The sequence below is a fragment of the Salmo trutta genome, chromosome 4, assembly GCF_901001165.1.
Source record: "Salmo trutta chromosome 4, fSalTru1.1, whole genome shotgun sequence".
NCBI lineage: Eukaryota > Metazoa > Chordata > Actinopteri > Salmoniformes > Salmonidae > Salmo > Salmo trutta.
The window spans coordinates 44,194,788-44,266,876 of record NC_042960.1 but is presented as its reverse complement, the minus strand read 5'-3'; the positions used below and the strand labels follow the sequence as shown (position 1 = coordinate 44,266,876).

The 72,089-nt window shown below is 44.7% G+C and overlaps 3 protein-coding genes across 6 annotated transcripts in view; 2 read left to right on the top strand and 1 right to left on the bottom strand.

Annotated features, from left to right (window-relative positions):
* LOC115192417 (nascent polypeptide-associated complex subunit alpha, muscle-specific form) overlaps nt 1–2,703 on the top strand; it is a 26,417-nt gene extending 23,714 nt beyond the window's left edge. For both annotated transcript variants that reach the window (XM_029750905.1, XM_029750904.1), the window contains exons 12-18: nt 559–587; nt 759–837; nt 922–993; nt 1,207–1,235; nt 1,514–1,544; nt 1,733–1,838; nt 1,949–2,703. In XM_029750905.1, the coding sequence (XP_029606765.1) occupies nt 559–587; nt 759–837; nt 922–993; nt 1,207–1,235; nt 1,514–1,544; nt 1,733–1,814 (322 nt within the window). In that variant the 3' untranslated portion in view covers nt 1,815–1,838; nt 1,949–2,703. The remainder of the gene's footprint in view (nt 1–558; nt 588–758; nt 838–921; nt 994–1,206; nt 1,236–1,513; nt 1,545–1,732; nt 1,839–1,948) is intronic.
* A 2,942-nt stretch (nt 2,704–5,645) lies between these two features.
* Nucleotides 5,646–21,471, bottom strand: prkaa2 (protein kinase, AMP-activated, alpha 2 catalytic subunit). 2 transcript variants are annotated; one of them, XM_029750902.1, is made up of 11 exons: nt 21,093–21,471; nt 19,662–19,803; nt 18,958–19,051; nt 13,747–13,891; nt 13,329–13,416; nt 13,009–13,233; nt 12,649–12,811; nt 12,352–12,534; nt 11,971–12,126; nt 7,950–8,076; nt 5,646–7,796 (listed from the first exon to the last, which is right to left on the bottom strand). In XM_029750902.1, the coding sequence occupies exons 1-11, from the start codon at nt 21,190–21,192 to the stop codon at nt 7,534–7,536; spliced, it is 1,686 nt and encodes a 561-aa protein (XP_029606762.1). In that variant the 5' UTR covers nt 21,193–21,471; the 3' UTR covers nt 5,646–7,533. The 2 variants fall into 2 exon arrangements, with proteins under 2 accessions (XP_029606762.1, XP_029606763.1); XM_029750903.1 differs by having other exon boundaries at nt 12,367–12,534.
* A 6,577-nt stretch (nt 21,472–28,048) lies between these two features.
* Nucleotides 28,049–70,827, top strand: plpp3 (phospholipid phosphatase 3). 2 transcript variants are annotated; one of them, XM_029750901.1, is made up of 7 exons: nt 28,049–28,617; nt 55,044–55,198; nt 57,617–57,709; nt 57,833–58,020; nt 58,330–58,387; nt 64,020–64,196; nt 70,501–70,827. In XM_029750901.1, exons 1-7 carry the CDS (start codon nt 28,509–28,511, stop codon nt 70,627–70,629), a joined length of 909 nt encoding a protein of 302 aa, XP_029606761.1. In that variant the 5' UTR covers nt 28,049–28,508; the 3' UTR covers nt 70,630–70,827. The 2 variants fall into 2 exon arrangements, with proteins under 2 accessions (XP_029606761.1, XP_029606760.1); XM_029750900.1 differs by lacking the exon at nt 55,044–55,198 and adding an exon at nt 55,625–55,782 and having other exon boundaries at nt 28,051–28,617.
* Nucleotides 70,828–72,089: the final 1,262 nt, after the last annotated feature.

The window sequence follows — 72,089 nt, the reverse complement described above, 5'->3', positions numbered from 1 at the left end:
TGCTATGCATATTTAAAATTCCCGTCTCCAAACGGATTGCTCATTTACCGAGCTCTTATCAATTTATACATAACAGTGCATGGAGAATGCTGTTATTTCTATTTGAAAAACTAGATGCTTTTTCCACTTTTAACCGGCAGATTCGCACCGACCTTATTCATGGTTTCCACGCGCGTAAAGGTGGTGGAACTATGAGGGAATTAAATCCAGGTCAGAATACAGTGTATCTGTCGACACCTTCATTCATTAGAGCTCCACCTGAAACGAATGGTGGGTGAATGGCATGCTATTCTCATGCCTAAGTAGGCCGTCATTGTAAAGAAGAATTTGTTCTCAACTGACTTGCCTAGTTAAAAAAAATAAAAAAGTACGTTTAAGGTTAGAATATGTATAGAGAAAAGCGCATAAAAAGGGAATCACGTTCACTGTACGCGTGCTTAACTCTGGTCGGAATCGGGGCCCAGGGGAGGGTTATGGTGAAGGCTATCACAGTGGGGACTATTGTCCTTTGATGTCAGGAACTTTGAATCTGCATGACATCACTATTCTCTTCCGCAGCGGCCACATCCAAACAATGTCCATGACGGGTGAGTGAAACACCAAAGTCAAGCCACTAGGTTTCAATGATCTATCAATGAGCCATGACTGGCCTCAGCTTCCTGCATGTCCTGCTCATCTTTTCTTCCCCTTTTTAAATACCTAAAATACCTTTGGCTGGCTACATCTGTTATTGTTTACATTATTGTGTGTGTGTTTAGTTTCTCCAGGAAGCAGAGAGCTTAGCATCCACCACCAACAAACACACAATGACACCACCATAGATGGCATGGATATTCAGTGAGTCATGCACACACACAGACAATAAGACAAGGATTTTAATAGTATTAACAATATCTTGTTCTTCTGATGTCTGTTCTGCAGGGCGAAACATGAAGCACTTCAGAAGCTGGCCACTTTCTTCCACAAACCTGTTGTAGAGGAACCCATCAGGAGGTACATACAGTATAATTGCACACACACACAGATGAAGGTAAAGGTGAATGAATGTTTCCTTTGATGCTTACCTCTTGTTTTTTGCTTTCTTCTCCTCTCCCTACTCCCCTTCTGTTTCTTCTCCTCCCCATCTCTGTCTTACCCTCTCCATCTCTCTTTCTTCCTCTCCCTACTCCCCAACTCTCACTTTCCCTACTGTCTCCCTTTGAGAAGACCTGAAGAACCTGAACAAAAACCAATCAGTAAGTGAAGAGCTACGTATGGGTTCTGTGTCCTACACATTCCACACATCAGGCCTAGTCTTTGGGCTGGTTAGTCAGACGCAGTTTATCCATTTAGCATGCCTTTCTTTCATAGTCCAGTAGAGTTTCATTTGGATCCAGGAAAGCAGCCAATAAAGGTTGAGAGAATGCTGTTGGAATTTATTGAGTTCAATGAAAGGAATCCACTTTCTACATCTGATACATTAGTGTGGAAAAATACCTTTACATTTAAAACATCATCCTTTTTTACTTGCCAGGCCCCGTGGATATAGAAGAACCAGTGTACCCGTAAGTAGGAGAGGAAAAAAATGTCACATTGTGTAACCTGTTGTCAGACTAGTTTTCTGGGCTTGAATTGTGAATGTCACTGTGTGTGTGTGTGTGTGTGTGTGTGTGTGTGTGTGTGTGTGTGTGTGTGTGTGTGTGTGTGTGTGTGTGTGTGTGCCTGTCTACCATGCATGTGTGCTTCTATGTAGATGTAAAGTGGAAGCAGATTTGGAGCTTCCAGACATGATGGTTCTTCCTCCTCCTGGCCTGTTTGCAGACGACAATCAATGACGCTTAGTAGACTACCATCTACAGGTAAAAATGATACTTTACAAAATTAAGAACCATTGATCAGTCTGTCAATACCAGTAGGCTATTGATCATGCATTGATGATGTCTGCGTCTGTTCTCTCTTCTATGAGCAGTTGGAGAGCAGAGGAACAACGAGTGCCAGGCATCTCCATGACAATCACTCAGATAACGGAGACACGAAGGATCGTTGTTTGGACAACCTGCAATTGGATGGACTATTTCTCTGTTATAATATTGTTTAGGCCAGGATTCAATCCGAGAGCTCTAGTCAACAATGCAGATTTTTAAGGCAATGTTACCGTCTTTGCGGAGACCGCATTCAAGATAAATGCTGCAGATGTCGACTCAATTGGAAATTGTCTTTAAAATGTCAATAACACTATAGGGTTTCAGATTGAATCTCTTGTTTTGATGTCCATCCAGGGTTATGGAGGATGAGATGAAGGATACAGACAGAGAGCAGTTCTGTTTATACTAAATGTTCAATAGTTTTATACAAAGACAATTACGGGATACCATGCATAGTGTAATGTCTGTTTACAGGTGTTTGTGTTTGGCTAGATGACAAATCAACAGTCTGTATCCAGCTACTGTCTGTGTCTAAAATGACAGCCTATTCCACATGTAGTGCACTAACTTTGACCTAAGTGACACAGGGTTAACCACATAGGGCTCTGGTGAAAAGTAATGCACTACACAGGGAATAGGATGCTTGCCATACTGTATGAGATGTATGGTTTTATTTCCCATTAAGTATTAGAGAGAGAGGGAAGTAATTTGATGATGTAACCTTTAGTTGAAGTCCTGTTCATTTAGCTACCAGCTCTGCTAGTTGTGATCTGGCGATTTAATAAAATACGCAAATCAATCAGTGGTCAGGTCAGTTTAATTGTGTTTGACAATAAATACTCAGTAAAGTGCAAATCAGAACAGCAACGCCATGCAATGCATATAACACTGAAAACCACACCTCAGACAGAGAGGAACAGGTACATTTCGCTCTCACGCACACACACACACACAGACAGAAGAGAAGAACACTTTGGTTCCAGAAGTCTGGATACGGTGACAACACACCTTAACCCTTGGAAAGAGGTACACCTTACACTGACAGAGTGGGTGTGTATAACTTGAAGTAGTATGTGTGTGTAAGTAACAGAATATCAGGTCATTGCTGTGAGTAATTGCATGAGTGTAGCAGCAGGAAGCAGAGTTTCTCCCTGACCTTGTAGCAGCTACAGTCAGACATTCAAAACATTAAGAACCTTCCTAATATTGAGTTCCACCAGTTTGCCCTCCGAACAGCCTCAATTCGTTGGGGAATGGACTCTACAAGGTGTCAAAAGCATTCCACAGGGATGCAGGCCCATGACTCCAATGCTTGTGTCAAGTTGGCTGGATGTCTTTTGGGTGGTGGACCATTCTTGATACACATGGGAAACTGTTGAAAAGCCCAGTAGCGTTGCAGTTCTTGACACAAACCGACACACCTGGCACCTACTACCATACCCTGTTCAAAGGCACTTAAATCTTTTTGTCTTGTCCATTCACCCTCTGAATTGCACACATACAGAATCCATGTCTCTATTGTCTCAAGGCTTCAAAATCCTTCTTTAACCTGTCTCCTCCCCTTCATCTACACCAGTGGTCACCAACCTTTGAGTCAAGATCGCTTTCGCATTCAAAAAGCAAGCCAAGATCTACTGCTCAATTACATGTTTTAAAAATGTAACAACCTAATAGAAACAGCTCTGTAGGAATGGGGTTTGTGCAGTAGGCCTAATACATTATCACAGCATATTGGTGATATGCCTGGTCTGCCAATATTGTTCTTCTCAGACCATATTATATTACAAAACTTGAGCTTTGATAACATATCAGTTTTTGTAGCACTTGCAAGGCACAGCTGAGCATAAATTATATGGTACAGCACATGCATCTGATGGTCATTGTGCTTTCAAGACAACTGGGAACTCGAGAAAAAAAACGAGGTCAAATCATGACGTCTGTGATCTTGAGGTCGGAGCTCTAGAAAGATGCGAGTTTCCGACTAGGAATTCCGAGTTGGATGACCATTCAAAACCATTTTCCCCAGTCGGATCTCGTTTTTCCAGAGTAGTTGTCTTGAACAGAGCATTATTCTCAGTGAAGGGAGGAAGAGAGCCGCAGCGGGTCCGCCTTTCACGGTCACTGCTCTCTCCTTCCTTTCCTCCGGTGAGACTGACCAAAGAGACACCGTCTTCCACTTGACGGCGAAACTCGAGTCGCGCCGCATCTGCCTCATGCACAAATTCATGCGGTTCCTATGACCAGCGAAAGTGAAATATTCGTCGATATTAAAATAGACACGACGCTAATAACAATAAAAACGCAGGACTATCGATACACTTGGCGACTCATTGCAGCGCGAGTGGGAAAAGGGAGAGGAGCGGTTTATGTTTTGTAATAGTGTTCAATAAAAGCAGGGTTGACAGTGTTGAATAAAAACAAACTCACTCATAAAAACTGCAGCGCTTTGCTGTATTATTTTACAGTCTCTCTGTGGTCGTGGTTTTAAAAGTTATTCAATTTTACCTAGGCTAGTATCAAACGTGTTTACTATGGCCGGGGTCGTGGAGGCTCTGTAAGGTAATTTGAGCTATTCGATTGCCAGCACAGTAGGCGCACTCGATTTAGCAACAGATCTCCCGGTCTGCTTGAATCAAGTGCACCTACCGCCAACAGCACAACACACACAAAATCAGGCTTGGCTTTTCTATAGAAATGTTTGGTGACCAGTTGGTGACCACTAATCTACACAGACTGAAGTGGATTTAACAAATTACTGCAATAAGGGTTCATAGCTTTCACCTGGTCAGTCTGTCATGGAATGAGCAGGTGTTCATAATGTTTTGTACATATCAAATATGGGATATGCCAATTTATTAGGTACACCACCCAGTTCACAAAAATTGATCGCTCCTACAGACACGGAGTCACATGGCTGTGGCTTGTTATATAAAACAGGCATTCGGTTACTGTTCAATTGAACGTTAGAATGGGCAAAACAAGTGACTTAAGCAACTTTTAGCGAAGTATGATCATCGGCGCCATGCCCCGGTTCCAGTATCTCAGAAACGGCCGTCCTCCTGGGCTTTTCACGCACGACAGTGTCTAGGGTTTACAGAGAATGGTGGGACAAACAAAAAACATCCAGTCAGCAGCAGCCCTGTGGGTGAAAACAGCTCGTTGATGAGAGGTCGAAGGAGAATGGCAAAAATCGTGCAAGCCAACAGGTGGGTCAAACAAACTCGTCACGGATGGGCTATTGCAGCAGACCACCACACCGGGTTCCACTCCTATCAGCTAAAAACAACAAATGGCTCAGGTGGGTACGCGATAACCAACACTAAACAACTGAGGAGTGGGAAAACATCCCCTGGAACATGCCAGCGAGTTCAGTTTACTTGAGTGGCCTGCTCAGTCCCCAGACCTCAACCCAATAGAACGTCTTTAGGATGAGATGGATGTTCGCCGCATGAATGTACCGCCGTCTAATCTGCAGCAACTGCATGGCGCCATCGCATTAGCATGGACCAACATCCCTGTGGAATGTTTGACACCTTGTAGAATCCCCTGAAGAATTCAGATTGTTCTGGAGACAAAGGAGGGTCCGACCGGTACTAGATAGGAGTATACATACGTGGGTACTGTCTTGAATGTATAGTGTCATACACAGACAAAACAGACTACGCTCTCAGAATAGAGATGTGATGACAGAACTGCTGCACAGGACAAACAACAAGGAAACAAATGACAAGGAAACAGAAGGAAAGAAGAGAGGTTTAGTGTCTTTTTTGACTCTTTAACTGGCCCAACAGAGGTCTACAATTCCCTCGGCGAAACACACACTACTGCAAATATACACAACAAACCAATAACTCTAGAGGGAGGGAAGTAAAAAGAGAGAGAGACAAATGATTCTACATTTAATAACAAACTGAACAGACAACCATCATGGTACCAGAACAGACCAGAGAAACACTCACACACTAGCATGCATCAGATCAGCAAGAGCCCAGCCCTCACTGGCTCCAGCCGAACAAGAGACAGGAGTCCGGAAGATTATATACTGTAAACCATTTGACAATTGGTAAAAGGGAGATTTGTTCCAGTGTTCTGTCATATCTATTCTCTCTCCTCCTGTATCTTTAGTTATGTTAGTCAGAACTCAAATCTCATTGGCACATAAACTACAGTACCGTATGTCTTCTCCTGACCAATCCCTGGCAAGCTCCTGTCTGTCAGTCCTCTCCTCTACACACAGGAGTGTACACACACACACACACACACACAAACAGTCTGCTTGCCATTCTGTTTCTGCAAACAAAAACAGCCACCAAGCTAGAAACAACGCGTGTTAAGGCACCTGGAGAAAGGTTCACTACAGATACACTTCCCTCCCTCCTCCTCCGTCAGTTAGCATCAATGCTAACTAATCCACAGAACAATATTGCCAGTCAGTTAGCCTCCTCTCTCTCTCATCACCTACAATCTCTTAAGTCAGTATATATTTCTCAAACATTCACAGTGCTCCAATACTCAATATTCAGTACCACACAGAGCCTATAAAACAACCTCTTTAAAATAAATAAGAATATGATATCTAAATAATAATAACAATCCTCTCTTTAACTTCATTTCTGGTATGTTACAATCAACAGCTACTACACTACTCAAAGTAACAGTAATATAAATATATATGATACATATGGATAACAAAATCTGTGTCGTTACAAAAACCATATAAAACCATATATAAAATGCTCAGTGTGTTTGTTCTACAGTGATGGCTATTCTGGAGCTGATTGGAGGTTGAGAGTAGTCAGGGAGGCGCCGCTTATCTGTAGACAAACATTATTGCCGCATTCACATGCTAGTTGGAACTAGGAAACTCAGAAATGTCCGACATGCTAACTGGTTGAATGCTGCACGTGCATAACTACAACCAGTTAGAAATGTCAGTTTCCTAGTTTCGACTAGCATGTGAACGCGCCATATGGGAGCTACAGTAGATTTGACTTAACGTGACCTTGCCCCAACAAGTGAGACCTCTAACCTTTCCCACGGCCAGACTGGCTCTGGCAGACTGGCTCTAGACCAGGGATGGGCAACTGGTGGCCCGCGGGTCGCATGGCCACTTTTGTAGGCCCGCAGATCAATTCCTTCCGCTGTCAAGACTAAGCTAAAAATGTTTATAAATCGCCAAATTTTGCTTAGGGCCTCCAAAACGCTGACTGCATGTGTGTGTATGGATGTGGGTAAGCAGTCCCGCGAGCCACTGCACCCCCTAATGATGAGTTCAGATTTTTTGTGGCCCCTACCCCCATCAACGTTGCCCATCCCTGCTCTAGACAGACAGGAAGCCTAACCAGAGATCTAGGATCAGTTTATCATGCCTAGCCCAAACCTACAACACCAGGAGGTAACAACTGACCCTAGATCTGTGGTTAGAGGCATGTCTGCCCTGCAGTGGTTAGTGTTCTGCAGTACTTGGAGAATTAGGTCAGGATCACACCAATATAAAACTGTCTAAATAGGTGCAGGGCAGTGTTCTGTTTCAGATGGTTATGCAGGTGGGACCTGGAGTTTTCCGGACTATATGACATTGACCAGGAAAACTCCAGGCCCCTAGTTACCCAGGGGTGGTTTACCCTCTCTAGCGGGCCAGCGTGGTGATGAGACTGGCACACATCTCAAAGAAGTCCATAGTGTGGCTGCCCTGCCGCGGGGTGGGGGCGGAGGTGAGGAGGGCAGCGCTGGAGCACAGCGACCCAGGCAGAGAGGAGCTGAGCTTGGGGAGATCCACAGCAGGACAGGCTGAGTCCACACTGAGTCTGGGTCTGTGGAGCCCTGCAGTAGAGCCTGACCTCTGGGGGGTGGAGGAGCCCGACTTAAACCCTACTGCGTCCATGATGTCATCTGGGGGAGGAGAGATTAGTGTTTTTGTCATTACTCATCTTCTGCACTCAGTAATACATTGTAAAAATAGGAAACTCTAAATTCTGTTTTCAGAATTAACCAGATATCAAAAAGTCAGTTTCCTGCTATAAATATGCTGTGTAGCTGGCGTACCGTCGATGCTTTTAAAGTCCAGCAGGTAGGATCTGTTGTCTACTTGGTACAGCTGGAGACACATCTTCACCAGGTTGCCTGTTACTGGGTTCTTCCTCCGAACACGCAGGTGATACGGGTTCACCACCTAAACATAACACACATTAAAAGGTGCAATATGCAGAAATCGCTCCACCATTTCCTGCTTGCAAAAATTTTAAGTTCGCTTAATTTATGTTTATGTGAAAAAACAAACAATGTAGTGTACAGGATCATTGTACCATCTAAACCGCTGTGAAATATATTTTCAATAACCAATAATATTGTATTTTAAGCTGTTTGAAGACTGTACAAAAATGAAAGTTAAAAAAAAGGCAACAAAAAAAAACACATTTAAGACCGGGAAGCATAGAAATAGCACACATAGAACCGATCTACTGCTTCTTAGACTTGCTTTCAATGAGGATGACAGATCAATCATTTCTATGTGAATTTGGTTGGGTTGCCTAAAATGTTGCATATTGCAATTAACATCTATACACACACACACACACACACACACACACACACACACACACACACACACACACACACACACACAGTGATATAAACTCTGCAAAAAAAAGAAACGTGCTCTCACTGTCAACTGCGTTTATTTTCAGCAAACTTAACATGTGTAAATATTTGTATGAACATAACAAGATTCAACAACAGACATGAACTGAACAAGTTCCACAGACATGTGACTAACAGAAATGGAATAATGTGTCCCTGAACAAAAGGGGGGTCAAAATCAAAAGTAACAGTCAGTATCTGGTGTGGCCCCCAGCTGCATTAAGTACTGCAGTGCATCTCCTCCTCATGGACTGCACCAGATTTGCCAGTTCTTGCTGTGAGATGTTACCCCACTATTCCACCAAGGCACCTGCAAGTTCCTGGACATTTCTGGGGGGGATGGCCGTAGCCCTCACCCTCCGATCTAACAGGTCCCAGACGTGCTCAATGGGATTGAGATCCGGGCTCTTCGCTGGTCCTGACAGAACACTGACATTCCTGTCTTGCAGGAAATCACACACAGAACAAGCAGAATGGCTGATGGCATTGTCATGCTGGAGGGTCATGTCAGGATGAGCCTGCAGGAAGGGTACCACATGAGGGAGGAGGATGTCTTCCCTGTAATGCACAGCGTTAAGATTGCCTGCAATGACAACAAGCTCAGTCAAATGATGCTGTGACACACCGCCCCCAGACCATGACAGACTCTCCACCTCCAAATCGATCCCCCTCCAGAGTACAGGCCTCAGTGTAACGCTCATTCCTTCGACGACAAACGCGAATCCGACCATCACCCCTGGTGAGACAAAACCAAGACTTGTCAGTGAAGAGCACTTTTTGCCAGTCCTGTCTGGTCCAGCGACGGTGGGTTTGTGCCCATAGGCGACATTGTTGCCGGTGATGTCTGGTGAGGACCTGCCTTACAACAGACCTACAAGCCGTCAGTCCAGCCTCTCTCAGCCTATTGCGGACAGTCTGAACTGATGGAGGGATTGTGCGTTCCTGGTCTAACCCAGGCAGTTGTTGTTGCCATCCTGTACCTGTCCCACAGGTGTGATGTTCGGATGTAGCGATCCTGTGCAGGTGCTGTTACACGTGGTCTGCCACTGCGAGGACGAGGCACATTCACGCAGATGAGCAGGGACCCTGGGCATCTTTCTTTTGATGTTTTTCCAGAGTCAGTAGAAAGGCCTCTTTAGTGTCCTAAGTTTTCATAACTGTGACCTTAATTCCCTACCGTCTGTAAGCTGTTAGTGTCTTAATGATCGTTCCACAGGTGCATGTTCATTAATTGTTTATGGTTCATGGAACAAGCATGGGAAGAAGTGTTTAAACCCTTTACAATGAAGATCTGTGTTATTAGTTATTTGGATTTTTACGAATTATCTTTGAAAGACAGGGTCCTGAAAAAGGCACGTTTCTTTTTTTGCTGAGTATATATACACATACACACGGTGCATTTTGCACATTTTGTTACATTACAGCCTTATATTTAAATGTATTAAATATATTTTCCCCTCATCAATCTACACACAATACCCCATGACAAAGCAAAAACAGTTTTGAAAATTTTGCAAATGTATTATTATTACTGAAATATCACATTTATATAAGGATTCAGACCCTTTACTCAGAGCTTTGCTAAAGCACCTTTGGCAGCGATTACAGCCTTGAGTCTTCTTGGGTATGACGTTACAAGCTTGGCATACCTGTATTTGGGGAGTTTCTCCCATTCTTCTCTGCAGATCCTCCTCAAGCTCTGTCAGGTTGAATGTGGAGCGTCGCTGCAAAGCTATTTTCAGGTCTCTCCAGAGATATTCGATTGGGTTCAAGTCCGGGCCACTCAAGGACATTCAGAGACTTGTCCAGAAGCCACTCCTGCGTTGTCTTGGCTCGTTGTCTTGGCTGTGTGCTATGGGTCGTTGTCCTGTTGGAAGGTGAACCTTCATCCCAGTCTGAGGTCCTGAGTGCTCTGGAGCAGGTTTTTTTTTTTTTTTTTATTTCACCTTTATTTAACCAGGTAGGCAAGTTGAGAACAAGTTCTCATTTACAATTGCGACCTGGCCAAGATAAAGCAAAGCAGTTCGACAACATACAACAACACAGAGTTACACATGGAGTAAAACAACATACAATCAATGATGCAGTAGAAAAAAATAAGACCATATACAATGTGAGCAAATGATGTGAGATAAGGGAGGTAAAGGCAAAAAATGCCATGGTGGCAAAGTAAATAAAGTATAGCAAGAAAAACACTGGAATGGTAGATTTGTAGTTTGAAGAAAGTTCAAAGTTAAATATAAATAATATGGTGCAAAGGAGCAAAATAAATAAAATAAATAAATAAATACAGTAGGGGAAGAGGTAGTAGTTTGGGCTAAATTATAGATGGGCTATGTACAGGTGCAGTTTTCATCAAGGATCTCTCTGTACTTTGCGCAATTCATCTTTTCCTCAATCTTTACAAGTCTCCCAGTCCCTGCCGCTGAAAAACATCCCCACAGCATGATGCTGCCACCACCATGCTTCACCATAGGGATGGCATTGGCCAGGTGATGTGCGGTGCCTGGTTTCCTCCAGATGTGACGCATGGCATTCAGGCCAAAGAGTTCAATCTTGGTATCATCAGACCATAGAATCTTGTTTCTCATGGTCAGAGTCCTTTAGGCGCCTTTGGCAAACTCCAACCGGGCGGTCATGTGCCTTTTACTGAGGAGCGGCTTCCATCTGGCCACTCTACCATAAAGGCCTGATTGGTGCAATGCTGCTGAGATGGTTGACCTTCTGGAAGATTCTCCCATCACCACAGAGGAACTCTGGAGCTCTGTCGGAGTGACCATCGGGTTCTTGCTCACCTCCCTGACCAAGGCCCTTCTCCCCTGATTGCTCAGTTTGGCTGGGCGGCCAGCTCTAGGAAGAGTCTTGGTGGTTCTTAACATCTTCCTTTGAAGAATGATGGAGGTCACTGTGTTGTTCTTGAAGACCTTCAATGCTGCAGAAATGTTTTGGTACCCTTCCCCAGATCTGTGCTTCGACACAATCCTGTCTCAGAGCTCTACGGACAATACTTTAGAGCTCATGGCTTGGTTTTTGCTCTGACATGCACTGTCAACTGATATAGACAGGTTTATGCCTTTCCAAATCATGTCCAATCAATTGAATTTCCCACAGGTGGACTCCAATCAAGTTGTAGAAACATCTCAAGGATGATCAACGGAAACAGGATGCACTGAGCTCAATTTCGAGTCTCATAGCTAAAGGTCTGAATACTTCTGTAAATAAGGTATGTGTTTTATATTTTTAAGAAATTTGCAAAAATGTCAACAACAAAAAAATTCACTGTGTCATTATGGGGTATTGTGTGTAGATTGATGAGAATAAAAAAAAATGTTGATCAATTTCAGAATAAGGCTGTAACGTAACAAAATGTGGAAAAAGTCAAGTGGTCTGAATAATTTCCGAATGCTTTCCACACACACAGCCTCACCTTCCAGTCATACTGTAGTTGTCTCATAGCCCTGTAGACCTCAGCCATGATGTCATAGGGTCTGCTCTGACTCCTGATGCCCAGATGCCACTTGGCTTTCTTCACTGCCAGGGGTTTGGCTCTGGTGGTGTTCAGGGCATCCAGCGGGCAGCGAGACTGCAGACAGACAGAGAGGAGAGAATCTTTATTATCCCCAACAAGCAGTCATAAATACATGAAGACAAGAAGACTTCATGCAAAACTATACTGCCAATGTTGCATTTGCTACACTGGTATCGCGGAAGAAGCACATCATCAAGTGTTTACACTTCAGAGATATTGTATCTGATTGTATATACATTAAACATGGTACATAGAATAGAACCCGGTAGAAATCATTGCCTTGGGGCTGTCTACCAGCAGGGGGGGCATCCTCTCTGGGTGTGGTTTGACCCCCGGGGGCAGTGACATGCCATCCTCCATGAAGGAGCCCTGGGGAGGGCTGGAGGCCAGGTAGAACTCACTGGCCTGGGTCATGATGCGCCGGTTGTCTATGATCAGATGGTACGCTACTGCTAGCTGGTCCTGGAAAGAGACGGAGGGAGAGAGTAAGAGAGAGGGTGAGAGAAGAGGGGGAGAGGGTGAGTGCGTACTGTATGACTTAGCGTGTGTGCGTACATGCCTGTGTTGCGTGCATACCTGAGGGTCTCCGCTGTACAGGCTGGACATCACCTCAGACTCGGTGCTCTCAAACTTGTCACACACCTCTCGGACTGCCTCCTCATCCAGAATGGTGGAGTCATAGGAAGGGTCCTCAGGAAACAGGTAGCCTGGCAGGTCCTGCTTAAACCACTCATGTTCCCTACACATACACACGTGTGAACATTCACGCACACACACACAAAGTAACAGTTACTATCCATTATTCTTCTATTATTTTTCTCTGGACCAACCTTCAACCACCACAAACAAGCTTTTGGCTAGGTTTGCCAGTTCTATTAATCACATTAAAAACATGAGCATCATCATCAGTAGGGAAGGTTAGAGGTCAGGGGTCACCTAATGTCTTTAATGGTAGCCCTCTTGAGCGGGTCGACCTGCAGCATGAGCAGCAGCAGGGAGGCGACGGGGCGAGTGAGGTATTCTGGCATATAGAACACGCCCCCTCTGATCTTCTTAAACAGCGTGGGAACGTGTTCGTCATCAAAGGGCAGAGTCCCACACAGCAACGCATACAGGATCACCCCACTGCTCCATATGTCAACCTCAGGGCCAGCGTATAACCTGTGCACAAAGCAAAGAATACACGATCACACCACAACATGTAGCCTACAGTATCAACCTAAGGATCTGCGTACAGCCTAAACACGCACACACACCTTCCGGAGATGACTTCAGGAGCTGCGTAGTTGGGAGATCCACAGCTGGTCCTCAGGAACTCCCCGTCTGACATCATGTTGGACAACCCTGTTGACCAGAGCAAATCAGTTTTTCAGCATTATCTTCAAATGCCAACCTTACCTAACCTTACTGTCCAAACAAACACAAGTTATTATATTCTGTCTTCCCTCTCCCACCTCTCTCTCCCCCTTCCCCCCTCTGTCGCTCGCTCTCCCTCCCTCTGTCTCTCTCACTTCCCGTCTCCAGTTTAAGGTGTCGGTATATTCTAAAACACAAGTGGTTTGGTTTGACATTTGCTACTGCTGATAGTGGTTATGGCTTTGTGGACAACTCAATTTGTTATTTATATGTGTGTGTGTGTGTGTGTTCTCTATCGTGCATGTGTGTGTAGTGTACCAAAGTCAGCTATTTTGGCGTTCTTGGAATGGTCCAGCAGTACATTCTCAGGTTTGAGGTCTCTGTGCACCACCATGTGTCTGTGGCAGTAGTCTACACCGGAGATAATCTGCTGGAACAACCGACGAGCCTCTTTGTCTTCTACCTACACACAACATGAGGTACAGATTAACAGGTTAGGAGATTATTCGTTTCTAATGTGACTACATGCTTTCACTATGGAAAATGGCACCATAAAATGGCCTGTGTCTATATCAATCAATCAATCAATCAATCAATCAATCAATCGGACAACTGCAGGACAGGAGTGTGCTACTCATCAGATGGCTTATTTGCTTGTTTGATTCATTTTTGGATCTATTGACGGACGGCCTTTAGGTCCGGAATGATATATCCATATTTTGTTTTGTTGTGTTTTGACATCCCCTTTTGTTTGGGTATCTGGCCCGGCTGGGAAGCTTCAGTAGCTGGAGAACACTGAATCCAGCAAATATCTATTTGAGTATCAACCATCCATCAATTCTTAAGTAAGAAGTATCCTCACTGTATAATGCTGAATAGTTTTGTTGATATATTTCAATGTTAAACAAATTACTTTAATCATTAACACTACAATTAAAATGGCTGCTGTAGTTGTGGCTATTTCCAGCGATGCAAAAACTGATGTCAAGGAAAATGAGACCTGGAGCAAGGTTGTGGGTGGAAATGCCCCAAAGGAGAATGTTTTACCTCTTTTTATCATGGAGAGAGAAATCGTGACAAAGGAGGAGGCCATAGCCAACCCCATTAAGGAGGAGGAGCTCTACCACAGTCTCATACAGGAAATTAATCCAAACCACTTGAGGTCAGTACAGAGAGTACGTGCACTCTGGCATATATATATTCTCAGTAAGGAAGCAAGGGCAAAGCTTCTGATAAGAGGAATAACAGTCAGAGGAAAACAGGTTGTGTTCAAAGAGAATAATCCGTTCAGGTTGAAGTTGCGCATGTCTGACCAGAACTCCATTCAAGTCACAATTAAAGAACTACCTGAATCAGCAGATGATAGTGTTGTGACTGACTTCCTGGCTAAAGCTGGATGTAAGGTGGTGGGGAGAGTGATGAGATGCATGATAAGATACAAGGGTCAACTTACAAATTGCTCCAATGGAGATCGTTTTGTGTATGTTGAAGCAGCACCCATCATTCCTATAACACGGTCTATAAAGATGGGCCCTCACTGGATCAAAGTATGACAAAATCAGCACGCCAGAAAGGGTCAGGAGATGGTAGAGTACAGTCCTTCTACACTGGACAACATAAGGTGCTTTTAGGAAACTTTTTCACACTATGTGCAGGACAACAATCCTGTCCCCATGAGTAGGGCAGACGTATCACATATCTCAGCTGAAATGACTGAATGTGAGACTGAGGTCGAAGAGGATAATTCCTTGGCTCCCAAGGACAAAGATGGAGTGAATGAAACATTGGCGTCTGCAGCAGTGACCTCTCATTCCAAGAAAAAGAAGAAGAGGGAAAAATGCTCAAAATGAAGCTGGGAAAGTAGCTACTGAGACCAGTGACAATCATAACCCAGTAGAAAACCTGGAGGTTAATAAGGGACCCCGAAGGCAGTGCAACCTTCTGGGGAATGCAAAAGAAGGCAGCCAAACATCAATGATGGCCTTCATTCAAACAATCCTGAATCAACATACACCCAAGTGGCCCAGGGTACCAAGCTCCCCATCAGTCTGGAGTTAGGTCACCTGCAGAAAAAGCCTGATATGGAGGATGTAATTCTGGGAGGTGGAGAAAAGTCCCCCTAATTAGCCATTCAGACCGAAATCATTGATGAATGATTGAAATAATCTATATTTGAGTAACCTATATTATCTGGTTCAGAGAAGGTCATTCTGTGTATGTGAGCATAACTTCTGTCACTAACATGGCTTTTCAAAAGAATGAGCAATCTGCTGATCATTACATTTTAATGCCAACTCTTCATACATGTCCCCAACAAAACCTGCCTTCAAGACAGAAACTTTAACACAGGTATAAGAAAACATTGTACCATAAAACCTTTTCAAACCGTTAATCAGGCTAAAATGCTCTGGGACCCTCGTTCCAAACCGAGAGGAATATTGGGAGGTCATCTGAATATTCGTAGCATTATTTCTAAGAGTGAACTGGTAGAACATTTATTGAACGACTCTAATCTAGATTTTTTTCTGTTTCTCTGAGACATGGTTGAAGAAATTTTCTCCCATTTCTGCCTTTAATGTCCCTGGATATTCCATATTCAGGAGGGCCAGGGGAGAAGGCAGAGGGGGTGGATTGCTTATGAACATGAAAGATAACTTTAAATGCAATCGTATCATTAGGAAACATGCCAATGACATTGAAGGTATAGGGCTGAATGGCTTCCTCTCCCCTCATATGTCTCTCACTATTATTGGATTATATCGACCACCAACATCTGATATCTCGTTGTATGACCATCTAAATGCCATGCTTAAAGAATGTGATCATAAGGAGATTATTTTCACGGGCGATTTCTGAGAAAACAAAACTTGCAGGAAAAAACTCAGAGATCACAGATTATTTCAACCTGACTCAAATAATACAGGGTCCAACCAGAGTAACAAAGTCATCCCAGACTCAAATTGATCTGGTGTTTACTAACAGACCTGATCAAATAATTAAGTCTAGTAACTGGTATAACTCACCACAATGTTACATTGGTGATTAGAAAGCTCACTAACAAGAGATGTAAGAACCATATTAACGTGCAACAGTACGATAAAAATAAATCCAGAAAAGTGAGCAGAGTAACTACGATGCAGCGATAAGTCAAATTGACTGGTCTGATCTGTTAAGCAACGAAGACCCAGAGTCTGGATACAGAACATTTCTGTCAACTATTGACAAAGTGGATACCTCTTTTACTAGGAAATTTCAACGTAAGCCAAGATGGAAAACCTCTCTACCATGGCTCAACGAGGACCTCTGGAGAACGGGATTTCTCCTTGAAAAAGGACTGAAGTCTGGTAAGAATGATGACAGACGTATATTTGCATCACTGAGAAATAAGGTGGTTAGGAATATAAAAAAATCAAAAGCAGAGTTCATTCTTAGAGTGATCAATGAAGCAAAAGGAAATGGCAACGTGATTTGGGAAAATCTCAAACTACCAGGGAGAGGAGCTGAAAAGTCCAAAAACATCCTGAATTAAAGGTTCATGGGATTCTAATTTAAGACTCCAATTTTAACAATGTCTTTGTTGACTCTGTCAGGGAACTGGCTCAAAGATTTTCAACCAAGACCACAGTTCTCACTCCCATAGATAATAATAAACGAATATTCAGAATTTCTGAAATCTCAGCATCAGCAGAGGACAGCATTATTAGCTTCTTCAGGAGAGCTAGAACAAAATATGTATTTGGTCTAGACACTGTGTTCCTGAAGAGACACATTCTCTGATTACCCATATTGTACATCTAGTTAGTCTGTCCATCAAATATGCGTTCTTCCCCAATGCTTGGAAGTCTGCTGCAGTGAGACCCGTTTTAAAATCTGGTGACCCAACACTGGTGGAAAATTATTGACCTAAGCATTCTTCCAGTGCTATCAAAAGTAGCTGAAAGATGGGTGGCTGATCATCTGACTGATCACCTCATTCAGGGCAACTCCAAACATTAAATGCAATTTGGATTCAGAACTAACCATTCTAACGGAACAGCCAATTGCTATTTTCTGGAGTGCATTAAATCTAAACTGGACATAGGTGGTGAAGTCGGCGCAGTCTTTTTGGATCTTAAAAAGGCCTTTGATACTGTGAATCATGAAGTCCTATCCAAACTATCCTCCCTTAATGTGTCCACTGAAGTCATTAGTTGGATGTATTCCTATCTGACAAACAGAAGTCAAAGGGTTCGTTTGGGGGACACTCAGTCGGACTCTCTTTACTATAACATTGGGGTCCCACAAGGGTCAATATTTGGCCCCCTTCTGTTAACCATCTGCCACTTGCTTGCCCACAAGTTAACATGCAGATGTATGCAGACGATACATTTCTGTATGTACATTAAAAAACAAATAGACAACTAGTTGTTAACAAATTAACTGAAGCTATGGTACATGTTTCTAAATGGAGGACTAATTCTTGCCTGCATTTATATAGACAAGTCTGTTTGTGTGTACTTCTCTAAGAAATCCTCAGATTCTTCCCAACGAGCTGTTCTTGTTCTTGGGGGAGAATCTGAAAGTTGTGTCTAACTTCAGGTATCTTGGTGTCATTTTGGACTCCAACTTGACATTTAAGAAACATGTGAAGATGGTGGTTAACACGGCTATGTTTGGATTATCCAACTTTAGGATTATAAGACCTTTCCTTCCTCTGGAGGCCGACAAACTATATATGCATGCTGTGATCTTCTCACATCTGAGATATTGCCTCACATGCTGGTCACAAGAAAGAGCTACTATTATGAAACCAATTGATTCACTCGACAAACACTTAAGATTTTTGATAACAAACCAAACCGTTACCACCATTGTCATATCATTTACAAACATAATTTATTAGTCTGGATAGCTTTAAGCAGTATGTAGATGCAAACCTTGTCTTTAAGATCCTGCATAGTCTTGCCCCTCCACCCCTATGCAGGCATAGCATGCTCAAGGAAAGCACCTCCAGGATAACAAGGGCAGTAACTAGAGGGGATTGCGTTGTCCCTTTTCGACACAGTAAAATTGGCCAATCGGCCTTCTCTGTTATCCCTACAATACACTGAAATGCAATGCCCATGGACTTGAGAAGCTGCACTGATGATTGTACTTTTACATTTAAATTGAAAATATGGCTAAAATCTATCCAAACCTGTACACACAAGTTATTTGTGGTTCCTCATATGTAAGACAACAGTTGATGATAGTGTTGTTGTCATTATAATTAAATATGATATTATTGGATGTATTGTATTTTGTATTGTTTTAGTGAGTATTTGTATAGTGGCTGTGTAATTATCCTTAGCTGCCCAGGGACTACAGGTGCAAATTAGCTTTTGGCTAACCCCGGCACATTTACATGGGTGTTGCATTATTGCAATATTGATGTTGATTAATGTGCATTGTCCCCTGTAAATAAATCAAACAAACAAACAACCAGACAGTCAATCATTCAGTCAGTCAGATAGACAGCCATTCAGACAGTCAGTCAGAGGTATGTCTCACCCGTCCGTGTTTGCAGATGTAGTCAAACAGCTCTCCTCCTGAGACATACTCCATCACCATGAAGAAATCTGTAGGAGTACTGATCACCTGGTACCTACACACACACACACACACACACACACACACACACACCTTACAGAAGCCAACACGGCTGCCATAGCTCACAATGTCACTGTGGCCTAACCCTAAAAATAACATGGAGAGAGAGAGTCTAGACACCTGGAAAAGGGATTTACCCAAGTAGGAATTATAAACTTTTATCTTCTTAGGCAGTTTTCTGCTAACCGGAGCAAACTGATTCCTTGTGGGTGTGTGTGGGAGAGAGAGAGAGCAAGAGAGGTGAGAGACTAGAAACGTGGGAAGGGATTTACCCAAGCAGGAATTATAAACTTCCATCTTCTTAACTAGAGATTTCAGCTAAACGGAATTCCTTGTGGGTGTGTGCTCCTGAGGCCCATAGTAAACAAACACAGTGCTGTGGGTATGTGTGTGGGGGAGAGAGGGGGGGGGGCTCCTGAGGCACATAGTAAACAAACACAGTGCTGTGGGTATGTGTGTGGGGGAGAGAGAGGGGGGGGGGGCTCCTGAGGCACATAGTAAACAAACACTGAGTGTATGTGGATGTGTGTGGGGGAGAGAGAGGGGGGGGGGAATACTTCTTAGGCCCATAAAAAACAAACACAGTCTGTATGCGTTATCCTCACAGTTTGATGATGTGAGGGTGTCTGAAGAGTTTGAGGTTCTGTATCTCTCGTTTGATCTTGCCCACCACGTCCAGACTCCTGATCTTCTGTCTGTTCAGGATCTTCACTGCCACCTTATGACCTGTCAACTGGTGCTCTCCAACTACCACACACACACACACACACACACACACACACACACACACACACACACACACACACACACACACATACACACACACACACACACACACACACGTGAACCAACTGGAATGTCCATAGTTTGTCCAAAAAAAGTATAATAATATGTATTGTGTGCTACAATCTGCTACAATGAAGGCTACAGGGCACAATTTGTGCTGATGAGTCAAATATTAAAAACAGTTTAGTCTTTTCCTCCGTTGCCAAGGTCACACAGACTACACTGAGGTAGGAGATAGGCCGGAAAATGTGTGATGTGTATGCTACGCTCAGCTAAACTTTCATTGCCCGATAAAGAACAAAACCCTAGTTGTTTCAGAGTAGTTAACAAGACATGATTCATCACTATTTTTACATTACTGGACTAGCTATATCTATCTATTCACAACAATAAGAAATGTAGATAACAAACCGGTAAACAGGGAAAACACAACACACCAATTACAGTAAACCTAAAGCCATACACATAGATTACAAGGTGAATAAATCAAGTGTGTCTGTCTGATAGTCTGTACTCTGTAGCTCATGGTTAGTCAGTCTAAAAATGTAGCAATATTGTCTGCTTGCTACAATGTAGCAACACTTATTGTTGGCTAGTTCCTGGTTACACACTGTCACACTCATGTCTCAAATCAAACACACCTCCTGCAGTGCAGGGGGGAGAGGAGGAGGGGGGTCTGAATTCTACAAGGTCACGTTGAGACTGCTAGAAAATAGGAAACTTGACGAGGCGTTCTAAGATTTTCATTCTGTCCATGCCATTGTATGGTTTACATGATTCGGGAACACTGGTGATGATGAGCACTATTAAGCTATAACGTTCATGTTTATTTTCATTTTAAAATGTCCTTTCCATAGCCATATAGGGCAAGTTTAAATGTCTAACGTTACTGTCACTAGCAAAGTCAACCTCCAACATTCACTGGCGGTCAGAAGATACAATTATGTGTGACCTGTTTTGGTTTTACACCATCATTGTTGTCGAAGGTAATTATGCATGCTTAGCCTATCATTACTGATAAGAATGAGTGGTCAGGCTAGGTATGATATGTTACTGGAATATTTCACCTTTCAACAAACCTAAAACACATTCTCTACATATCAACCGAGACAACGTTAATCTTGCCTATTCGTAACTACGCAGCCAAAGCTACGCACTTTGCGTAGCTATTTAAATAGTCCGCCGCAAAGTTACAATCAATAACAACAAATGTTCCCACGACATGACTGTTGACAAGCACGCCACTTAACTCTTTACTTTGCCGAAGGTGCCGACGCCCAGAGTGTCTCCTAGGAGGTAATGTCCGATCTTCACTCGGCCGCCTTCATGTTTCTGCTGTCGTTCTGCCATCTTTACCTTTCAGAACGTTACACCGCTCCGGTAGGCTCGAGCTGGCTGTCTGCGCGGTGCGCGGGACCACGGTACACTAAACCTGTGCGTTCAGTTCGCTTGAACGTTTGCTACGTTGCGGAACGGTTTGTACTGAACGACACGTTTCCCCAAAACGTTCTTGAACAGATTTTGAGGTACATTTGCTACCGTTTGGTGGTTGTGGCTTGAAGCAACGAATGACGTATTTAAAGGGCAGCGGCCATGCTGACAGCGTTCCCCCAACCGCTCCCCGTTTTGGTGATTCAGTACAGCACCGTTTCCGTTTAATTGAACGTCCCATAATGTAAAAATGTATTGAACGCAGCCCGGGGTTTGAGAAAACCTGCGCTAGACAAGGCAACGTCTATCCTATCGAACACCGACTGTGTGGTCTACAGTATAGCTCCAGTTGAAGGGAGGGGGGGTGTGGGGGTTGTGTAGGTAAAAACATGCCATGAGTTTTTAAACATTCCAAACAGATGAACATTCCATATGGTATTTAGGCTCAAAGTCTGCACACTCATCAATCACCTCAGCGATTACAGTATGCTCCGTTGGCTAAAGTAGGCCTATTGCCCTAAACATATATATTGGGTCAGAATTCTATTACAGAACAGGTCATTAATGCTAGGCCTAATGTAGGCCAATTCATGTGACCTGTTATTACAGATAATGGCCTATATACTACACATCTACAGTATTATTAGTGGGCTGGATGTCTCACATTGGTGAGAGGCACAATCCCAAACACTGCTGCTGTTTTTCATTCTTCTTCCCCTCTAGTCAGGGACGGATTCAAACATCAGTACTCTGTCCAGATAGGAGAACAGGGGTTGTTTCTGAACCGAGCACTGTATTGGTGAGAATTAGATCTTTTTTTATTTCCCCTTTATTTAACCAGGTAGGCCAGTTGAGAACAAGTTCTCATTTATAACTGCGACCTGGCCAAGATAAAGCAAAGCAGTGCGTCAGAAACAACAACACAGAGTTACACATAGGATGAACAAACGTACAGTCAATAACACAATAGAAAAATGTGTACCTCTACTGGTTGTAGTTAAGTATTTCCACCACCACTAGATGTCAGACAGAGCTCAGTGCTGATCCCCTGGCCTCATTGGTGTTGATGAGTCACACACTTTCATGCCTGGGATCGCTGCCCTTCGTGTTATGTCTATGAGCTTCACAAACAGACTGAAGACAACACTCCTCAACTGTCAATGACAGCCAGACAAACAGACAGACAGACCGACCGACCGATGAAACTCTCAATATGCAGACAGAAAAAAGACATAGGCTTATTCTAAACTGAACTCTACACAGACAGACTATCTATTTTGGCTTCAACAACTTTACAGCACTACACCAGAGACCACATCATGAGGTTTGAACATAATGGCTAAGAAGGTGTTGGACAGAAGAGACAATCGGGGGCCTGAATACTGCCAAATGGTGCTACACTGAGATCATTGGAGGTGTGCTGAAGGACATGAGATATTGAAGAAGGGGTTGTGTAGTATCCTTATTGCATTACAGTGCTCGAGGCGTCACTACAGACCCGGGTTCGATCCCAGGCTGTGTCACAGCTGACTATGACCGGTAGATCCATGAGGTGGCGCACAATTGGCCCAGCATCGTCCAGGTTAGGGGAGGGTTTGGCCGGCCGGGATGTCCTTGTCCCATTGCACTCTAGCGACTCCTTGTGGCAGACCGGGCGCCTGCAGTCTTACGGTGTTTCTTCCAACACATTGGTGCGGCTAGCTTTGGGTTAAGTGAGCAGTGTGGCTTGGTAGGGTCGTGTTTTGGAGGACGCATGACTCTCGACCTTCGCCTCTCCCGAGTCTGTAGGGGAGTTGCAGCGATGGGACAAGACTGTAACTACCAATTGGGGAGAAAAAAAAGGTTCTAAGTGCACACACAAAAAAAGCCTATTTACTCTGTTACATTTGATCCACTGTCTCATCAGCCCAGCCAGGCAAATTATTAACTTGATCTCCACTATAAAAAACATCTAGACTTTATCTCACATTTCTTTTAAACTAACATTTAGTTTTCAACAGTGGATATTTATACAAACTTTTCTGTCTGTCTGTCTCCGACATTTGCAACATTGTTTTAATATTCAAATTCGATCTCCAGCTGTCCCATAGTAATGAACGTGTCAAGAGTCGGGACGAGACAGACAGGCAGGCAGCGTTTCTCAGCCAGTCGAAATCATGAATCAGCTGGCATTATTTTTATGATTATAAAGAAATATCTATTGAAAAAAGGTCAAACGAAAGAAGTGCAGCTAGTTTGCAGTCTATCCAGATTCAGTTTGAAGTGATTGTGTTAGCTGTGTTGTTGGCTACAATAGTGTCCTGACAAGGGAGCACATATTCTATCCCGGGCGAAATGTATCCAAATAAATCTCTCTAGAAAACATCTTAAACAAATGCAAATGCAGCTACTTCGCTGCTATTCTGACTGCACTTTTTTGACGTGACTGTATGTTAGCTGTAGTTGGCTAGCTAGCAAGCAAGGGATAAGAACGTTGCCAGCTGGGTCGCGTCTCTAGCAACCGAACCGATAGAACGAACGACCAGCAACCCTAGATTTGTGTCGGAACTATATCTTGTGGAAGGATGAAATAGTATGAATAAATGACTCAAAATAAAAATGTTCATGAAAATATGTCAATCATTATTTGAATATGTTGGTAACCCATTGTATAAAAGTGATAATGTCCCTCGAAGCCGGTGTCTGGAGGATATACTTTATCTCTGGCCTAACAACACCCGTGCCAATATATCCTCCAAAACACCGGCTTTGAGGGCGTTATCACTTAAATCAAGATACGTATAGATGATTTGGACATGATTTGGAAAATTCAAATGTAGGTACAATTACCTTGTACTTGATTGTCTGGGGGGCAAGTTACTCTAATGGAAGGGGGGCATGTTAAACCCAATTATTGCACACAGAGTGAGTCCATGCAACTTATTAAGTGACTTGTTAAGCAAATGTTTACTCCTGAACTTAGTTAGGCTTGCCATAACAAAGGGGTTGAGTACTTATTGACTCAAGACATTTCAGCTTTTCATTTTTTATTAATTTGTAAACATATCGAAAAACACAATTTCACTTTGACATTATGGGGTATTGTGTGTAGGCCAGTAATCCATTTAATATTCAGGCTGTAACACAACAGCATGTAGAAAAAGATAAGGGGTGTGAATACTTTCTGAAGGTACTGTATATACATATAAAGTGGGTAAAACAGCTTGCACCTGGACTGTCTCCTTCTTCTAGATGGTAGCGAGGTGAACAGGCCGTGGCTTGGGTGGCTGAGGTCCTTCATAACCGTTTTGGCCTTCCTGTGACACCGGGTGCTGTAGATGTCTTGGAGGGCAGGCAGTGTGCCCCCGTCGAGCTTGACCTCACACCCTCTGGAGAGCCCTGCGGTTGTGGTCGGTGCAATTGCCATACCAGGCGTCGATACAGCCTGACAGGATGCTCTCAATGGTACAAAGCCGTATTTCTTCAGCCTCCTGAGGTTGAATAGGCGCTGTTGCGCAGCTTTCACCACATTGTCAGTGTGACGGCACCATTTCAGGTCGTCAGTGATGTGCACGCAGAGGAACTTGAAGCTTTTGACCCTTTCCATTGCGCCCCCGTCGATGTGAATGGGGGCGTGATCTGTCTGCTGTCTCCTATAGTCCACGATCAGCTCCTTCGTTTTGTTGACGTTGAGAAAGAGGTTATGTTTCTGGCACCACTCAGCCAGGACTCTCACCTCCTCCCTGTAGACTGTCTCGTCGTTGTTTGTAATCAGGCAGACGACACACTATTGTGTCCTCTGCAAAGTTGATGATTAAGTTGGAGACGTGTGTGGTCAAGCAGTCATGGGTGAATATGGAGTACAGGAGGGGGCTGAGCATGTTGAGGATCAGTGTGGTGGAGGATCAGTGTGGTGGAGGTTTTGTTGGCTACCTTCACCACTTGGGGTCGGCCCGTCAATGACCCAGTTGCGCAGGGAGGGGTTCAGACCCCCGACTACAGCTCAGCCCTGAGCTTAATGGTGAGCTTGAAGGGCACTAGGGTGTTGAAGGCTGAGCTGTAGTCGATGAATATTCTTACATAGATATTTCTCTTGCCCAGCTGGGATTGGGCAGTGTGCAATGGTGATTGTGTCGTCTGTGGATCTGTTGGGGCGGTATGCAAATTGTTGTGGGTCTAGGTTGTCGGGTAAGATGAAGACAATTTACCTACCTTAAATTTGACTGCTTTATTTATTTTTTTTAATCTCTCTATACAAGTGGATTATTTATCTTTGGGCTCCCATAATGGTATATATATATATATATATATAGTTTATAGATCTAACTTTAGATTACATTTGTAACTTTTTCCAAATTATGAAATATTAGATACATCTACCTCAAAATCGTTTTGTTGGAGTGACTTACATTTTTTTGATCAGACAGAAAAAATGTTTTGTTGATCAAGAGTAGTAGTAACCAGGGAAAGTGTTAGAAAAAAAATTGTGACAAAGTAGTTTCTGTGTGAATTACAAGCATGTACATTAGGGCACACCGAACCAAAATGTTTTAAAACACGAACATTTCTTTTGACTCATTCAGATACACCCATTTCACTCAATTTCTGGCCGTTTTCTTCCGTTTCATGCCAACTGGACACGACCCAGATATTTGGCCGATGGTTTTCTCCATCAGCAGCACAATACTGTAGGCCACAATAGCAGTTTTATTTTTTTGGTTGCCTGTTTTGCATATTATTTTGGCATTCATTTGTGTCACATATCAGTTTGCAAACAATGTAAATATACAGTTGAAGTCGGAAGTTTACATACACTTAGGTTGGAGTCATTAAAACTTGTTTTTCAACCACTCCACAAATTTCTTGTTAACAAACTATCGTTTTGGCAAGTCGGTTAGAACATCTACTTTGTGCATGACACAAGTCATTTTTCCAACAATATAGTTTGTTAACAAGAAATGTGTGGAGTGGTTGAAAAACTAGTTTTAATGACTCCAACCTAAGTGTATGTAAACTTCCGACTTCAACTGTGTATATATGGGGGCAGCCAGCAAAAATACAGAGTGTAGGCATTAGTAATCTTCTCTAGTTGTGCCGTGATTGGCTCAGTGTTCTGTCACTCATGGGGACACTACGTCACCACCGAATTGACATGGAGAGGTAGGCAGTTCAAGCCCCCTTGGGCGCTGCCATAGATTTATATTAGAAGTGCCCATCCAAGAAGGCTAAAGGTCATTGGCCACAGATACAATGATGTCAATTCACGTTATATCAACTGTAGCTTTGATTGGACTTATCATGTCAACATCATCATTTCACAATCTTAGCTAGCAAGCTAGACAAGCAGTCGTCATCATGAATCATGTCGACAATCTACTGGCAAATCCTTGTCAAACCTTGTCATATGAAGACAAATTACGGATAAAACATATCGTGGTCATCAGCCATTGGACATAAACATTACACAACAAGTCGGACATCGCAAATTCAACAATGAGTGGTTTAGAAGGAATCAATGGCTAACTGCAAGCCTCACAAAGCAATCACTATTTTGCGTCCCCTGCCTGCTGTTCAGTGGAGAGGGTGTGTGATCCAAGTCTGGGTTTAAGGATTTAAAACATCTATCTGAAAGGGTTTCTTTTCCAAGCTTAAAAGGATAAACATTCACACGCAACAGCGTGGGCAGAAAAGTTTGAATACGTTGGCCATGCTGTCAATCCAGCATGTCTTCTACCCCACATTCAAAACAACCGAAAACTCAGAACTGGTCAATCTCAGACTTCATTGCATTCAAGACAGCTGGGAACTTGGGGAAAAAACGAGCTTGGACTGGGAAAATACGTTTTGAACGGTCATCCTGAAGATCATTGACGTCATGATTCGACCTTGTTTTTTTCAGAGTTCCCAGTTGTCTTGAAAACACCATAAATCCAGACTTTGATGACAAAGTTTGCCCACAAAAAGTACCGCCACGCCACGTTCAAAATATGTCTTGTATACTGCTGCATAAATGATGTAATATTCCAGGGAGATATGTATACTGTAGCTAAGGAAGTAATACTAAGTGTATGGTGTGTAGTAAGCTGTTAGGAGCCCATTTTTGCTTAAAATGATGCCATAGTTTGTACATGTCAAGTGTTATATTGCTTATATAGGTCTATCTCATTAGTCTCTTAGTCATCATTTTAGGGAATGTTGGAATTATTTCATTGTTTTGCCTACTTTGTGTATTATAATTAGCTCATGTGCTTTTCTTCACGAGGAGGGGATACTATATAATGTTGTTGGGTCTGTAACCAGTGACACAGTCTCTTCCCATTCAAATATTGTTTTGTAAACAAAAACTTCAGTAATAGACCCATGTAATTCCAGTTGATATTTCAAGGGTTCTTTTTGTTGCGTAATGTGCTGTCTTTGCGCTGGAATATTGTATATAAAAGTGGATCATCGTGATTGTATTTTCGTTCCTTTTTAGACCACACAGGCGTAATAAAATAATAAAATGTTGTGTAGTGGCTTTGGTGGCATGCATCTAAAATGAAATGGGTTGAGTTTGCCCCACCAAGATGAACATGCTAAAATCGCCACCGCACTGTAGTAGTGACAGGGGGCCCACAACGCCCTTTCATGATGTGCTCTGTGTTGGCCTCTCCGTAACCGCTGGGAGCAATGTCGGACTGCTCTTTATCCAGGTCCAGAGAAAGTTTTCTAGCAGGAGGTCTGGAGCTTATTACTGGGCTGTAGCAGAGAGGAGAAGAGGGCTGAGAGGAGGGGAGGGGAGGGGTGGGGGGGTGTTGATAAAACTACGGTCTCTCTCTGCGCTCAGAGCGCTATTTTCTGCCAGGCTTTGAAGCGGACTGAGAGAGTGGAGAGGGAGAAGCAGGCTTCATTCATTATAGCGCCGTTACACAAGTTTACCATCCCTAAAGCGTGGACCGGACAGACGAAAATTTTTTATCCAGGATCTGAAGGTGCGACTTCAGTGGAAAAGTCAAACGTTTCTATAGTAGGCTAAAATACATGTTTTATTTGTTTCGGACGAGGCATCGCATCGTTGCAGCACTGATACGTTTGCAGAACCTCTTCTTAGTTGGGAAGTTAGTTTCACATAGTTGGCTACTCAGTGACATTCGCTTCTTTTCGGCTGGAAATCTTGACGGACAAAATAACGTGATTTAGTTTGTGTTTAGCACGCTTGTGGGATTTTAACTGGAGACGGAATTCGTACATGCAACAGCATTTTGTATGAGAAAGCCATGGCACAACAGAGCAGAAACGGAGGGACTTCATTAAACAACAACAACGGCATCGATAACACCAAGAGGAAACTGTTGATAGGACTGGACCTCTTCTGCCTGTTACTAGGTGAGTTTCAGAGACATATTAGTCCCAACTGTAAACACATGAAATTACCTGACAGCACCGAATGCTCTATAACGTGACAAGAACGTGGCAATACTGTCACACAGTAATGCCACCAGGGAAAAGTGCGGGCTATAACAAATTGGACAATTACATAACATATTCAACACGTTAATGGGTGTGACCAAATTGTATAAAACTGCGCTCACTATAATGTACTATCAGTGAAAACAGAACAACTGTCAGTGTGTTATAACAGAGAGAGAGAGAGAGAGAGAGAGAGTGGACACAACTGCATCCAATATGTCCAAAGGGACATACTATATTTAAAATAATGTAATATGTCAACAACCTGCACCGTGTTCACCTAACACACATCGTTAGCGTGATCAGACTCAAACCGTGAAATAGACGTCAGACAGTGAGAACCAGGACCATGGGACTACGTTTTAAGTGCCACTGAGAGAGAACACATTGTGGTTGTTGACATGATGTGAAGTGGTCAGCCAACATGGCATATGGTGACGTAAAGACCACTGTCTGACTGAACAAGACTGACTCTGAACGTTAACCTAACTCAATTTATTAAGTTGCGGTTAAGTCAAATCGTTTATAAATGTTATTAACTCTACCGTTATCAGAGTCTAGGATTGGATATTAGATTATCCCAATTAACAGTGGGAAAGGTCCCTGTGTGTGTGTGTGTGTGTGTGTGTGTGTGTGTGTGTGTGTCAAATCAAATTGTATTTGTCACATGCATGGAATACAACAGGTGTAGACTTTAATGCTGCTTATGAGCACTACCCAACGCAGAGTTTAAAAATCAGAAAAATACAAGTAGTAACACAACAAATAAAATACACAAGAATTAAGATATATACAGGGAGTACCAGTACCATATCACTGTGCAGGAGTATTTGAGGTAGACATTTACATGAAGGCAGGGTAAAGTGACTAGGCATCAGGATAAATAATAATACGAGTAAAATAAAGAACAAAGTAGCAGCAGGAAAGGATGCGTGCGAAACTATGTATGTGTGTGTGGCATTGGCATGCGTGTGGGTTTTGTGTGTGTGTGTGTATGTAGTGTATGTGATTTTGTGGTGGTTTGTGTGAGAGTATAAGTGTAGTGTGTGTGAGTGAGTGTATTAAATAGTGTATATGCTGTATAGTATAGTGAGTGTGCACAGTCAGTGCAAGATAGGGTCAATGCAGATAGTCCGGGTAACCAGATAGTCCGGGTAACCAGATAGTCCGGGTAACCATTCAGCAGTCTTATGACCAGGGGGAAGAAGCTGTTCCGGAGTCTGTTGGTCCGAGAGCAGCGATGTTCCGGTACCGTGTTTGCTAGATGGAAGCAGAGTGAACAGTCTATGGCTTGGGGGGCTGAAGTCTTGGTCATTTTTTTGGCCCTTCCTCTGAAACCGACTGATATTTGTATTTGTATTTATTATGGATCCCCATTAGCTGCTGCCAAAGCAGCAGCTACTCTTCCTGGGGTCCAGCAAAATTAAGGCAGTTTATACAATTTTAAAAACATTACATTTTTACATTTGACATTTTAGTCATTTAGCAGACGCTCTTATCCAGAGTGACTTACAGTAGTGAATGCATACATTTCATACATTTTTCCCCCCGTACTGGTTCCCCGTGGGAATCGCACCCACAACCCTGGCGTTGCAAACACCATGCTCTACCAACTGAGCCACACGGGACAATACATTCACAGATTTCACAACACACTGTGTGCCCTCAGGCCCCTACTCCACCACTACCACATATCTACAGTACTAAATCCATGTGTATATATAGTTAGTGTGTTATCGTGTGTGAGTGTGTGTGTATGCATGTGTCTGTACCAATGTTTGTGTTGCTTCACAGTCCCCGCTGTTCCATAAGGTGTTTTTTTTATCTGTTTATTAAATCAAATTTTACTGCTTGCGTCAGTTACTTGATGTGGAATAGAGTTCCATGTAGTCATGGCTCTATGTAGTACTGTGTGCCTCCCAAAGTCTGTTCTGGACTTGGGGACTGTGAAGAGACCTCTTGTGGCATGTCTTGTGGGGTATGCATGGGTGTCCAAGCTGTGTGCCAGTAGTTAGACAGCTCGGTGCATTCAACATGTTAATACCTCTCATAAATAAAAGTAGTGATGAAGTCAATCTCTCCTCCACTTTCAGTCAGGAGAGATTGACATGCATATTATTCATATTAGCTCTCTGTGTACATCCAAGAGCCAGCCGTGCTGCCCTGTTCCGAGCCAATTGCAATTTTCCTAAGTCCTTTTTTGTGGCACCTGACCACACGACTGAATAGTAGTCAAGGTGCGACAAAAGTAGAACCTGTAGGACCTGCCTTGTTGATAGTGTTGTTAAGTTTTATTATAGACAGACTTCTCCCCATCTTAGCTACTACTGCATCAATATGTTTTGACCATGACAGTTTACATTCTAGGGTTACTCCAAGCAGTTTAGTCATCTCAACTTGCTCAATTTCCACATTATTTATTACAAGATTTAGTTGAGGTTTAGGGTTTAGTGGGTGTTTTGTTCCAAATACAATGCTTTTAGTTTTAGAAAAATTTAGGGATAACTTATTTCTTGCCACCCACCCAGAAACTAACTGCAGCTCTTTGTTGAGTGTTGCTGTCATTTCAGTCGCTGTAGTAGCTGACGTGTATAGTGTTGAGTCATCTGCGGACATAGACACTCAGTGGCATGTCGTTAGTAAAAATTGAAAAAAGCAAGGGGCCTAAACAGTTACCCTGGGGAATTCCTGATTCTAACTGCATTATATTTCAGAGGCTTCCATTAAAGAACACCTTCTGTGATCTATTAGACAAGTAACTCTTTATCCACATTATAGTAGGTGGTGTAAAGCCATAACACATACGTTTTTCCAGCAGCAGACTATGATCGATAATGTCAAAAGCTGCACTGAAGTCGAACAAGACAGCCCCCACAGTCATTTTATCATCAATTTCTCTAAGCCAATCATCAGTCATTTGTGTAAGTGCTGTGCTTGTTGAGTGTCCTTCCCTATAAGCATGCTGAAATTCTGTTGTCAATTTGTTTACTGTGAAATAGCATTGTATCTGATCAAACACAATTTTGTCCAGAAGTTTACTAAGGGGTGGTAACAGGCTGATTGGTCGGCTATTTGAGCCAGTAAAGGGGGCTTTACTATTCTTGGGTAGCGGAATGACTTTAGCTTCCCTCCAGGCCCGAGGGCACACGCTTTCTAGTAGGCTTAAATTGAAGATGTGGCAAATAGGAGTGGCAATATCATCTGCTATTATCCTCAGTAATTTTCCATCCAGATTGTCAGACCCTGGTGGCTTGTCATTGTTGATAGACAACAATCATTTTTCCACCTCTTCCATACGGATTTCAAAAGTACACTTCTTGTCTTTCATAATTTGGTCCGATATACTTGGATGTGTAGAGTCAGCATTTGTTGCTGGCATGTCATCCCTAAATTAGCTTATCTTGCCAATGAAAAAGTCATTAAAGTAGTTTGCAATATCAGTGGGCTTTGTGATTAATGAGCATCTGATTCAATGAATGAAGGAGCCGAGTTGGCTTTTTTCCCGAAATTTAATTTAAGGTGCCCCAAAGCTTTTTACTATCATTCTTTATATAATGTATCTTTGTTTCATAGTGTAGTTTATTTTTATTTGTATTTAGTTTAGTCACATGATTTCTTAATTTGCAGTAAGTTTGCTAATCAGTTGTGCTGCAGGACCTAATTGCCATACCTTTTGCCTCATCCCTCTCAACCATACAATTTTTCAATTCCTCATCAATCCAAGGGGATTCAACAGTTTTTACATTTTTTTTCTTAATGGGTGCGTGCTTATTAGTAACTGGAATAAGTAGTTTCATAAATGCGTCAAGTGCTGCCGTCAAGATGCTCTCGATGGTGCAGCTGTATAACTTTTCAGTCTCCTGAAGGGCTCTGTGTGTGTGTGTCCAGGGGGAGAGATGTAGTAGATGTTTTAAAGTGCTGTAACTTGCACATTTTACTGCACCTTAATTAAATAGCCCGCCAGGCCCTCTCCCCCACCTCTCCCCTCCAGCCATCCTCCCTTTCCCTTATTGCTCATATTACCTTCTGAGCTGCCTTTCCATCTAGAGAACAGTAATGGTATGAAACAGGACTAGAGTTTAAGAATAAAAATAGGAATGGAATGGTGTGAAATTGGAATAGAAATAGATAAGGAATGGCGTGAAATTGGAATAGAAATATACAAGGAATGGTGTGGAATTGAAATAGAAATAGACAAGGAATGGTGTGAAATTGGAATAGAAATAGATAAGGAATGGCGTGAAATTGGAATAGAAATAGACAAGGAATGGTGTGAAATTGGAATAGAAATAGACAAGGAATGGTGAGGAATTGGAATAGAAATTGAAAAGGAATGGTGTGGAATTGAAATAGAAATAGACAAGGAATGGTGTGAAATTGGAATAGAAATAGACAAGGAATGTGATTATGCTCTGGAGAGCTATTTCCATGTGACATTCATTACAGGACAGCATTGACACGGGTCAGGCAAGGCAATGTTGTGTGTGTGTGTGTGTGTTTCTGCGGTGATGATGGCTCGTTTGAACTGTAGACCTCCATGAGTTTTACCAATGCCAGCCATCTCCTCTGTTTCTCTCTTGTTCTCCCTCTTTCTCACCCTCTTTTTCTGAGAGCAGGATTAGGGAGTCAAGCCTAACTTTACACATTCTCTCCCAGAACCCGACAGCAAATAAAGCCTAACTTTACACATTCTCTCCCAGAACCTTACAGAAAGTCCCCTTCAGCTGTCCGTCCCCCATCACTCTACAGCAGATTAACTCTCTCTCTCTCTCTCTCTCTCTCTCTCTCTCTCTCTCTCTCTCTCTCTCTCTCTCTCTCTCTCTCTCTCTCTCTCTCTCTCTCTCTCTCTCTCTCTCTCTCTCTCTCTCTCTCTCGTTGCTTAAACATGTGTTGTGAGGCAGGGGGACTGTCTCTCAACTGTAAGCCCTGCTCTGTGCACTGAGAGATAGATGGGCAATTCCGAATTACTCTTTGAAAAAACATTGATTTCAAAGTTTAACAAACCACACAACTCTATGCAGAAGGACTACTTTGAACAATTTACACAGCAAATTTCACAAAAACACATTTACTTGAAGAACTGTGCAGATGCAAAGTTTGGTAACAGAATGACAGTAAAATCTCCCCCAGTGTTGTTATGCAACCAAGTTTTCCAAAACCTCTGTTAAATATCTGCACTGAATTAAGATTCTGCAGAAAGAATGGGGTGTCAGCTATGACATAACACCTTGAAAATAATATGTGGGTTATTAAATTACAGTAGGTGAAGTGGATTTACGTCCGGTAACGGAATTAGGGGAATGGAATTACATCATGGGTCTCTCATCTATACTATACAGAAATGCATAATTATGGACATGAATATCATTCTCTTCATGGTGATGTATCCTGAATAGGTACACAAAGGTAGAAATATGCAATGTCTTTCTTTTGCAAATTTGGGTATTGTTATACACACTGGCTATTATTGTAATGAACTCCAAATCTGGAACAATCATAAACGTCTATGTTTCACACGTTTGTGTACACAGTCAGTGCAAGATAGTGTCAATGCAGATAGTCCGGGTTTAGCACTCTTATTGCCAGGGGGTAGAAGCTGTTCCGGAGCCTGTTGGTCCGAGGCCGTGATGCTCCGGTACCGTTTGCTGGATGGAAGCAGAGTGAAACAACAGAACAGCACAGAAGAGCACAGGTAGGGGGTGGCAAGTAGCCTAGCAGTTAAGAGCGTTGGGCCAGTAACCGTGTAGGCCGTCATTGTAAATAAGAATTTGTTCTTAACTGACTTGCCTAGTTAAATAAAGGTTAAACAAATAAAAATAAGTAAAAAACGAAGTTGCTGGTTCAAATCAAAGGCTGACTAGGTGAAAAATAAGTTGATGTGCCCTTGAGCAAGGCACTTAACCCTAAAAGCTCCTGTAAGTCGCTCTGGATAAGTGTCTGCTGAATACGTAAACAATTTAAAGTAGAGTACAGTAAAGTAGTAAAGTAGATATGTACAATAAAATACAGTACACTGTACTGTTCTCTATTGTACTCTACTGTGCTGTCCAAACCTGGGAAACATAGACATCTATGATTGGTTCAGATTTGGTCCAGCCATTGCGGACTGACCAAGTTTCAACTCCTTTTCAACATCGATGAGCGTCCGGTGTTGGTTGCTGCTCAGTGGGTGAGGATGCTTGTTACAGTAAATGGAAAGAGGGTAGGTGGTAGGTGTCATGGTAGGTGTCAGTATGAGAGGTGACATTAACTGGGGAGAGAGAGAGAGTGGAAGAGAGTGAGAGGGTGGGGTTGTCCCGACAGTTTTCACACTCTTGCTTTGACCACGAGACAACAGAAAGTGAAAGAAAACAGTTTTGAGCTGAACATAACAGTATGCCAGTGGAAGGGAGGACAGTAGCAGGTGACCCAACTGTGATTTCCCATTGTAGCCTTTTCAATTGCAGTAATTCCGTTAAAGATTTTTGGGTAATTCCATCACCGATTTGGTAACAGAATGACAAGTTTTAATCACTTAATAATTCATAAACAAACTTGATATCAGTAAAAACATTATAACTAATTGGTAGGTCTACCTTTACCTTTCACTTCTGTGAACTTTTATTATCCTCCTTCCTTATGAGGTAAAGAAATATTTTCAAGATATGTAGGTTTTTGGTAACAGAATTGCAAGGCAGAAGGTCCTTTTTCTTAAACTTACAGAAGATAAATCATTTCTCCATAACTAAACAAAAGTGTTGATATTCGTTGTGAGGGGTCTTTACTTCAACATTACTGTGTTTTGATGTATTTTTAATACCTTTTAAGACATTTTCTGGTAGATGTGGTCTAAGACCCTTCTAAGATCTGTTTGACCAAAATTCAAAGCCTTTGCTTATTCTACATTTTTAGACTGGAAAATTATTGAGAAATGTATATATGCATTAATAAAAAATTAAATAAAATATATAGTCTTAGCTTTCATTTGACACCCAATTTGACATCCTTTTATAAGGAAATGTCCAGAGAGAGAGAGAGAGAGAGAGAGAGAGAGAGATGGTAGGAAATGTAGCAAGGGAGCAGGTGAAAGATAAGAACCATAATAGCTCTAACAACTGATCTGATATTCACTGAGTGTATAACAAATTAGAAACACCTTCCTAATATTGAGTTTCACCCCCTTTTGCCCTCAGAACAGCCGCAATTCGTTGGGAAATGGACTGTACAAGGTGACGAAGCATTCCACAGGGATGCTGGCCCATGTTGACTCCAATGCTTCCCACAGTTGTGTCAAGTTGGCTGGATGTCCTTTGGGTGGTGGAACTTCCTTGATACACACGGAAACTGTTGAGCATTGCAGTTGCAGTTCTTGACCCACTCAAACTGGTGTGCCTGGCACCTACTACCAAACCCCGTTCAAAGGCACTTAAATCTTTTGTCTTGCCCATTCACCCTCTTGAGTGGCACACACACACAATCCATATCTTAGCTGTCTCAAAGCTTAACAATCCTTATTTAACCTGTCTCCTCCCCTTCATCTACACTGACTGAAGTGGATTTAAGAAGTGACATCAATAATCGATGATGCCTTTCACCTGGATTTACCTGGTCAGTCTATGTCATGGAAAGAGCAGGTGTTCCTAATGTTTTGTGTACTCAGTGTAGCATTTGCTTCATAAACGTAGCTTATTTCAGTCTAGAAACAGTTGATTTACAACCAGTGAGTTACATTTCTATTGGTTTGGTATTGAAAAACCCTAGACACACACACACTGTTTCAACTATTTCATCTCTAGCATATAAACTCAGAAACAGATACACTGTTTTATATAAACTCATATAAACTCAGAAACAGATACACTGTTTTATATAAACTCATATAAACTCAGAAACAGATACACTGTTTTATATAAACTCAGAAACAGATACACTGTTTTATATAAACTCAGAAACAGATACACTGTTTTATATAAACTCAGAAACAGATACACTGTTTTATATAAACTCATATAAACTCAGAAACAGATACACTGTTTTATATAAACTCAGAAACAGATACACTGTTTTATATAAACTCATATAAACTCAGAAACAGATACACTGTTTTATATAAACTCAGAAACAGATACACTGTTTTATATAAACTCATATAAACTCAGAAACAGATACACTGTTTTATATAAACTCAGAAACAGATACACTGTTTCATATAAAGTCATATGAACTCAGAAACAGATACACTGTTTTATATAAACTCAGAAACAGATACACTGTTTTATATAAACTCAGAAACAGATACACTGTTTTATATAAACTCATATAAACTCAGAAACACATACACTGTTTTATGTAAACTCATATAAACTCAGAAACAGATACACTGTTTTATATAAACTCATATAAACTCAGAAACAGATACACTGTTTTATAAAAACTCAGAAACAGATACACTGTTTTTTAAAAACTCAGAAACAGATACACTGTTTTATATAAACTCATATAAACTCAGAAACAGATACACTGTCTTATATAAACTCAGAAACAGATACACTGTTTTATAAAAACTCAGAAACAGATACACTGTTTTATAAAAACTCAGAAACAGATACACTGTTTTATATAAACTCAGAAAAAGATACACTGTCTTATATAAACTCAGAAACAGATACACTGTTTTATATAAACTCAGAAACAGATACACTGTTTTATATAAACTCATATAAACTCAGAAACACATACACTGTTTTATATAAACTCAGAAACAGATACACTGTTTCATATAAACTCATATAAACTCAGAAACAGATACATTGTTTTATATAAACTCATATAAACTCAGAAACACATACACTGTTTTATATAAACTCAGAAACAGATACACTGTTTTATATAAACTCATATAAACTCAGAAACAGATACACTGTTTTATATAAACTCAGAAACAGATACACTGTTTTATATAAACTTATATAAACTCAGAAACAGATACACTGTTTTATATAAACTCAGAAACAGAGACACTGTTTTATATAAACTCATATAAACTCAGAAACAGATACACTGTTTTATATAAACTCAGAAACAGATACACTGTTTCATATAAAGTCATATAAACTCAGAAACAGATACACTGTTTTATATAAACTCAGAAACAGATACACTGTTTTATATAAACTCATATAAACTCAGAAACACATACACTGTTTTATGTAAACTCATATAAACTCAGAAACAGATACACTGTTTTATATAAACTCATATAAACTCAGAAACAGATACACTGTTTTATATAAACTCAGAAACAGATACACTGTTTTATATAAACTCAGAAACAGATACACTGTTTTTTAAAAACTCAGAAACAGATACACTGTTTTATATAAACTCAGAAACAGATACACTGTTTTATATAAACTCAGAAACAGATACACTGTTTCATATAAACTCAGAAACAGATACACTGTTTCATATAAACTCAGAAACAGATACACTGTTTTATATAAACTCAGAAACAGATACATTGTTTTATATAAACTCATATAAACTCAGAAACACATACACTGTTTTATATAAACTCAGAAACAGATACACTGTTTTATATAAACTCATATAAACTCAGAAACAGATACACTGTTTTATATAAACTCAGAAACAGATACACTGTTTTATATAAACTTATATAAACTCAGAAACAGATACACTGTTTTATATAAACTCAGAAACAGAGACACTGTTTTATATAAACTCATATAAACTCAGAAACAGATACACTGTTTTATATAAACTCAGAAACAGATACACTGTTTCATATAAAGTCATATAAACTCAGAAACAGATACACTGTTTTATATAAACTCAGAAACAGATACACTGTTTTATATAAACTCATATAAACTCAGAAACACATACACTGTTTTATGTAAACTCATATAAACTCAGAAACAGATACACTGTTTTATATAAACTCATATAAACTCAGAAACAGATACACTGTTTTATATAAACTCAGAAACAGATACACTGTTTTATATAAACTCAGAAACAGATACACTGTTTTTTAAAAACTCAGAAACAGATACACTGTTTTACAAAAACTCAGAAACAGATACACTGTTTTATATAAACTCAGAAACAGATACACTGTTTTATATAAACTCAGAAACAGATACACTGTTTTATATAAACTCAGAAACAGATACACTGTTTTATATAAACTCAGAAACAGATACACTGTTTCATATAAACTCAGAAACAGATACACTGTTTCATATAAACTCAGAAACAGATACACTGTTTTATATAAACTCAGAAACAGATACACTGTTTTATATAAACTCAGAAACAGATACACTGTTTTATATAAACTCAGAAACAGGTACACTGTTTTATGTAAACTCAGAAACAGATACACTGTTTCATATAAACTCAGAAACAGATACACTGTTTCATATAAACTCAGAAACAGATACACTGTTTTATATAAACTCAGAAACAGATACACTGTTTTATATAAACTCTGTGAGTCTTTGAATCCACGTGGAGCACATTTCCTCCACAAACCAACTTCTTCCACTTTAGAAACACAGGCTGGTATGCACACACACACACACACGTGCACATACACACACACGCACACACACACACACACACACACTCTCACTCTCTTTCTTTGTGATGCTAAACCTGGACAAGCTGTCTGTTTTTATTCACTGGCCTGGTTTAGTGGCGTGGGGGTGAGGGACGCAGGGATGAATCTAGAGAAAGAGAAGAGGAGATAGAGGGGGGCTATCAGGGGGAATGAAAGGGGGAGGAATGCGAGTGTGGAGGACTTGAAGAATGTACGATTGTGAATGGGCTTTGTCCTTACCCGAGTGTGTGCTGCAAGTGGGTGGGTGTGTGTGTGTGTGTGTGTGAGGGCGTCCGATGGTGATGTTTAAGTGGCAGGAGAACCTCAGGGATAAGACAGAGTACTACCTGCCACTCCCCCAACACATGCAGGGTTCTGGTGAACACAGTCTAGGCAGGCAGTTTATAGACCCTCCTGTTCCTCTTGTATAAATCAGAGATAATATATAAACCAGCTTCTATACAGTCAGAGAGAACAGCAGCCCAGAGAGGGATTGAGACAGACAGACAGACAGTAAACAGTTGAGCTCTAGTCCTTAATCCCATACTGGCTGTTGGACACATATTACAGCATCTGCTGATTCGCATAGTTGGAAAGAGCATGCACGAACATTGAAAATACACACACGCCACGTGCACGCACACAGCATCCCAGGGCTGTTTGAGAGCGGGTGAGTTGAGATTGCAGATGTTTGTTAGAAGACGTGTTCTAGGTGGAGAGATGCTGCGGGACTGGAGCAATGAGTGTCTGTGTGTGTGTGTGTCTGTGTGTGTATTTGTATGCCTGTGTGTTCATGTTCAGACTAGAGCTGGGGAACTATTCAAGGTTGGCATCTTTCTCAGAATATAAATTCCAGTCCCTCCCTCTCTCTCCTCTCCACTCTGACTTTTAATCCAGTTGGCTGCTCAGAAAGCAACAAACAGTGTAAGTAAATGCTAAGTAAATGTAGCTAAGCAAATGTCTCTATAGCGACCAATCTTATTATGTAAGGAGCGACGCCAGAGATGAGAAGCACGTACGGGGAGTTGACATTTAATTATGAACAGACAAAGAGCAAGACAGGAACAGCGTCAGAACACAGATACACAATGACAAACAACAATCAATGCAGCAGCGGGGAACAGAGCTGGGGAATTGACAAATATAGGGGAGGTAATAAACAGGTGAGTGAGTCCAGGTGAGTCCAATATCGCTGATGTGCGTGACGAGGGAAGGCAGGTGTGCGTAATGATGGTGGTAGGAGTGCGTAATGCAGGGCAGCCTGGCGCCCTCGAGCGCCAGGGGGGAAGAGCGGGAGCATATTCATTATTATTAAAATTTCCTAACGTCACTGAATTTGAGATTTGAGGTAATGTGTGTTTGTGTGAATAGCATTAGAGTCCAGGGGAATTAGCCTATACTAACGTTAACCTCCTATAGCGGCTGTTAGCAATAACCCTTGTCTCTACCTCCCATTAAGACTTACAGCATTACATTACAGCAGTTTTACCTAACTTTAACCCATTCAATCACATACATAACTTTAACCCTATACTCTATCTCCCCAGTATGACATCAGTATCCCTCCTCAGACACTTTATTCTGACTGACTGACTGGCTCTATAAATATTTAACAGAATTTCTTACATTCCTCATCAGCCAGCAGTACCGAACTCTCTTGACATCTGGCGTAATTGTGTGTGTGTGTGTGTGTGCGTGTGCGTGTGCGTGTGTGTGTGTGTGCATGCGTGTGCGCGTGTGCGTGTGTGTAGATGCGTGTGCAAGTGCGTGTGTGTGTGCATGCGTGTGTGTGTGCGTGTGTGTGCATGCGTGTGCGTGTGCATGTGTGTGTGTGTGCATGCGTGTGTGTGTGCATGCGTGTGTGTGTGTGTGCATGCGTGTGCGTGCGTGTGTGTGTGCATGCGTGTGTGTGTGTGTGTGTGTGTGTAGGGGCACTCAGGAAAGGGTGGGAAACGGGAAAGGTAGTGTGGGTCGGATGTAGGTGTGTCTCACTTTGCTGTGAAACGTAAAACCGTCCTCTTTCCAGCCTCCTACTCCTCCTCCTCCCCTCTCCTCCACCCCTCTCCTCCACCCCTCTCCTCCTCCCCTCTCCTCCTCCCCTCTCCTCCACCCCTCTACCTCCCTCTAACCCCACTTTGCCAGCCCCCTCTCCTCCACCCCTCTACCTCCCTCTAACCCCGCTTTGCCAGCCCCCTCTCCTCCACCCCTCTACCTCCCTCTAACCCCACTTTGCCAGCCCCCTCTCCCTCTCCGTCGCTCAATCAGTGGAGTGATGGTGGTAGTGGGACCCTGTAGAGGGAGGAATGTGGGTAGTTTACTTGCAGCCTGGTAGACCTAGTGTTAGCCAGGCGCCTGTTGGATGGATGACTAATCTAACCATAGGTGGCTCATGTCACAACTGTAAACACACACTAACACACACACACCAAACAGATTTTGGGTTAATTGTTGTGAGTGGTGCTGTTTATTCTCCAGTAGACCAAACACAGTTGTGTTTACAGATATGGTTGCTCCAGGAAGTACAGTATTGCAATCTTTTACGGGTCTGCTCTAGACCAGGGCTCTCCAACCCTAGCTGTCCAGGAACAAGGTCGGAGAGCCCTGGTTTAGAGGACACACGGCGACTTGTCCCACGCGCTACAGACAGACAGCAGTTCGAGTGGGAGCCGTCAGGCTGATATGGGAAGAGGAGCTGTGTTTAAACTCACACGCACTACCGGTACGTTTACAGACCTCTTTCCTTCAAGAGAGAACATAAACCATTATTGGGTTGACTAGAGATGGTATATAATCTCCGTAATCTATGTGATATGTATATCCCCGCTCATTTCTCTTCTTGCTCTTCCATGGCTGTATTCTGCTACAGAGGTTTTAGTCTGAGAGAGAACAGGAGGCCTGCAGTGTTATGCCTGACATTTATTGTAAGCACACATACACACACACACACCATTATTTACAGTTCTGTGCATTGATACAGGGCCACACTAACCTATAGAGCCCTCAAACTCAACTCTGGACGTTGAAGACAGTTCCACAGCCTTTTCTTTCTTCATTTCCCCTCTCTAATCAGGGACTGATTTAGACCTTTAGGTGTGTGCAATCAGGTAGAACAGACAACCAGCAGGCTCTGGACCTCGTAGGGTAAGAGTTGAATAACCCTGCTGTTAGAGGGTCACGCATGTGGACATGATGTCTATAGTATACAGGACATTTCTGGTTTGGTATTGTGATATGGTGGTATTATGGTTCAGTTGCTATGGGGCTAGGGTTGAGCCTATGCGTTTGTTATGGTATGGATTCCTTCTCTATACAGAGGCTGTGTTCTGTTGCGTAGAAGGTGAGTTAGCTCCTGAGGCTTTAGCTCCAGTATTACCACCTTACATAACTAGACTTAGCTCCTTGCATGTTGTCTACGCCAACCTTCATATAGGGCACTCAGACTTCTAAGAGTGTGAGTGCGTGTTTATAATCTAAGTGGCATCATGCCCAGGCTGATGTGTTTCCCCTTAAACAGCCACCTGGTCTCCGGCTGCTGGTTGTACTGGTTACGTGACAGCATACACAAGGGGATGGCATATGGCAAACACAACACACACACACACACACAGTCACAGCTGGTGTTTGAGGCTACTGGTTGTACGGCTAGATGATAATGATACACTTGCGGGGTTTCTGAGGCCTCAGGGCTGTCATTAGATATGTTAGTGTAACAGACTGGTCTGGCTGTGCGGGCAGCGTATTTGTGCTTGCCATATGCGGTGCCCTTTGTGCTTTCTGTAGCCAGCGTGTGTGATAGGAATAATGATGACGATTCACTTGAACTGCCCTCTGATCCTCTGATCTTACTCCCCTGTCTGTGTGTGTGTGGGTGTCTGATCGTGCATGTGTCTTTCCTCCACAAACAGTTTTAGAGTGGTCTTCAACTCTTGATTATAATTCCAGGGTGTTTAGCTGTATGTTCTAAGTGTGGGTTTCAAGTTGACGTTTCGAGTGTGTGCTCTGTGGAATTCTGTGTGTGGGCATCACACATAAACATCAGACAGCCCCTTCTGTCTCTCTCTCTCTCTTCGCTTTGTCCCTACCATCCTTGACAGGGCCTCATCTCTCCGTCTCTTCTCTTCACTGTCACACGGGCCCCTCTGGCCTCAATACTGACTCTCTCTCTCTCTCTCTCTCTCTCTCTGTATCTCTCTCTCTCTCTCTCTATCTCTCTCTCTATCTCTCTCTCTCTCTCTCTCTCTCTCTCTCTCTCTCTCTCTCTCTCTCTCTCTCTCTCTGGGGGTGGGGAGATATTCACTGTTTTGGGGAACAATGGTTCTTTTGATGAGTCTGGGCTCTTTGTGCCGCTAACGAGCACTAATAGTCCTCGGGGTAGATGGAGGGGGAGAGATGGAGGGGGAGAGATGGAGATAGAGGGAGAGAGAGAGGGATGGAGGGGGAGAGATGGAGATAGAGGGAGAGAGAGAGGGATGGAGGGGGAGGGATGGAGGGGGAGAGATGGAGGGGGAGAGATGGAGAGAGGGGAGATAGAGGGAGAGAGAGAGTTAGTTCCTCACTTCTTGTGTATCTCTCAGCTACTCCCGCCCTCCCTCCTTGTCATTGGCTGGTTATTTAGTTGACAGGAGACAAATGTTACAGAGGCTTTCTGGGGCTGCATATCAGACTTCGTGATTCTATTGTTTGGATGTAGTCTTATCCAGCAAGAGGCGGTTAAGAGGCTGTCATAAGGCTGTTAGTTCTTATCCTTCTCTCTGACACTCTCTCTATCCTGTTTACATACAGAGGGCTGGAGAGGAGAGGGTCACTGCTTAATAACTGGAGAACAATACTGAGGCCGCTCACACTATAGCCGGGATTTAACACCCATTGTCTTGATAGAAACAGAAGCTCACACTTGCTTCTTTGAGCATGCACACACACACACACACACACACACACACACACACACACACACACACACACACACACACACACACACACACACACACACACACACACACACACACACACACACACACACACACACACACACACAGTCTTGTCTTATATCTCCCTCACTAACTTCAAGCATTGGCTGTCAGAGCAGCTTACCGGTCGCTGCAGCTGTACACAGCCCATCTGTAAATAGCCCATCCAACTAACTACCTACCTCATCCCCATATTTGTTTTCGTTTTTTTTCTGCTCTTTTGCACACCATTATTTCTACTTGCACATCCTCATCTGCATATCTATCACTCCAGTGTTAATTGCTAAATTGTAATTACTTTGCCACTATGGCCTATTTATTGCCTTACCTCCTTACTTAATTTACATATTTAAAGATTTTATATTGTGTTATTGACTGTACGTTTGTTTATCCCATGTGTAACTCTGTGTTGTTGTTTTTGTCGCACTGCTTTGCTTTATCTTGGCCAGGTCGCAGTTGTAAATGAGAACTTGTTCTCAACTGGCCTACCTGGTTATTAAATAAAGGTGAAATAGATTTTTAATTTTTTTATTGTTCAACTAATCTTGTGGGGACACAACATTCAGTCCCATTCAAAATCCTATTTTCCCTGACCCCTAAACCTAACTCTAACCTTAACCCTAACCTTAATCTCAAAACCTAACCTTAACCCTAACCTTAATCTCAAAACCTAACCTTAACCCTAAACCTAACCCTAAACCTAATTCTAACCCTAACACTAATTCTAACCTTAATCCTAAACCCCCTAGAAATAGCATTTGACCTTGTGGGGACTAACAAAATGTCCCCACAAGTATAGTTAAACATGTCCACGTGCATGCACACACACACACACACACACACACACACACACACACACACACACACACACACACACACACACACAGAGAGAGAGAGAGAGACAACCGTTGTTACAACACTGTATATATACATAATATGACATTTGAAATGTCTTTATTCTTTTGGAACTTCTGTGAGTGTAATGTTTACTGTTCATTTTTATTGTTTATTTCACTCTTGTATATTATCTACCTCACTCGCTTTGGCAATGTTAACATGTGTTTCCCATGCTAATAAAGCCCCTTGAATTGAATGGAATTGAGAGGGGTAGCAGGCCCTGATCTCTAGTCCAGACAGAGACAGTACACTCTTCCCTTAGTGACAGCTGGTGCTCTGGTGCTCTGAGCCTCTGATATCGGGGTCTGGCGGTAAGGACGGGTGGAGAAAGGAGGAGGGTATGAGGAGAGGGGAACGAGTAGAGAAATAGAGGAATGGGGTGGGGGTGGGGGGAGTCATCAGCTTTCAAAGGGCCTCCAGCCCTACTTTCCAGACCAGGTCTTTGTCCTACAAGGTAATAATACCATTATAGCACCAGTAGAGGAACGCCCAGCTGGCCTGACAGACGGCTCTATTCTATATACTGTTCTTTACGCTCTATACTATAAAGCCCTGGGATCTGTGTGCTGCTGGGGTCCTATGGGGTCTCGGGTTTCCCGCCTAAAGCAGATATAACATGATGGAAGCAGTGTGCTGGACTCCCCAGTCCCCATGGGGTCTGGCACAGGAGCAGGTGGAAGATCAAATCATTTGATCTCTGAGCACAGCAGCTCTGCCTCAAAAGGGCCATGTTGGGTTCCCCCTTATTATGGAGAGAAGACTAACAGCGTCCGCATGCTTCCCAGCCAAAACAGTTCGGAACAGTTCCTGCATATATTATGACGACGTTTTGTGATGTTTGGGTTCCTTTTGGTCTTTGGCAAGGATGTTTTTCGGCTGTTCATGCACACACAACACATTTCTCGAGGCAAGCCGAAGTCGGTACCCGAAGTCTACGATTGGTCAACATTAGGGATTCTTCAATTAAGTGTGTGTTGTCATTCAAGGAGAGACGAATCCTTTTCATGCACATTTTTTCACTTGAGAAATACTGCACCAAACACAATCAATGACAGAAAATCAAGGACTGACCATCCATGATATCAAATGTATAGTTTTAACCATGTTTTGAGGCTATGCAGTGTTTGTTGACATTTGCATTGTTTACAAACATTGGAGTAAAACAAGCTTATATCTTGGGTTCTGATGGGGTAGGACAGTTGATCTAAGCTAATGAGGCATTTCTAAGTTATATTCTTCAAGAATCAATGGGTATGTGTCATTCATTTATAAGTCCAAAAATTGATGTAGGATTATAGCATTAAGGTTTAGAGGTCAGGGGTAAAGGGAGCTGGAGCAAGGACCTCAGAGGCTGTCTTTTGCAGGTGCCTGTCTGTAAAGACCCCTGGCCCAGAGGCTGTCCTATCAGGTGCCTGTGTGTAAAAGGCTGGACGTTTATTGGTGTGAATAAAATCTCTCAGAGCAAGCACCCTTCGCCCCCTGCCCTGCCTAGCCCTAACCCTGGCTAGCCCTAACCCTGGCTAGCCCTAACCCTGCCTAGCCCTAACCCTGGCTAGCCCTAACCCTGCCTAGCCCTAACCCTGCCTAACCCTATGCCTGGCTAGCCCTAACCCTGCCTAGCCCTAACCCTGCCTAGCCCTAACCCTGCCTAGCCCTAACCCTGCCTAGCCCTATGCCTGCCTAGCCCTAACCCTGGCTAGCCCTAACCCTGCCTAGCCCTAACCCTGGCTAGCCCTATACCTGCCTAGCCCTAACCCTGCCTAGCCCTATGCCTGCCTAGCCCTAACCCTGCCTAGCCCTAACCCTGCCTAGCCCTATGCCTGCCTAGCCCTAACCCTGCCTAGTCCTAACCCTGCCTAGCCCTAACCCTGCCTAGCCCTAACCCTGGCTAGCTGGCTGCCCTTTCACTGCAGGAGAAAAGAGGCCATTCACACTGTACAGTGCTCTGCTGATTCTGCAGCTTGTCTCTCTCTCTCTGTGTGTTTGTGTATGTGTGAGTGACATCAGCAGCTTGCACAGACAAAACCCTCCCAAACACACTCATACACAGATCAGCTATGGCGTAGAATTGAAAAGTACAATTGAAAATGAGAGCAGAGAGAGTAAAGGAGAGGGAGAGGAGAGGTGAGGAGAAGGAAGGAAAGGAGAAGAGATGAGAGATTGTAGCTGCTATGCTAAAGCTGTTCAAGTCATTGGTAGTACAGTATTTCAGGCTTGCACTGATCTCATGTGATCTCTTAACCCTTAACCCCTGACCCTTGATCCCTGACCTCTAACCTTGCAAAGTGGAATAGCACACTCCTAAAGAGTTCCTCAGGGTCCACACATACCGTACCTTAATGCCCACGTAACACACACACACACACACACACACACACACACACACACACACACACACACACACACACACACACACACACCAGTCACCAAGTGCAGGGCCATATTTAACCCAACGTTCTCTCTAAGAGAGAACAGTGGAGTATCTAGGACAGTGGAGTATCTGTCTCTCGCTCTGTCACTTGACTGAATGCTATTAATGCATCAATGCTGGTAACAGCCAAGCAGCTAAACAACATGTTGTATATAATATGACAGTGTGTATGGCCATGGGAACCCCCACTAATTATCCTCCACCAGCCCCCTAGCCGTTCTCAGAGGTCCAGTCTCTCTCTCTCTCTCTCACACACACACACACACACACACACACACACACACACACACACACACACACACACACACACACACACACACACACACCCGCTGGCATTGACGGGTCAGATCAGAACAATGCCACCGGGCTAGCGGAACTGGTGCCCAGCCACCCATTCTTCACACAGCTCCTCCTCCTGCCACACACACACACATACGCACGCACGCATGCACTCGCACACACAGATACATGCACACACGTACACACAGCTTATCAGAGCAGACCAGCGACCAGGCCCCCAACTGCCCTGGGCTCAGATAGGCCCTGATAACACAGTTAATGGACCAGACATATTAGAGCTGTGGTACCTGTGTGAATCGGGTTGCTAGGGAGTTTTAACCCTTTGTTCTAATCCGGAACTGGAGCTTAGCTAACGATTGGATTAGCAGACCTTTATTATGTCATCAATAAGGAGCAGATAGAATGTTCAGTTCGTCAGAAAGTTGTCAGGTAGCCTCCTGAACTCTTTCACCCCCTCCTTTTCGACCTCTCCCTCTATCTCTCTCCCTGTCCTTTTCCCTCCCTTTTTCTCCCCAGTCTGTCCAGCTTTCTCTCAAAGAGCCCTGTCACGAGTACACACGCACGTACACACGCACGCTAGTGGTGCTGTGGTGCTGTTTGTTCACCCGCCCGCAATTGCTAACAACCCGTCCGCAACCACCAGACTATTTGTGATAAAGTGATAATCTGAGGCCCTCAGCCGACCCTAAATCACTAATATAGAAAATGCGCTGTAGGCTACAGTCAGAGACGGCAGAATTAGTTTTTGTTTTTGCTGCCTGATTTAGATACAGTATGTTTCTGCTCATAATTTCGCTATCATCCTGTTTTACCACTTCATCAGATCTTTTCTCTCCCTCTCCCCATCTCTTTCTTTTCAGCTCTCCATTTCGCAGCTTTTCTCTTACTAAATGAAACTCCGACATTGTCCTCTTTGTCTCTGTGGATTGATGTGAACTTTTTCTGCCCGTTCCCAAAAGCATTTGGCGATTGGCATGTAGGCTATTTGGCGAGTGTACAGTTAGGCCCTGAAGTTTAGCTTTACACACTAACGCTGAGCTGATCCATCTTCATGCAGCGGAGAGACAGAAAAGGAGGAGGAGGAGGAGGAGAAGAGGAGGAGGATTGTAGCTTTAATAGACTAGCAGGGCGAACAGGGTCAAACCCTTTAGTCTCTTCCCCTCCCCCTCTATCCTTGACCCCTGGCCCCCTGTCTCCGCAGTCAGGGCTGGTATGACTGAGACAGCGAGACACAAGAGGAAATCCTCTGTTTAGAGCAGATCACAATGCTTCTTCCTCTCCTCTACACCTCCCGTCATTCACCCTCATTCACCCCCATCCTTTCCTTTCCCCTCCCTCCCCTCCCTCCCTCCCTCCCTCCCTCCCTCCCTCCCTCCCCTAGCCATCAGAGTGTAGTTATAATCCTGCCTGGGTCTAAAGCCCTGTATAGTGCCACTAGAGTTTCAGAGAGGAATCGGTCCTCTAATTGGCAGCGGCAAAATTAACCACAAAGCCAATCAAACAGGCGCCAGCTGTAATCTCTCTCATACACGCTCACACACACACATGCACACGCACACACACGCACGCACACGCGCACACGCACGCACACACACCTACAGGCCTGCGGTTGGTAATTGCCCATATTGTTGTCAGTAGATTAAAAGTTGGATATTGGAAATATAATTGTGTGTAAACAGCTTTCTTCACCCTCTCCCTCTCCCGTTCTCTTACTGTGCTCTCTCTCTCTTTCTCTCTCTCACGCGTGTTCTGCGGTTTCCCTCTCAGTCTAGAGGAGAGAAGTGCGTACCAGAATCCGATAAGACTAATAGAAACTTTCCACTGAGCACTACCACTCTGCTCGTAAAACCACCCACGTCCCTCTTCCCTCCTCTCTCCATTCTCTCCTCTGTCTCTCTCTCCCTCCTTCTCCCATATCTCTGGATGTGACCCCATGAAAGATCTTTATTTAATTCACTCAAGTCCAGCTGGGCTCTCGCCAGCAGCCCTGCCACCTCTTTCTTTCTTTCTGCCGCTCCCTCCGTCTCGCCCTCTCTCACTCACTTTGGGGGGGATGGTATGAAGAGAATGCCTACATACCAGGCTGCTCTCATAGAGATGGCATGGTGGGCAGGATAATACAGGACTGGCATCTCAGCCAGATCGCTCAAGATTGACTTCGAAACTGGACGTCTGTCCATGTCCTGAGAACGTCAGGAAATGCCTTCAGAACCGGCCACTATTTATATATTTTATTTATAGGGAACAATGCACATTAACATCAATAATGCAACATCCATATAAATGTGCCGGGGTTAGCCAAAAGCTAATTTGCACCCATAGTCCCTGGGCAGATAAGGGCTTTTACACAGCCACTATACAAATACTCACTAAAACAATACAAAATACAAATACATTACATCCAATAATATATCATTCTAACAACAACAACACTATCATCAGCTGTTGTCTTACATATGAGGAACCACAGATACAGTAACTCATGTGTGAAGAGGGCACGACAAAACCTATTCCCCCTCAGGAGACTGAAAAGATTTGGCAATGGTCCTCAGATCCTCAAAAGGTTCTACAGTTGCACCATCGAGAGCATCCTGACTGGTTGCATCACTGCCTGGTATGGCAACTGCTCGGCCTCCGACAGCAAGGCACTACAGAGGGTAGTGTGTACAGCCCAGTACATCAGTGGGGCCAAGCTTCTTGCCATCCAGGACCTTTATACTATATACTGTCAGAGGAGGCCCTAAAAATTGTCAAAGACTCCAGCCCCCCCCCCCCCCCCCCCCCTTATGCTGCTGCTACTCTCTGTTGTTATCTATGCGCAAGTCACTTTAATAACTCTACCCACATGTATATATTACCTCAATTACCTCGACTAGCCGGTACTCTGTACTGGTACCCCCTGCCTCGTTACTGTTATTATACTGCTGCTCTTTAATTATTTGTAACTTTTATTTCTTATTTCTTTTAGGTATTTTTCTTAAAACTGCATTGTTGGTTAATGGCTTGTAAGTAAGCATTTCACTGTAAGGTTTACACCTGTTGTATTCGGCGCATGTGACAAATAACATTTGATTTGATGTGTAAAGGTTTGGATAGATTTGAGCCAATTTAAATTTAAAAATACAATCATCAGTGCAGCTTCTCAAGTCCATGGGCATTGCATTCCAGTGTATTGTAGCGCTAACAGAGCCAATTTTACTGTGTCGAAAAAGGGACAACGCAATCCCCTCTAGGGGCAACAGTGAGCATTATTACCATCAAATAGGCTTGGGTTTTGCTAAGGTGTCGTGGATGGGGGTGGCGGATGTCCGTAATCCCATAACTCCATAGCCGAAGGTCGCGTGTTCAATCACAGTGGTAGACACTCGTTTTTTATTTCAACCCTATCCCATATCTTAACCCTTAAGTTAACCAGTCGGAGTGAATGCCTAAACTTCATGTTTAATCCTATCCAAAAGCTTTAACTCTTAACTTGACCATTCAGAACAATGCAGAGCAGGACGAGCAACCCACAGTGTCAAAAACACTTTGAAGTTTGACATTTGGAGAAACGTGGATAAACGTCAGAATCAGAAGTTAAATTGATAAAACGGTGATATCTTGTTGGGCATCTACTGGGCAGAGAGAGGGAGTGGATACAGCATGGACAGAGAGCCTTTTATTAACAGGCATTCAAGGCAGAGAGGACACTGTCCGACATCAGCCTCTCTCTCTCTCTCTCTCCTCTTTATCCCACTGCTGCCCCCTCTCTCTTTCTCTCTCCTCTTTATCCCACTGCTGCCCCCTCTCTCTTTCTCTCTCCTCTTTATCCCACTGCTGCCCCCTCTCTCTCTCTCTCTCTCCTCTTTATCCCACTGCTGCCCCCCCTCTCTCTCTCTCTCTCTCTCTCCCCTCATCTGTTTTTTTTGTGTCACCCTCTTGAGCTTCCCAGCTCTTTGAGTGGTTTAGGTAGGTTAGTGAAGGTCAGCACAGTGTGTGTGTGTGTGTGTGTGTGTGTGTGTGTGTGTGTTTCCCACGTTTGTTAAGCCCATGACCTCCTTTCACTCCTCCACATTAGCATGTGAATCCCCCCTCCCGCCGAGGACCCGGCGAGTATGAAGGGAGAGAGAAAGAGAGAGAAAGAGAGAGAAAGAGGGAGAGAGTCCTCAGAATGGGCTTGGCTGTTTACCATATAGGTCTCTGGAAGTCTCACAGGGTGTGTGAATTGAAAGTAAGCTCAACCGAGTGTTGAGATAACTCTCTACATGGGTGTCAGAGACCTTGCCTGGCTACCCAGACTGCTTGCTTCGACCAAACGCTATGCCACGCCCATGGCATCTCCCCAGTCTCTCTCTCCCCAGTCTCTCATCCCAGTCTCGCTCTCCTCAGTCTCTCTCTCCCCTGTCTCTCTCTCCCCTGTCTCTCTCTCCCCAGTCTCTCTCTCCTCAGTCTCTCTCTCCTCAGTCTCTCTCTCCCCTGTCTCTCTCTCCCCAGTCTCTCTCTTCAGTCTCTCTCTCTCCAGTCTCTCTCCCCAGTCTCTCATCCCAGTCTCTCTCTCCTCAGTCTCTCTCTCCCCTGTCTCTCTCTCCCCAGTCTCTCATCCCAGTCTCTCTCTCCTCAGTCTCTCTCTCCCCTGTCTCTCTCTCCCCTGTCTCTCTCTCCCCAGTCTCTCTCTCCTCAGTCTCTCTCTCTTCAGTCTCTCATCCGTCTCTCTCTCCTCAGTCTCTCTCTCCCCTGTCTCTCTCTCCCCAGTCTCTCATCCCAGTCTCTCTCTCCTCAGTCTCTCTCTCTTCAGTCTCTCTCTCTCCAGTCTCTCTCTCCCCAGTCTCTCTCTCCTCAGTCTCTCATCCCAGTCTCTCTCTCCTCAGTCTCTCTCTCCCCAGTCTCTCTCTCCCCGCTCTCTCTCTCCCCAGTCTCTCATCCCAGTCTCTCTCCTCAGTCTCTCTCTCCCCTGTCTCTCTCTCCCCTGTCTCTCTCTTCAGTCTCTCTCTCTCCAGTCTCTCTCTCCCCAGTCTCTCTCTCCCCAGTCTCTCTCTCCTCAGTCTCTCTCTCCCCTGTCTCTCTCTCCTCAGTCTCTCTCTCCCCTGTCTCTCTCTCCCCTGTCTCTCATCCCAGTCTCTCTCTCCCCTGTCTCTCTCTCCCCAGTCTCTCTCTCCCCAGTCTCTCTCTCCCCAGTCTCTCTCTCCTCAGTCTCTCTCATCCCAGTCTCTCTCTCCCCTGTCTCTCTCTCCCCTGTCTCTCTCTCCTCAGTCTCTCTCATCCCAGTCTCTCTCTCCCCTGTCTCTCTCTCCCCTGTCCTCTCTCTCCCCTGTCTCTCTCTCCTCAGTCTCTCTCATCCCAGTCTCTCTCTCCCCTGTCTCTCTCTCCCCCGTCTCTCTCTCCCCTGTCACTCTCTTCAGTCTCTCTCTCCCCTGTCTCTCTCTCCCCAGTCTCTCTCTCCTCAGTCTCTCTCTCCCCAGTCTCTCTCTCCCCGCTCTCTCTCTCCCCAGTCTCTCATCCCAGTCTCTCTCCTCAGTCTCTCTCTCCCCTGTCTCTCTCTCCCCTGTCTCTCTCTTCAGTCTCTCTCTCTCCAGTCTCTCTCTCCCCAGTCTCTCTCTCCCCAGTCTCTCTCTCCTCAGTCTCTCTCTCCCCTGTCTCTCTCTCCTCAGTCTCTCTCTCCCCTGTCTCTCTCTCCCCTGTCTCTCATCCCAGTCTCTCTCTCCCCTGTCTCTCTCTCCCCAGTCTCTCTCTCCCCAGTCTCTCTCTCCCCAGTCTCTCTCTCCTCAGTCTCTCTCATCCCAGTCTCTCTCTCCCCTGTCTCTCTCTCCCCTGTCTCTCTCTCCTCAGTCTCTCTCATCCCAGTCTCTCTCTCCCCTGTCTCTCTCTCCCCTGTCTCTCTCTCCCCTGTCTCTCTCTCCTCAGTCTCTCTCATCCCAGTCTCTCTCTCCCCTGTCTCTCTCTCCCCCGTCTCTCTCTCCCCTGTCACTCTCTTCAGTCTCTCTCTCCCCTGTCTCTCTCTCCCCAGTCTCTCTCTCCTCAGTCTCTCTCTTCCCTGTCTCTCTCTCCCCTGTCTCTCTCTCCCCGGTCTCTCTCTCCCCGGTCTCTCTCCCCTGTCTCTCTCTTCAGTCTCTCTCTCCCCAGTCTCTCTCTCCCCAGTCTCTCTCTCCCCAGTCTCTCTCTCCCCTGTCTCTCTCTCCCCGGTCTCTCTCTCCCCGGTCTCTCTCTCCCGGTCTCTCTCTCCCCTGTCTCTCTCTTCAGTCTCTCCCCTGTCTCTCTCTCCCCAGTCTCTCTCTCCCCTGTCTCTCTCCCCAGTCTCTCTCTCCCCAGTCTCTCTCTCCCCAGTCTCTCTCTCCCCAGTCTCTCTCTCCCCGGTCTCTCTCTCCCCGGTCTCTCTCTCCCCGGTCTCTCTCTCCCCTGTCTCTCTCTCCCCAGTCTCTCTCTCCCCTGTCTCTCTCTCCCCAGTCTCTTTCTCCCCAGTCTCTCTCTCCCCTGTCTCTCTCTCCCCAGTCTCTCTCTCCCCTGTCTCTCTCCCCAGTCTCTCTCTCCCCCAGTCTCTCTCTCCCCAGTCTCTCTCTCCCCTGTCTCTCTCTCCCCGGTCTCTCTCTCCCCGGTCTCTCTCTCCCCTGTCTCTCTCTTCAGTCTCTCTCTCCCCAGTCTCTCTCTCCCCAGTCTCTCTCTCCCCGGTCTCTCTCTCCCCGGTCTCTCTCTCCCCGGTCTCTCTCTCCTCAGTCTCTCTCTCCCCAGTCTCTCTCTCCCCTGTCTCTCTCTCCCCAGTCTCTTTCTCCCCGGTCTCTCTCTCCCCGGTCTCTCTCCCCTCCAGCCACAGTTGCTGTGTGTTTTTGCAGGTGAACTCTCTGTGTACTGCCCTGTACCATTCAGCTGACTATAGAGACAAAGAGTGGAGGGAGAGAAAGAAAGAGGGAGGGAGAAGGAAGGAAAGAGACACATATAACTGACAGAGTAGACTGACGCAGTACAGTACACTATCAACAGGAGGTTGTTGACAATGTAAACAAAGGGTTTAATGAATGTCCTGCTAACCACTAACCAGCACACACTGTGTACCAGAGTAGGCTTCTCTCCACAGGTCACAGGTAAGTTGACTGCGTGTGTTGCGTGCTCAGGTGTGTAGTCTGAGAGTTGTCCCAGGTGTGTGTTGACCTGTGTGTGTGTGTGTGTGCAGTCATGCTGCCAAGCCTGGTTCTCCACCGGTCCTCAGTGCGTCCATACCAGCGTGGATTCTACTGCAGCGACGTCAGTCTGCGTTACTCCTACAAGAACTCCACCATCCCCTCATCCGTCCTCACTGCTGTGGGGCTCATTGTGCCCATTGTGGCCGTAAGTCTGCCCTACCACAGAGCACTCTGCCTGGGGAAGGCTGGGAGGAGAGAGGGGGTACGCCTGGAGGTCTACATGGTCAACTGGGTCAGACAGAGTGACCATATTAGATGAAAGATTTAAACAGTGGGTTAGGTTTGGTGATTAAATCACTATCCCTGGCTGATTTGAGCTCCAACAACCGTCACTCTTCTAGACTCAGACGACCATGTTGGACCAACCTCTGTTTCTCTCTCCTCCTTTGCTATCCCATGTTCCCCTGGTGCAACCCGCCCCCTCCCTCGACCTCCCGTTTGTGTCCATGTCACTAACCTTATGTCTCTCTCCCTCCCTCTCTCCCCTCTCCTCTCTCTCTCTCTCTTTCTCTCTCTCCCGCCTGTCTCTCTCCCTCCTCTATCTCTCCCCTCTCTCTCTCTCTCTGTGCAGCTGGCCTGCCCTTCCTGATAATAGAGTCTAGCACCATACGGCCGTACCAGAGAGGTTTTTACTGTTCTGACGAGTCCATCCGGTACCCATATAAAAATGGAGACACTATCAGCGATGCTGTGCTCTGTGCTGCTGGCATTCTTATTGCCATCCTCTCTGTAAGTCTACCTCTCTTACTATCGCTCCTTTCCCTCACTTCATACTCCATACTCATCCCTTCATCTGTCTGTCTGTCTGTCTGTCTGTCTGTCTGTCTGTCTGTCTGTCTGTCTGTCTGTCTGTCTGTCTGTCTGTCTGTCTGTCTGTCTGTCTGTCTGTCTGTCTGTCTGTCTGTCTGTGTATGTGTTGTTTCATGTGTTGTGTGCTCTGTGTGAAGTCATTTTCCATTGCCATACCAGCATTGGCTCCAGACTGTTTCCATTCTTCTGATGAGCGAGGGAGGGTGTGTGTGTGTGTGTGTGTGTGCTTGTGCGTTTGAACCACACACTCCTGGTTTTAGCTGTTGCTGTGATGCACTACATTCCCATGCCTGCCCTCTAGGCTTGGTGCCCCCAGAGCCCTCGCTCACCACACACACACACACACACACACACACACACACACACACACACCCTGCACTGAGTCCTAGCCCCCTCTACTATATGAGACCCTAGACTGTGCTCTGTTGGCATCTGCCCTCATGGTGGTACAATCTAGCTACCAGCTCAGCGCTTCGGCTTATTCAAACCAGGAGTGTGTGTGTGTGTGTGTGTGTGTGTGTGTGTGTGTGTGTGTGTGTGTGTGTGTGTGTGTGTGTGTGTGTGTGTGTGTGTATGTGTGTGTGTGTGTATATACATGTGTGTTCTCACAGGTCATGGTGTGGATAAGCTGGTGGATTCCACACATCTGTATATCATTAGTGGTGTCTCCTGTGATTCTGACACCAATCCTACTCGGACACAGGCATGCAGACACTCTCTCTCTCACACACACACACACACACACACACACACACACACACACACACTTTCCTAGCATGGCCTCTTGGCTGTGTTTTCCCCAGGGAAACCCCCTCTTCTCTCCCTCCATCTCCCGCTGCCATCCCTGACAGATTCTGTCTGCACAGTGGGATGAGATAGGCAGCGTGGAGAGTGATGGAGGGAGGGAGGGAGGGAGGGAGGGAGGGAGGGAGGGAGGGAGGGAGGGAGAGAGAGAGAGAGAGATGGATTCATATTAGTATATGGGGAGAATGTTGAGGTACAGTAGATCTCTAGCTGTCTCAGAGGAAAGGAGAGATATAGTGAGAGAGGAGAGGGTGGGTGGTTGCACAGAGGGCTGTGTGTGGACATTCAGAGATCCAGGGGGTGTGCAGACGGGATGGCGTGCCCCTGTGTCTCTTGGGGGGGGGCTAGGCTGTACCCCACTGCAGCCCTGCTAGAACAGTTCAGCTCTAGTGTTACTACATCACTGCAGGATTGTATGAGACAGTGTTAACCCACAGAGCTAAGGCCAGAGCCATAGATATAAGCTGTGTTATCTCTATCTATCTCTGTTAGAGGTGTCATCTGTCCATCTCATCCCCTCTTCCTCCCCTTCATCAGCTCCTCGGTCATTAAAGCCTCGTCATTAGTTATCATACCAGTGGTGCCTGAGGGAATGGCAGGCCATGCTCATCTCTCCATCTGTCTATTATCTAGTCATCATCCTCACAGTCTCTGTCTCTCCATCCTCCCTGTTTTATCCATGTCTTCACTTACTCAACATGAGAATGATTAACGATAGATTGTCACTGTGTCCATGCATGCGTGTTTGACCTAACAGCATGAGAGTTGACAGTATCACTCATCAGAGCCGCATCAAGAGTTTGTAAGGTTCAATTCTTTCCACCTTTTCATTGCAAATCCTCTCCTCTCCTCTCCTCTCCTCTCCTCTCCTCTCCTCTCCTCTCCTCTCCTCTCCTCTCCTCTCCTCTCCTCTCCTCTCCTCTCCTCTCCTCTCTCCTCCTCTATATAGATTGTTATAGGAGAGTGTTACAGGATTCACCATCGCAGGGAGGGATCTAAGTCTTTCATTGGGAACCCTTATGTCTCATCTCTCTACAAACAGGTGAGTACCAGTAGAGGTGTGGGAGGGTAAAGACAGACCATAAATGATACATAAAAAAAGAACAAAATGTTTTCATGCTAATAGTTGTACATCATGGTACTAATGGTTGTTTGCATCCTCCAGGTTGGAGTGTTTATATTTGGCTGTGCCATCAGCCAGTCGTTCACAGACATTGCCAAGGTGTCAGTGGGCAGGATGAGGCCTCATTTCCTGGACGTGTGTAATCCTGACTGGTCAGCCATCAACTGTTCCCTTGGATACATCACCTCTTACACCTGTAATGGCCCTGAGAGCAAAGTACAGGAAGCCAGGTCAGTACGCACACACACACACTCACACACAACACACACACACACACACACACACACACACACTCACAAACACAACACACACACGACACACACACACACACACGACACACACACACACACACGACACACACACACACACACACACTCACACACACAACACACACACGACACACACACACACACACACACACACGACACACACACACACAACACACACACTGAGTCCTAGCCCCCTCTACTATGTGATACTCCATACTGTGCTCTGTTGATATCTGCCCTCATGGTGGTACACGTTTGTTTGTTTTTCAGGAAATCCTTCTTCTCAGGACATGCCTCCTTCTCTATGTTTACTATGCTCTACTTGACTGTGAGTAACACTCACTCACTCACACACTCACACACTCACACACTCACACACACACACACACACACACACACACACACTGGTACACAGAAACAATGGAGTGCAGATGACAGAGAGCATTATGGGAAGTAGGTTTAATGAGCTGAAGTCCTCTTTTCCTTTTCATAGATGGATGGCTAGATGGCTAGATGGATAGATGGATGGATGAATGGATGGATGGATGGATGCTAGATGGATGGATGGACGGCTAGATGGATAGATAGATAGATGGATGGATGGATGGCTAGATGGATGGCTAGATGGATGGATGGATGCTAGATGGATGGATGGACGGCTAGATGGATAGATAGATGGATGGATGGCTAGATTGATGGATGGATGGATGGATGGATGGCTAGATGGATGGATGGATGGATGCTAGATGGATGGATGGACGGCTAGATGGATAGCTAGATGGATGGATGGATGGATGGATGGATGGATGGATGGCTAGATGGATGGATGGATGCTAGATGGATGGATGGACGGCTAGCTGGATAGATAGATGGATGGATGGCTAGATGGATGGATGGACGGCTAGATGGATAGATAGATGGATGGATGGCTAGATGGATGGATGGATGGATGGATGGCTAGATGAATAGATGGATGCTCCACCTCTTTTCCTCTTAACAGCTAAACACACTTCCTCACCCCTTCTCTCTCTCTCTCTCTTTCCGTTCCTCTCTCCACCTGTTGTGGTTTATAGGTCAGTCTTTGTGCCCCAGGGGGCCTCCATCCTTCCAACACACTAATTAGTATTACATCCACGCCCCCCACTCTCCCCCTATCTCTTTGTCTCTCCCTCCCCTCTTTATCCCCTCCATCTCTTGTTCCCTCTTCTCCTCTATTACGACTGCAGATATTTCCACAACTATGCTCACTACTGACCCAGTGTGACTCAGTCAGTGTTTTGGGCTGGGCTAGGTTAGGTTTAGCTTGGCTGAGCTGGGCTGTACAGGCTTTTGGGTGTGCATGTTTGGTTGGCCCATGCCTCCTGGGGTATTGTGTGGTATTTTGTGGCGAGCTCTGGATATATCCCCGCCTCTCGCTGGCAGCCTCTCGGTTAGAATGGAGAGAGGGAGTGTCAAAGAGGGAGAGAAGGCGAGAGGTGGTGCTTTCAGAGCGCAGGCTTGATATTTAAACCACGAACAAGTCTTCTGGGAGGTGGAGTGTGGTGAAGTCACAGAAGAGCAAGAAGAGAGGGAAGAAGTAAAAGAGCGAGGAGAGAATAGCCAACTCTCCTTGGAAATAGAAACTGACCAACAAGTCAGATTGTACACTACTCACACACACAGCGACACACGCATCAGCACACACTACAAGGACCCTGTTTTTCAAATAGATGGCTAGTAAACAATACTACAGGCATTCTGTGGTGGTGCGGAATGACGGCAGGAAATCTCTTTCTCTCTCTATCTCTTTCTCAGTTGTGTGTTTTATATCTGTCCCGGAGTGATTATGTGAGTCAGAGAGAAAGCCTCTCTCTTCTTGAGTAGAATTTTCTAAGAAACCACTAAACGTATGAGAAGACTATTGTTGTTTTTTTATTGCCGTTTTTCTTAGGACACAAACACAAAACAAATTATCTAAGACATTCCTCAGTCTGTGGTGGGAAAATGGCTCTCATACTCACACAGAAGCCTCTATCTCTCTTGGACCAGGACTAGAACTCTAGCTTCTATCTCTCTAGGACCAGGACTGGAACTCCAGTCTGTATCTCTCTAGGACCAGGACTGGAACTCCAGCCTCTATCTCTCTAAGACCAGGACTGGTACTCCGGTCTCTATCTCTCTAGGACCAGGACTGGAACTCCAGTCTGTATCTCTCTAGGACCAGGACTGGAACTCCAGTCTGTATCTCTCTAGGACCAGGACTGGAACTCCAGCCTGTATCTCTCTAGGACCAGGACTGGAACTCCAGTCTGTATCTCTCTAGGACCAGGACTGGAACTCCAGTCTGTATCTCTCTAGGACCAGGACTGGAACTCCAGTCTGTATCTCTATAGGACCAGGACTGGAACTCCAGTCTGTATCTCTCTAGGACCAGGGCTGGAACTCCAGCCTCTATCTCTCTAGGACCAGGACTGGAACTCCAGTCTGTATCTCTCTAGCACCAAGACTAGAACTCCAGTCTGTATCTCTCTAGGACCAGGACTGGAACTCCAGTCTGTATCTCTCTAGGACCAGGACTGGAACTCCAGTCTGTATCTCTCTAGGACCAGGACTGGAACTCCAGTCTGTATCTCTCTAGGACCAGGACTGGAACTCCAGTCTGTATCTCTCTAGGACCAGGACTGGAACTCCAGCCTCTATCTCTCTAGGACCAGGACTGGAACTCCAGTCTGTATCTCTCTAGCACCAAGACTGGAACTCTAGTCTGTATCTCTCTAGGACCAGGACTGGAACTCCAGTCTGTATCTCTCTAGGACCAGGACTGGAACTCCAGTCTGTATCTCTCTAGGACCAGGACTGGAACTCCAGTCTGTATCTCTCTAACACCAAGACTGGAACTCCAGTCTGTATCTCTCTAGGACCAGGACTGGAACTCCAGTCTGTATCTCTCTAGGACCAGGACTGGAACTCCAGTCTGTATCTCTCTAGGACCAGGACTGGAACTCCAGTCTGTATCTCTCTAGGACCAGGACTGGAACTCCAGTCTGTATCTCTCTAGGACCAGGACTGGAACTCCAGCCTGTATCTCTCTAGGACCAGGACTGGAACTCCAGTCTGTATCTCTCTAGGACCAGGACTGGAACTCCAGTCTGTATCTCTCTAGGACCAGGACTGGAACTCCAGTCTGTATCTCTCTAGCACCAAGACTGGAACTCCAGTCTGTATCTCTCTAGGACCAGGACTGGAACTCCAGTCTGTATCTCTCTAGGACCAGGACTGGAACTCCAGTCTGTATCTCTCTAGGACCAGGACTGGAACTCCAGTCTGTATCTCTCTAGGACCAGGACTGGAACTCCAGTCTGTATCTCTCTAGGACCAGGACTGGAACTCCAGTCTGTATCTCTCTAGGACCAGGACTGGAACTCCAGTCTGTATCTCTCTAGCACCAAGACTGGAACTCCAGTCTGTATCTCTCTAGGACCAGGACTGGAACTCCAGCCTCTATCTCTCTAGCACCAAGACTGGAACTCCAGTCTGTATCTCTCTAGGACCAGGACTGGAACTCCAGTCTGTATCTCTCTAGCACCAAGACTGGAACTCCAGTCTGTATCTCTCTAGCACCAAGACTGGAACTCCAGTCTGTATCTCTCTAGGACCAGGACTGGAACTCCAGTCTGTATCTCTCTAGCACCAAGACTGGAACTCCAGTCTGTATCTCTCTAGGACCAGGACTGGAACTCCAGCCTCTATCTCTCTAGCACCAAGACTGGAACTCCAGTCTGTATCTCTCTAGGACCAGGACTGGAACTCCAGTCTGTATCTCTCTAGCACCAAGACTGGAACTCCAGTCTGTATCTCTCTAGGACCAGGACTGGAACTCCAGTCTGTATCTCTCTAGGACCAGGACTGGAACTCCAGTCTGTATCTCTCTAGGACCAGGACTGGAACTCCAGTCTGTATCTCTCTAGGACCAGGCTGGAACTCCAGTCTGTATCTCGCTAGGACCAGTACTCGAACTCCAGTCTATATCTCTCTAGGACCAGGACTGGAACTCCAGTCTGTATCTCTCTAGCACCAAGACTGGAACTCCAGTCTGTATCTCTCTAGGACCAGGACTGGAACTCCAGCCTCTATCTCTCTAGCACCAAGACTGGAACTCCAGTCTGTATCTCTCTAGGACCAGGACTGGAACTCCAGTCTGTATCTCTCTAGCACCAAGACTGGAACTCCAGTCTGTATCTCTCTAGCACCAAGACTGGAACTCCAGTCTGTATCTCTCTAGGACCAGGACTGGAACTCCAGTCTGTATCTCTCTAGCACCAAGACTGGAACTCCAGCCTGTATCTCTCTAGGACCAGGACTGGAACTCCAGCCTCTATCTCTCTAGCACCAAGACTGGAACTCCAGTCTGTATCTCTCTAGGACCAGGACTGGAACTCCAGTCTGTATCTCTCTAGCACCAAGACTGGAACTCCAGTCTGTATCTCTCTAGGACCAGGACTGGAACTCCAGTCTGTATCTCTCTAGGACCAGGACTGGAACTCCAGCCTGTATCTCTCAAGGACCAGGACTGGAACTCCAGTCTGTATCTCTCAAGGACCAGGACTGGAACTCCAGCCTGTATCTCTCAAGGACCAGGACTGCCCTTGACACCGCTTCAGTAGGCCTAGTAAACATCATGGCTGTGAAGGACAGACATTCCTGTCTTACTTTCTTCCTTTTGCTTGGTCTCCACCTTTTCCCTCCTTCCCTTCACCTTTCCCCCCTGGACATGCGGACAGGGGCAGACTTAGTGACTTGTCTGATAATCATTTGTTAATTGATTTCTGGCTGGTCAAATAAGTGGAGGTGGTAGCTCATTCATTAGTTGGCTCATCACTGATCAGAAACATTTAGCACGCAATAATGTAATCAGTTGTATCATTTTGCTCTTGACTTTTGTATCGGCTAGAGTAGCCTCACACAGTATAATCTATCCACCATCGAGCTGTGCTGTTTTATCTGTCTTAACGTAACCTGCTTCAATATGTCTCAATCGATCATTCATTCACGTCACTACACAGCATTACATTCATGCATTTAAACAGGACGGCTATTAGGAAAACGTGGATTATATTAATATTGATATGTATGGAAAGAAATCATTGGTTTTATGCTGAATTATTATTCGGCTGTATGGGGCGGGGCCTCATGCTGATAAATTATTATTATGACCAGTTCACGAAGCCCCCCGATGATGTCAGGCCTGAGGCAATTGCCTCTTCTGCCTAATGGTAAGTCCGCCACTGCCTGCGGAAGCCAGAACTCTAAACATCCCTGAGAGGAGAGAGGGAGAGAGGAATGGGAGGGTGCCTTCCTCTCCTTCCTCGAAGACAACAATAATGATGAGCTTGTCTTCCAGGAAGAGCCAGAAGCCTCCTCCATACCTTCCTCTGGGAGTGTATGGCATTATGGGGGAGGAGCGGGAGTTAGGCAAGGCTGTTGTTATTGTAGGTCTGCTTATTAGGACTTGGTGAGAGTGGTTGGGTGAGAGAGGGGGTGAGGGAGACCTTGGCGGCGGATGCCCCACCCAGTCTCTGGGTATATGAAGTAGAAAGACACTCACTCTGCATCTGGCTATATGAAGCAGGAAGCACAGGTTTAAGTCTGAGGGGAGAAGAAGAAACACAGGAAGTCCAAGGGTGAGGAGAAGAGAAGAGAGAACACAGTCCCTGTCATCTTTCATCGTACTTCTTAAAGACACTCATCTCAGTAATATAACACAATATATTTCACACGTATTCCCTTTTACCAAGGAATTTCTCCTGATGAAATTCATATCTACACATGTGCTTCAGATCTGATGTATAAATCTGTCTGTGTAAGATCAAACACATACTGCTCAATGTCTTTCTGTGGTCATCCATTCAAATAATAATCCCTTTCACTCTCTCTCTCCCTTTCTTTCTTTCTCCCTCCCTCTTTCTCCCTCTCTCCATCAGTTCTATCTTCAGTCCAGGTTCACGTGGAGAGGTGCCCGGTTGCTCCGCCCCCTCGTCCAGTTCACGCTGCTGATGATGGCATTCTACACCGGCCTATCACGTGTCTCCGACCACAAGCACCACCCCACAGACGTACTGGCCGGCTTTGTACAGGGCGCCCTGGTGGCCTACTGCATAGTGAGTACAGACACACAAACACAGGTAATCCTGGTCCTGGGGCTCTAAAGAGGTGCACTTAGTTGTTTTGCCCTAGCACTGCACACCTGATTCCACTCAGTCCCAGTTCCAAAGGCTTGATGAATTGATTATTTAAATCAAGTGTGTAGTTCTAGGGAAAAAAACAAAAATGTACACCCCTTTGGGTCCCCAGGACCAGAACTAATAAACGCTGGCCTATTGCGTGATGAGTCACTGTTAGTAATCTATTGTATTGTGACTGTAAGGGTTAGGGTTAGAGGTCAGAGGTCAAGGTTAGTCTGCTGTGAGTCAGGCCAGATCAGGTAATCAGAGATATGAGGGCTGAGAGAGAGAGAATGTATTGAGGCATTAAACTACTACAAGACATTCTCCAGACCTTCTCCCCTAGTTCTTCTCTCTCTCAACTCCGCCTTTCCCCTTTCCTCGCTCTCTCTTTCAGTATTTCTACCCCCCTACCTCTCGCTACCTCCCTCTACCCCCCCGTCCCTCTCTCTCCCCTCTCTCCTACCTCTCTCTTTCTCCCTCTACCTCTCCATCTACCTCTCTCCCCTACCTCTCTCGCTCTACCTCTCTCTCTCTCTCTCTCTCTCTCTCTCTCTCTCTCTCTCTCTCTCTCTCTCTCTCTCTCTCCTCTCTTCTCTCTCTCTCTCTCTCTCTCTCTCTCTCTCTCTCTCTCTCTCTCTCTCTCTGTGAAAAAAAACAGGCTCCGAAGTGAAGAGAATCTGATTCCCTTTAATGAATAGCACATTGCCTGGAGCCAGCTCCCCAGGAGTGTGTGTGTGTGTGTGTGTGTGTGTGTGTGTGTGTGTGTGTGTGTGTGAGAGAGAGAGAGAGGGAGAGGGAGAGAGAATCCCTACAAACTGTAACCATCATAGCTTTACTAAGCCGTATGTTGCCAAGGAAAATTACATTTGAGTGAGGAGAGAGAGAGAGAGAGATGAGGTTGTTAATTATTTGTTTGTTTTTTTATTTGGCTGCTCTGGTTTTATCACCTCAGCATGACACACAAACACTCCTGCCTTGCCCTCATTCAGTTCAGGAATGGAAATGGTTAGATTCATAAAGTGAGAGAGGCCATGGTGGCGCCTAGACTCAGTTACTGACATATCTCTGGCACTACCACACACACCACTCTGGCAACCTTTACACACACACATATTGCCAGGGCTGGGGAGGGGTACTGTCAGCACCCCTTTCTTTTTTTAGAAAGTTCCTACCAGGCTGAACTTAGAGAACCTTCCCTTCCCTGCCCAGACCTCCACTAGGTAGGAGAGGTTGTGGGAGAGGTTCTGATCCAATCAGAACTGTGTAAGCTGTTCTTATTGCCCTGTCAGCATAGTCAATCATCAGTCATCTGGAACAATATAAACATTAATAAGAGAAACATCAACAAATACTGAAATGAGTTCAGATAATGGGTTTGACCTACACTCTTAGAAAACAAGGTGCTATCTAGAACCTAAAAGGTAATTTGGCTGTCCCCATAGGAGAACCCTTTGAAGAACCCCTTTTGCTTCCAAGTAGAACCTTTTTGGGTTCCATGTAGAACCCTTTCCACAGAGGGTTCTACATGGATCCCAAAAGTGTTCTACCTAGAACCAGAAAGGGTTCTCCTACGGGGACAGCCACAGAATCCTTTTGGAACCCTTATTTCTAAGAGTGTACGAATGAGAGGACAGAGGGAGGAGCGATAGGGAAGAGGAGAGAAGGGCAGAAGGAGAAGAGTTTTCTTAGCTCTGTGTATATGTGTATTTCATAGAGAACTCAGCTATTCTTTAGAGCGACAGCCAAGAGACCTGCACACACACATATACACACACACACACACACACACACACACACACACACACACACACACACACACACACACACACACACACTGCTGCAGGTCGCGGCTATCGGCTTAGCTAGTTTAACGACGCTGCTGCCTTCTCCAATCAGAGTTGAAACAAAGAAACATCTGGGATCACTTTAGAGGGGCTGTTAAGAGAGGGGGAGGGAGGGAGGCGAAGATAAGGGTGATTCTAGCACTTTAGAGGTATTTAACCCTCTCAATAAGCTACAGTGGAGTGATTAAGGTACCTACGTGTTCATGCCACTATCACCCACTGGCCTTTTCTGAGGCCTGAAGAACTTCTATAGTAGCACACACACATGTAAGTGTACAAAACATTAGGAACACCTTCAGAACAGCCCCAATTCGTCTGGAAAATGGGCTCTACAAGGTGACGAAAGCGTTCCACAAGGATGTTGGCCCATGTTGACTCTCCAATGCTTCCCACAGTTGTGTCAAGTTGTCTGGATGTCCTTTGGTTGGTGGACCATTCTTGATACACACGGGAAACCGCTGAGTGTGAAACACAGCAGCGTTGCAGTTCTTGACACACTCAAACCGGTGTGCATGGCACCTACTACCATACCCCGTTCAAAGGCACTTAAATCTTTTGTCTTGCACGTTCACCCTCTGAATGGCACACACACACAATCCATGTCTTAATTATCTCAAGGCTTAACAGTCCTTATTTAACCTGTCTCCTCCCCTTCATCTACACTGATTGAAGTGGATTTAAGAAGTGACATCAATAAGGGATCATAGATATCACCTGGATTCACCTGGCCAGTCTACTGTATGTCCTTCAAACTCAACTCGAAGCCAGTTCCATTGCATTTTTTCATTGCTCCCCTCTAATCAGGGACTGATTTAGACCAGGTGTGTGCAATTAATGCACTACGGTCGAGGACATCTTTCTTATATCTCTCAGATATAGGAGAGACACTTCAGAACAAACTTCCTTTAGATTTGTTGTTCCATGTAGTGAATCTGTTATTCAATGCGTTTGTATGGGCTAATAACAATAAGGCCAAAAATACTTTTTTATATAAAAAAAAATGTAAATATATTTTTGGTAAAATATAAAATCCAAAATCAAATAGGTAAATGATCCTTGGCATGACCTTCTTAAAACAATTCCGTATAGCTTAGTAGAACCCCCTCCCCCGGCTTAGACTGGGCTTAGACTGATGGGTTAATTATCAGGTCGAACAGAAAACCAGCAGGCTCTGGACTTTCCAGGGTAAGAGTTGAGTACCTCTGGTCTATGTCCTGGAAAGAGCAGGTGCTCCAAATGTTTAGTATACTCATTGTATAGAGGCTTCTCTGTTAGTGATGTTGAAGGTCTCAATATGTATTCTGACAATTCCCCATACTGCTATCTCACGCGCTCTCTGAGCGAGGGGTTAGCTTTAGAAACACACACACACACACACACACACACACACACACACACACACACACACACACACACCAATCTGTAGGAACAAGAGGTTTGATTTAGACACGCTATGACCTGTGGTAGGTTCTGATGAAAGCCACAGCTTGTGTCAGGCGCTGTATTCTGTAAAACACAGTGAGCTGTGCTTGTTCATTTTAGACACGCTCACTTCCTTCCTGCCGTGCCACAATGTCTGTCTGACTCAGTGTCTTGATGATTCACATGGTGTGACAGAGGACTCTAAACATGACTAGCAGACTGCCGTCAAACATAGTATATGACTGCAATCTCGCCAAGGCAAATGCAGACCCGTGCCAGGCTGTACGCAGTGATGGAGGGATCTGACGAAGGGAGGGATAGAGGGACGAAACACTCCTCCATCAGTGGGGATGACTGCATCCTCTATCTATCACACTCTACACACACCAGACTTCTCCCTGACTCCCTGAGACAGTGTTCCCCCTTTAAATGTTCTGCTGGCAGGTTTCCAGTAGGACCATATTTAGGAGCGCACATTCCCCTACTCTCCTGGTGTCTGCTGCTGAGTCTGCATTTCTCACACAATAGGCTGGGAGGTGGTGTGTGTGTGTGTGTGTGTGTGTGTGTGTGTGTGTGTGTGTGTGTGTGTGTGTGTGTGTGTGTGTGTGTGTGTGTGTGCACAGGAAGCCTCTTTGCTGTGATAATGCTTGGACCAGCCAGGGGTTAGAAGTCAGAGGTGGTCAGCAGGGGGACAAGGCCTGCTCTGATTGGATGACTAGGTCCTTGTGAGGACAGTGTTTTGGAATGCGTCCCGTCTGAGGAAGGGGTTTGGAATGCGTCCCGTCTGAGGAAGGGGTTTGGAATGCCGCCCACATCTTTAACTGTAGTGGGCAGATATATGATACCATTCACCACTCTGCTCAAAGCACTGCTACACACAGATGCTACAGTGATATATGTGCATGCAAAGAGCAAACAACACACTGCACAAGAACTCACTACTGTAATGGTCCAGGTCACAAAGTGGCTCAGTGACTCGTGTTTGTGAAAAAAACAGTCTGCATGTTCCTCACAAAGAGGGCAACAGATTCTACTGAGCCAGATGTCTGTGTATCAGGGGAGAAGCTCCAGGTGGTATCTGATTTTAAGTACCTTGGCATCATACTTGATTCCAACCTCTCTTTTAAAAAGCAGATGAAAAGGGTAACTCAAATCACCAAATTCAACCTAGCTAATTTCCGATTTATACGAAATTGTTTGACTACAGAGGTAGCAAACTGTACTTCAAATCTATGATACTCCCCCACTTAACATACTGCTTGACTAGTTGGGCCCAAGCTTGCTGTGCAACATTAAAACCTATTCAGTCTGTCTACAAACAGGCTCTCAAAGTGCTTGATAGGAAGCCCAATAGCCATCATCACTGTTACATCCTCAGAGCTCCTGAGTTGGAAAGATCTTGTGCAATACACCGACGCATGTCTTGTATTCAAGATCCTAAATGGCCTGGCTCCCCCTCCAATCAGTACTTTTGTTTAACAGAAAACCCAAACATATGGCAGCAGATCTTCAAGGTCTGCCATGAGAGGTGACTGTATTGTTCCCTTAAGGAAAAGCACCTTTAGTCAATCTGCTTTCTCTGTGAGAGCTTCCCATGTCTGGAATACAATGCCACCAGACACACACAACTGCACCACCTACCACACTTTCACAAAAAGCATGAAGAAATGGCTAAAGGTCAATCAGATTTGTGAACATAATCCCTAGCTGTGCATTGCTGCTTTTCATGTTGTCTGTAGCATGTGAGGTGTGGAAACACTTAGTTGCTTTTATGGATTTTGTCTTGTTGCTTTTTGTTCTATGTTGCTCTGTGCGTGCTCACTGCTCAATGATTGTCTGTATTGTAATTGTTTTTAATAACCTGCCCAGGGACTGAGGTTGAAAATTAGCCGGCTGGCTAAAACCGGCACTTTTACTGAAACGTTTATTAATGTGCACTGTCCCTGTAAAAATAAAAATAAACACAAACACACCACATATGAATTTACATTTGTAAGTACGAATCTACACACACACACACACACATGCACGCAGGCACACACAGACATATATACACACACACACACACACACACACACACACACACACACACACACACACACACACACACACACACACACACACACAGGGCCTTTTTGTCTAGTGAAGTGTCTTTGTGTGTTGTTGAGCTGGTAGAGTCTATTATGGGTCTCTCTATGATGATGTCATGACTCCGTCAAAGGTCATTAGTAAAGGTTGTTAAAGGTCATGCTCTGACAGCAGGCGGTCTGGAATATGACCCCTCACCTTTATATCGGTCCCCATCAGCTGAGCCTGTTTGGATGTGTGGGAGAAGGAAAGAAGTAAGGAGGAGAGAAAGAAGGGGAAAAGAGGAAGAGAAGAATGGAGAGAAAGAGAAGGAAGGAGTAGTGAAGGAGAGAAGGGGTCTTCAGGGCTTAAGTCGTACTATCCCGTTGCTAAGGGCTGTTATATCCCGTTGCTAAGAGCCTTTTCCATAGGCCCACTTCCTGCCCAGTCTGCCCAGTTTCCTGTTTGGTCCGATGATGTCATCAGGACCTCCATATCTCTTCCTCCCTCTCGGGAGACCAAGGGTGAGGCGGAGGGTGGAAAGAGTGGGGAGGAGAGGGGTGAGGAGGGAGGAGATGGGTGAAAGAGAAGGATAGAGTGGTGACCTCAGGAAGAGACTGGCATTCTGTTTCTCTTCCTCCCACGCTAGGGCACAGTGAGCTCACTACCTGAGGGGGAGGGGGAGGAAGAGGGTGGAGAGAGGGCTGAGGAAGGGAGAAACGCCTGGCTCACTGTGTTCTAGTCCTAATGAGGATGATGATGATGTAGGGCTGTGGTCACTGTGACCCATATTCAGTCATTTCCTCTGGTCAAATTCCTCACAAAAGCTGCTTATTATGTGTAGGTACTTTATCTCTCTCTCTATCTCTCTCCCTCCATCTCTCTCTCCCTCCATCTCTCTCTAGGTGTTCTATGTATCTGACCTGTTCAAGCCGAGGGTGAAGCCTGCCTCCCCCCCTCCCTCCCCCATCAAGAAGGAGCTCCTCCCCCCTGCTGACATCATCGAGCGGAACAACCACCACAACATGGTGTGAGACAGGCCCCGTCCCTTCCCATGACCGAGGAGCCTATCACAGCGCTGTTCGCCTCCCATTGGACAGTAGAATGTAGCGACCAGAGAGACTGTCGCCGTGTCTCATATCACACTCTGTTCCTTATGTAGTGCACTACTTATCACACGCTGTGGTCCAAAGTAGTGCACTACTTATCACACGCTGTGGTCCAAAGTAGTGCACTACTTATCACACGCTGTGGTCCAAAGTAGTGCACTACTTATCACACGCTGTGGTCCAAAGTAGTGCACTACTTATCACACGCTGTGGTCCAAAGTAGTGCACTACTTATCACACGCTGTGGTCCAAAGTAGTGCACTACTTATCACGCGCTGTGGTCCAAAGTAGTGCACTACTTATCACACGCTGTGGTCCAAATGTAGTGCACTACTTAGGAAATAGCCTGTTATTTGAGACCTGCCCTGCGGAGACCACTCTCACTATCCAGATTCTTTAACTACTGTTGTTATTACTACTATTCTGATTTGAGCCCAAGTTAGAGCAAAAAGAAAAGACTCAAAAGCTAAAGACAAGAAGTTACAGACAGCAGTGCAGAGCCACTGGAACAGAACACTTTGTAACTACACAAAGGGAAAAAAGTGTAAAAAATAAATAAATGAATGAGTGAATGAATGAATGAAGCAAGGAAAGAAAGACAGTGTCTGTCTGAGGCCTTGACATAGGATAACAACTTCCTTAGTGATAGGAACGATATTACTGCAAAATGACTAGCAAACGACACATCTAGTATATGAGTAACAATATAGAGCAGAATAACTTACAGCACTATAATCCAGTTGACTGTCAATCATCACCACTCGTCACCCGATGGAGCAGCTATCAGAACGCTTGTTGATGATCACGTAGAGCAGGGGTGTCAAACTCTTTCCATGGAGGGCCTAGTCTCTGCTGGTTTTTGGTCTTTCCTTTCCATTAAGACCTAGACAACCAGGTGAGGGGAGTTTCTTACTAATTAGGGACTTTAATTCATCAATCAAGTACAAGGGATGAGCAAAAACCCGCAGACACTCTGCCCTCCATTGAATGAGTGTGACACGTGACGCAGAGGGTTAAAGTTAACCTGTAACTAGTTAACTTGTCCAATGCCAGCTACTAACTACTACTAGAGAAGGAAGAGACCTGGACAGGAACCAGACACATACTACTCTAGCTCCTACCACCAAGTAGAAGTTTGGACTAGTCTAGTTCTTAGTTCGACAAGGCTCTTCTAGCTGCCCCTCTGGGTAACCTAACCTGGGATGATGCTTTCTGAAAGAGGGGGGTAGGATGAAGCAGGGGTTCTTGAAAGAGGGATGTTAAAAGAGTAGGGATATTGATTGGTATTAGTTTGGGGGGATTCGGGAGAGGAAGAGAAGGAGGGGGAGGTAAATATCTCTCAGCCACCTGTCACCCTGTCTGGGGGGCGTGGCTGTGCCATGCTG

Coding starts and splice junctions, on each gene's coding strand:
- prkaa2 (XM_029750902.1), bottom strand. CDS start 21,192: ATGGCAGAACGACAGCAGAAACATGAAGGCGGCCGAGTGAAGATCGGA. Junction 12,812..13,008: donor GCTACCATTAAAGACATTAG/GTGACCCCTGAC, acceptor GTGTATGTGTAG/GGAACATGAGTGGTTTAAGC. Junction 12,535..12,648: donor TGTACAGCGGAGACCCTCAG/GTATGCACGCAA, acceptor GTCTCTTTCCAG/GACCAGCTAGCAGTAGCGTA.
- plpp3 (XM_029750900.1), top strand. CDS start 28,509: ATGGCACAACAGAGCAGAAACGGAGGGACTTCATTAAACAACAACAAC. Junction 55,783..57,616: donor TTCTTATTGCCATCCTCTCT/GTAAGTCTACCT, acceptor TCCTCTATATAG/ATTGTTATAGGAGAGTGTTA. Junction 57,710..57,832: donor TCTCATCTCTCTACAAACAG/GTGAGTACCAGT, acceptor TGCATCCTCCAG/GTTGGAGTGTTTATATTTGG.